At 42.8% G+C, this 71,650-nt stretch overlaps 6 protein-coding genes across 7 annotated transcripts in view; 5 read left to right on the top strand and 1 right to left on the bottom strand.

Moving 5' to 3' along the window:
* The window catches only part of fgf14 (fibroblast growth factor 14), a gene marked incomplete at both ends in the record, with an annotated part of 91,676 nt that extends 76,737 nt beyond the window's left edge, over positions 1–14,939 (bottom strand). Inside the window, one exon of the mRNA XM_079732745.1 lies at positions 14,732–14,939. Coding sequence (XP_079588871.1) covers positions 14,732–14,939 — 208 coding nt within the window. The remainder of the gene's footprint in view (positions 1–14,731) is intronic.
* Positions 14,940–30,991: 16,052 nt separating this feature from the next.
* cdc16 (cell division cycle 16 homolog) lies at positions 30,992–37,745 on the top strand. The gene is made up of 18 exons (XM_079731137.1): positions 30,992–31,153; positions 31,323–31,377; positions 31,621–31,718; positions 31,824–31,862; positions 31,979–32,119; positions 32,569–32,728; positions 33,203–33,297; positions 33,616–33,749; positions 33,937–34,016; positions 34,153–34,202; positions 34,303–34,376; positions 34,490–34,615; positions 34,853–35,005; positions 35,132–35,195; positions 35,271–35,332; positions 36,344–36,479; positions 36,739–36,829; positions 36,938–37,745. Exons 1-18 carry the CDS (start codon positions 31,106–31,108, stop codon positions 37,204–37,206), a joined length of 1,875 nt encoding a protein of 624 aa, XP_079587263.1. The 5' UTR covers positions 30,992–31,105; the 3' UTR covers positions 37,207–37,745.
* A 1,552-nt stretch (positions 37,746–39,297) lies between these two features.
* On the top strand, positions 39,298–44,690 carry upf3a (UPF3A regulator of nonsense mediated mRNA decay; the record flags this gene model as incomplete). The annotated part of the gene is made up of 10 exons (XM_079731775.1): positions 39,298–39,438; positions 39,852–39,958; positions 40,188–40,294; positions 40,777–40,875; positions 41,649–41,759; positions 41,880–41,935; positions 42,047–42,205; positions 42,980–43,113; positions 43,305–43,617; positions 44,517–44,690. The coding sequence occupies 10 exons, from the start codon at positions 39,298–39,300 to the stop codon at positions 44,688–44,690; spliced, it is 1,401 nt and encodes a 466-aa protein (XP_079587901.1).
* Positions 44,691–46,748: 2,058 nt separating this feature from the next.
* On the top strand, positions 46,749–49,919 carry p2ry8 (P2Y receptor family member 8; the record flags this gene model as incomplete). Its single annotated transcript, XM_079733394.1, has 3 exons — positions 46,749–46,818; positions 47,722–48,066; positions 49,178–49,919. The coding sequence occupies exons 2-3, from the start codon at positions 47,774–47,776 to the stop codon at positions 49,917–49,919; spliced, it is 1,035 nt and encodes a 344-aa protein (XP_079589520.1). The 5' UTR covers positions 46,749–46,818; positions 47,722–47,773.
* Positions 49,920–52,391: 2,472 nt separating this feature from the next.
* Positions 52,392–60,809, top strand: asmtl (acetylserotonin O-methyltransferase-like). Of its 2 annotated transcripts, none has more exons than XM_079733328.1 (15): positions 52,392–52,436; positions 53,306–53,414; positions 53,759–53,890; positions 53,992–54,039; positions 54,171–54,235; positions 54,320–54,384; positions 54,781–54,889; positions 56,285–56,588; positions 56,696–56,914; positions 57,033–57,195; positions 57,577–57,776; positions 58,254–58,383; positions 58,832–58,972; positions 59,205–59,327; positions 60,214–60,809. In XM_079733328.1, exons 2-15 carry the CDS (start codon positions 53,322–53,324, stop codon positions 60,417–60,419), a joined length of 1,998 nt encoding a protein of 665 aa, XP_079589454.1. In that variant the 5' UTR covers positions 52,392–52,436; positions 53,306–53,321; the 3' UTR covers positions 60,420–60,809. The 2 variants fall into 2 exon arrangements, with proteins under 2 accessions (XP_079589454.1, XP_079589455.1); XM_079733329.1 differs by lacking the exon at positions 60,214–60,809 and adding an exon at positions 59,618–59,875.
* Positions 60,738–63,661, top strand: slc25a6 (solute carrier family 25 member 6; the record flags this gene model as incomplete). The annotated part of the gene is made up of 5 exons (XM_079733330.1): positions 60,738–60,805; positions 61,177–61,396; positions 62,142–62,628; positions 62,971–63,111; positions 63,504–63,661. Exons 1-5 carry the CDS (start codon positions 60,768–60,770, stop codon positions 63,659–63,661), a joined length of 1,044 nt encoding a protein of 347 aa, XP_079589456.1. The 5' UTR covers positions 60,738–60,767.
* Between the last annotated feature and the right edge of the window lie 7,989 nt (positions 63,662–71,650).

Below are 71,650 nucleotides of genomic sequence, written 5' to 3'. Positions count from 1 at the left end.
GATGGATGAGTCCTGAGCGTTTGCGCCGAGGTTCCACGGCTCCTTTCTTCTTTTCCTCACTCCCTTTTCCTTTCTTTATGACTACAAAAGTGTCTGGAAGTGTTCCACAGATTCAAAACAACAAACAGCATGGGCGAGAGAAAGAAGCAAGCCCGTGGATGTCTAGTGAGAGTGAGAGAAAAAATGAGAGGGAGAGAGAGAGACAAAGAGAGACTGACACACAAGCACAGAAAGAGAGAGACAGAGAGAGAGCCAGAAGAAAAGAGAGGAGCAAGAGAGAGAGATAGAGAAAGAGGGGGGAGGAGAGAGAGAGGGAGAGAGAAAGAGAGAGAGACAGAAAGAGAGAGAGAGAGAGAGAGAGAGAGAGAGAAAAAGAGAGAGAGAGAGAGAGAGAGAGAGAGAGAGAGAGGGGAGGAGAGAGAGTCATCAGTACAATACTGGCTGGTGCACTGCAGCAAAAATCGACTCAGCATACCCTCACCACCATACAACCTCCAGCTCTGTTCAGACCCCTGGCTGGAGCCAAGAACCGACAGAGTTGAATCAAATGGCCACAAATAATTCTGTGTGTGTGTATATTTACAAGAAAGGGAAGACAAATTGTGTGTGGTGTGTGTGTGTGTGTGTGTGTGTGTGTGTGTGTGTGTGTGTGTGTGTGTGTGTGTGTGTGTGTGTGTGTGTGTGTGTGTGTGTGTGTGTGTGTGTGTGTGTGTGTGTGTGTGCGGGAACTGAACTTAGTGAGGATAAGCAAAGGGAAAGCAGAATGGAAGGGACGGGCGAGAGACCTCTGTCAGCAGAGGTTAGAAGGTGAGCGAGAGAGCGGAACTGTTGACCATGGAATGTGCAAAGAGAGATGTAAGGAATTAATAGGGGTTTTGGGAGGGGAAGGTAGATAGATGGAGAGAGAGAGAGAGAGGAGAGAGAGAGAGAGAGAGAGAGAGAGAGAGAGAGAGAGAGAGAGAGAGAGAGAGAGACAGAGAGAGAGAGAGAGAGAGAGAGAGACCAATGCGACAAACCATGGAATATAACAAAGTTTGTTTTTGTGGAGAATAAAGATGAAAGTGTGTCTACCTTAGTGACCAACTTCCTGCAATGAAATAAAAATCCAGTATAGCCTGTTTCCTCTCATAAACAGAATTATAAATCAAAACTTATTAAAGGAATACTTCAAGATTTTTCATCCTGTACCACATTTTCCAATCATTTTGTGTCTAAGGGACTAATACGGTCAACAATTTTTTAACCTAGTCCCTCAAGGACAACTCTTGCATTGAAATATATTGTTGCATTGTTGCAGCCTATATCCCTATTTCCATTACAATCTCAACTCTCCCTTGCCCAAATCAGTGAGATAACACTAATCTTTCTGGAGTCCAATACAACAAACTCTGCACCCTCCAGCTCTCACTCAATTTCCGCCATTCTATCCTCCACCACTTCAACTCTCGCAAGACTTCTTCCTGGGCGAGACTTGGTTGAACACAGCGAAGAACAGTCCGGACCAAAGCGAAAGGTAAAGAAACAAGTTGAATTTCTCTGCAGGGAACCTTTCCATAATGTAAGTATATAGTGGGAGTAAGCTTTTTACGTACGGTGACGCAATGTTATTGCCCCAAGGGATTAGATTGCAGCTTGTTTCACAGTAAGTTTATTCTGCATTAGTCCCTTAGACCCACAATGATCTCAAAATAGGGTCCAGGTTGAAAATGTTTTCCTTTAAGTGAACGAGACGTGTATGCATCATGCAGAAAAGGCATTTTTCTAAACGATGATTCAACAGTCAGTGACATGGTGGGCGGCAGATCTGAATGGTGGACGCGTTGCATTCTGAATAATGTGCTTAAGGTTTACGAAGGTTTACGAATCCTAAAGAGCTGAAATATCTATACAAGTATTGTTTTATTCTGGTTGGGTCAAATGTACAAAACCATAGGGAGTTGCACTGCAAGTCTAACATGTTTCACAACCGTTTTGATGAATTACAAGAAGCCTGTAGTTTTTATTGGAGTGCTTAAGAGGTTCCATTGCAGTGCAGCGGTTGGTGAACGTCACTGGGCAAATATCATGTCTCTCCTCGTGGCTCTGGTCTCATTTTAACACAATTCGCGGCATCCTGGTCCTGAACGATGGCTTGGAAACATCATTACCTTACAGTTCATTTACGCAGAAAGCTGTTCAACCCTGCAGTGACAAGGGGGGTAGGTGAGGGTGAGGCACGACCACTGGCACTCAGTGGAATAGAAATGCAAAGGCAAACGGGTCAAAGGCACCCTGAAAGATAATTTATTATGGGACGGATTGTGTCTGTCAAGAGGTTAAACAGCTGCCTTGATTACACTGAGGAAAGCTAAAGAGATAGCTTACTTTTTAGATCTCACCTTACGTGACGCAACGTTTCTTACTCAATTTCATCCATGTATGCGTCCACCTTCCACCTGAAGTGTGGAAACCAAAAATACAAGGATTTTTAATCCAGTCAAGATGGAAATCGGTTAATTTGTTCAAATCCTTTCAATGTAGATATACAAGCAAGCCAAAATAGTCATGGCTTCAACTGTTTGCGAATGCAATTTTCTGAGTAAAGCAACATGTGCTGACGAGACACACACACACACACACACACACACACACACACACAGACACACACACACACACACACACACACGCACTTGCAAAGTGAAATTGGTAGCGGCGTCTGCGTCAGAGCAGTGCATCGCTGATCCGGCCCCGGCCGAAGCAACGGATGAGAGGAGAACGAGGAGAACGTTGGTTCAAGAGGGATGAGAGACATTGGTCCCTGGTGGTTCAGCAACACATGAGACATTGGTCCTTTGTGGTTTAGCAACACAGGGGCCTCAGGGGGCGGGTACAAAGTGCAGATGAATGATGAAGAGGGAGGAGGACCTCCAAGGGGGCGGAGGAAGACAGACAAACAGAAGGACAGGCCGAATGAGTGAATGAGTTTGGATGGCTTTTCCGCTGACGGTATGGGTCGAACGTTGTTATATCTGTGTGTGTGTGTGTGTGTGTGTGTGTGTGTGTGTGTGTGTGTGTGTGTGTGTGTGTGTGTGTGTGTGTGTGTGTGTGTCTACCTCCTCAATCGATACCGCTACTGTAATGTAAGTATCATTGGCCCCGGAGGATATTGTGTGTGTGTGTGTGTGTGTGTGTGTGTGTGTGTGTGTGTGTGTGTGTGTGTGTGTGTGTGTCTGTGTGTCTGTGTGTGTGTGTATGTGTCTGTGTGTCTGTGTGTGTGTCTGTGTATTTGAATAGAGATCAAATGCAAGAGTAAATGTTTCTGACCAATGAGAGGAAGAAGTGATTGTTCCTGATTGTTCCAGCAGCTCTCCGATACCAACAGAGGCTGGACAGACAGCGGGCAGAATAGTCCTGTAGCTGAGCTACGCTCCATCTTTGGTGGAAGGATGCTCAGGTGGAAATTTAAGAGACATTAAGAGCAAGTCGATTTTTATATAGCACTCTTACAAAACAAAGGCCGTTCATAGTTCTTCACCAGCTGAAAACATAAATATTTTTATTCAATCAATTTCAAACGATAAAAAGACAATAACTTAGTGTAGTATAAATTCAAAGTATGAATTCAAAGTATGAGGCACCTTCTCTAAACGGCACTCTACAGTAACATTAATCAAAGTCAATATATTTCAAAAAGTCTTGTTTGGTACTCAAAAGTGTTGGGTAACCTTCCTTTTAAAATCAACTAATAACATCACAAGATTACTGTTAAGAGTTACTGCACTCTTGCAATTCCAAAAATGAAAACCCCTTTGTGATTCCTTTCGCAGGTTGGTAATTGTACAGAAGGCGTGTAGCCTACTGCATGTCTATCTTTGTCCTGTACTTCACGCCATTTACTGGTTAACACAATGAACTGACGAAGTCTCCCGTGGGACTGCCTTGTCTACAGAGCCGATGCTGATGGTGAACCCACTGACATAACGAAGCCTGTATGCAAAAGGTGCTTTAAAACAGTGAGGAGACACTTTCAACCCTGCCAAGTGCCTCAATGACTGACACCAATACCTCGCTAAGGAGGACATAACACAAAAGTGTCGCGAATAAACTAGCTGGCTAGCCGGTTGGTAGGATGGTGATGAGCTGCTAAGATATATGTAGCGCAACGCATCAATGTCAGGACTAAATAGGCATCTTGCTAGCTGAGATAGACATGCGCAGCAGCCTGCTACCAACAAGGCATTAGAAAAGAAACCAAAACACTACAAGTAACAGATGCTTATTTGAAAAATGTAAATAAAGAACTACTTACTTGCAAAGCTACAAAATCACAACAAAATAAGAATCTGAGCACTTTCAAGTGTTACTACTGTTTTAGACAATATTACTTTCTTATGTTTCCTCTTCATGTGGTGAACAAGGTGTGCCACAGAAGCCACAGCCAGTGAATGGGCAAGGCATGGTACCGAGTGGGGGGAGCCATACTTTGCTGCTTTTAGATCTGCTAAATTACCCTTGTCAACAGCCTGAAGAGGCACAGAGTGACCCGCAAAAACCCACTCGGTTCACCTCCGACAACAGGAGTTTAATATTTTAAACACCTTTGACACAAAGCTGGGACACTAAGCTGCAATGGACCGTTGACAGAAACCACAGACTCAGGTCTGCTCTCTCTCTCATGTTCTCTTTCACTCTCTCTCTCTCTCTCTCTCTCTCGCTCTCTCTCTCTCTCTCTCTCTCTCTCTCTCTCTCTCTCTCTCTCTCTCTCTCTCTCTCTCTCTCTCAGAGAGACAGACTTTAGAGACAGCCCTTTGTCTCGCTCTGAAGATGGAGAGAGAGGAGAGAGGAAAGAGGACCCCAAGCACACCTTAAAACAAAAGTTGCAGAATCTCTAATCTCTCTTTAACTCCCTGCACTAAAATCTTTGACTTGGACACAAAAGTACTTCCTTCGCCTTTGCCTTTATCGTTTGGCAATGAAGATCAACTTCTGGCAGGACCCTTCCCACTATTATCCAAACTTCTGGTCCACTAAATCACAATACCAAAGCCGGATGGATCAAGTCTTGATGTTAAACAGCTCTTGTGATGAGTGAACTTGTGAACGAGCAGTATAAACAGAGTGGTGCAGTGTCTATTTTGAGAGGATCCATTCTCTAAAATCCTGTGAAAGGCAAAGAGAGAGGGATGCAACAAGGTTTAGACATAGTATTTATAGGTAAAAGAAAAATTGACATTATACTGGTTTCTCATTGTATAGGCCTTCAACTATTCCTTGAAGGTTCATGGCTAGTGTCATTGTTGTTTAATATGGCAATCTTATGTATTTTGCATAATTAGATATATATAAATATGAAATGCAGCCAAGTCAGGTTTATCTCCATCAAAGCAATGAAATAACAATGATGCCATTCAGGGGCATATTACTGTTATGTAGTGTGTGTGTGTGTGTGTGTGTGTGTGTGTGTGTGTGTGTGTGTGTGTGTGTGTGTGTGTGTGTGTGTGTGTGTGTGTGTGTGTGTGTGTGCATGCGTTTCACATGCGTGCGTGCGTATGTGCAAGCGTGCATGTGTGTGTTTAATAGACACAAATATTGAAAACTACTAATAATTGTCATCGGCTTCACATTTACAAGTTGAGGCCAAACTTTCCCACTGAGCCCATCCAGTTATTCCAAATAAATTACTTCAGCCCAACGAGGATGTGCAAGTTCACTTAACTGTCCACCGGGATCATCTACTGATAGCATAGCAAGAGGAATGTGACATTGTCCGATGCAGTGATCGCCTTTATTCCCATCAGACGCATTACACCAGTGTTCTTCAACTGGTTATTTCTGTCTCAAACGTGCCTTTGCAAAGAAGCTTATCAAAATGTTGTAGTTCTCACATATTTCTCAATATGAATCTTTTTTATTTGATATACCAAGTAGCATCTGTTATACCCAAATATCAACGTACATCTAGAAAGAGCGTTCTTTCTATGTGTAAGTTAACATTTGTGTTTTTGTTTGTGTGTTTCTATTTATAGTCATTTAGCTCACTTAATAACTGAATGCTCGGAAACACAGAGAAAGCGTCTCACTGTAAAATGAAACGGCATGTAAACATCAGCCATTCAGACCATGTGGTCGCTCCCACTTAATGTTCAACCGGATTCATAAAACATACATTGGAGCAAAATCAACGATGCGATGGAGACGTAAAGCTACATTGAAATGGAGTTAACGGAGAGAAGAGCTTCAAACCATCCAATATTCAAATAAAAAAATATTGCTTTGGAGACATGCCTCGAGCAATTATAATTTGACAAATGTCATATTTGTAGAACTTATTCCAAGGTGATCAATGAGACATCACTGAAGACCTGCTACAATGGAACGTCGGAAGAGAAACATTGCTCACTAATAAATGCTATTAACTTCCAGTCTAATAGGAGACTAGCCTTTGGATGCATCTCGTAGAGAACAACCTGTCATTAGTGCATGAGTGACTCTTTGTGGAAACTGTCAACATCGCAGATTCAACATCGAATGCAGAAGCCAATGTTGCCGCAATTGAGCTGACAGAAATGTTACTCAAAAGGCAAGTTAACCTCATACTCCAAGGCAAAATGGAACCATTCAACTTCAGAGCAATAAATGGCAATGAGAATTATCTTTTCTTGGCATCATGGAATTGGACTTTCGAAGCTGGTTACATAAATGTATGTACAATGATGAAAGGCTACTCAGGATATGAATATGTTGCATGTCTTTCCCTTGCAAATTTAAGCAGCAAAGTATCGCACAATGACTAACCATGGCCGATACTAACTGACTAGATTAAAATGTTGCAAATAAAGTAGAGGCATGTCTCAAATTAAATCTATTAAAGTGTCAGCAAATTTTCAGCTCAAAGTCGAACAGTAAAATGTAAACATTTTGTTTGGGGAAAACAAAAGTGAACTGTGCAGCCGAGACATACAGTGGGGCAAAAAAGTATTTAGTCAGCCACCAATTGTGCAAGTTCTCCCACTTAAAAAGACGAGAGAGGCCTGTAATTTTCATCATAGGTAAACCTCAGCTATGAGAGACAAAATGAAAAAAAAAATCCAGAAAATCACATTGTCAGATTTTTTAAGAATTTATTTGCAAATTATGGTGGAAAATAAGTATTTGGTCACCTACAAACCAGCAAGATTTCTGGCTGTCACAGACCTGTAACTTCTTCTTCTTTAAGAGGCTGTTTACCTGTATCAATGGCACATGTTTGAACTCCTTATCAGTATAAAAGACAAACAGTCACACTCCAAACTCCACTATGGCCAAGACCAAAGAGCTGTTGTAGACCTGCACCAGCCTGGGAAGTCTGAATCTGCAATAGGTAAGCAGCTTGGTGTGAAGAAATCAACTGTGGGAGCAATTATTAGGAAATGGAATACATACAAGACCACTGATAATCTCCCTCGATCTGGGGCTCCACGCAAGATCTCATCCTGTGGGGTCAAAATGATCACAAGAACGGTGAACAAAAATCCCAGAACCACACGGGGGGACCTAGTGAATGACCTCCAGAGAGCTGGGACCAAAGTAACAAAGGCTACCATCACTAACACACTACGCCGCCAGGGACTCAAATCCTGCAGTGCCAGACGTGTCCCCCTGCTAAAGCCAGTGCATGTCCGGGCCCGTTTGAAGTTTGCTAGAGAGCATTTGGATGATCCAGAACAGGATTGGGAGAATGTCATATGGTCAGATGAAACCAAAATAGAACTTTTTGGTAAAAACTCAACTCGTCGTGTTTGGAGGAGAAAGAATGCTGAGTTGCATCCAAAGAACACCATACCTACAGTGAAGCATGGGGGTGGAAACATCATGCTTTGGGGCTGTTTTTTTGCCAAGGGACCAGGACGTCTGATCCGTATGACGGAAAGAATGAATGTGGCCATGTATCGTGAGATTTTGAGTGAAAACCCCCTTCCATCAGCAAGGGCACTGAAGATGAAACGTGGCTGGGTCTTTCAGCATGACAATGACCCCAAACACACCGCCCGGGCAACGAAGGAGTGGCTTCGTAAGAAGCATTTCAAGGTCCTGGAGTGGCCTAGCCAGTCTCCAGATCTCAACCCCATAGAAAATCTTTGGAGGGAGTTGAAAGTCTGTGTTGCCCAGCGAAGGCCCAAAAACATCATTGCGCTAGAGGAGATCTGCATGGAGGAATGGGCCAAAATACCAGCAGCAGTGTGTGAAAACCTTGTAAAGACTTACAGAAAACGTTTGACCTCTGTCATTGCCAACAAAGGGCATGTAACAAAGTATTGAGATGACCTTTTGTTATTGACCAAATACTTATTTTCCACCATAATTTGCAAATAAATTCTTTAAAAATCAGACAATGTGATTTTCTGGATTTTTTTTTTTCATTTTGTCTCTCATAGCTGAGGTATACCTATGATGAAAATTACAGGCCTCTCTCATCTTTTTAAGTGGGAGAACTTGCACAATTGGTGGCTGACTAAATACTTTTTTGCCCCACTGTAGCTCTGCAAACACTAGTGCACGAGAAGTTCAACCCTTTGTCGGACACGGCCATCTACATCAACCGCTGCCCAGACAGAGTTCTGGATATTAAACAGTCCCAAACTGGTTGAGGGAGATTTTACACCTTATAGCTGTAAATTACTAAATCAATTTAGGAACAACAGAAAATAAAGTTAAATATGCTTTGCCTTTATATTCTATCTATTTTAACTATTTGTTTTACTTTGCCTATGTTTTCTTTTACTCATCTATTATTTTATTTTATTGTATGACAATGTTTCTATGTCAAGCACCTTTAGTCTGCCTCGTGAATGAAAAGTGCTACATAAATAAAGTTGCCTTGCCTTGCAGTGACAAAATGAAGCTCATTGAAGCACATACAGATGAAGTTGCACACAGAGAAACACACATACATTCACCTAACTTGTTACAGGATAGAGCCAGCATCAGAAGAAAAATGGCATCACTTAGAACAACAGCAACCGCCTCCATGATCTTGGGACCTGGACCCGAGGCCACCCATCGAGGCCAGGGACTAGCCTCCCACCTCCCCCCAAAAGCCTGTGAAATGACCCAGCGTGGGTCCTGCGGCCACAGTCACCCTACGAGGCAAGGTGCCAGGACTGCATGGTCTCTCTCTCTCTCTCTCTCTCTCTCTCTCTCTCTCTCTCTCTCTCTCTCTCTCTCTCTGTAGACACTGGTGCATAGGCTCCTGTTGCCTTGAGGAGACGACGGACGGGGCTGACAGAGACTTTCTTGCTATGAGAGGACTGTTGTTTGAAGGAACTTGAGACATATTTTACCCCCTCGCAGTTACACCTTTCCCCTCCGGCTCTTTCTGGTCTCTTTCTGTCTCTCTTTTTCAGTCGTTCTGCTCGGTTTGCTCACTTTCTCGTTCCTTCTCACATTCTCTCTTTCTCTCTCATTCTCTCTTTCTCTCTCATTCTCTCTTCCTTGCATTCTCTCTCTCTCGCTCTCTCTCTCTCTCTCTCTCTCTCTCTCTCTCTCTCTCTCTCTCTCTCTCTCTCTCTCTCTACTATCATGACCGCTGTCTCTCTCCGTGCCCTCTCTGCTGCCCTGATTTGTATGGAAACTCGATTGCCTCCCCATAGGGTCGGGAAAGGGGTGGATAGGGGGAATAAATAACAGACAGGCAGACTTGAATCACATCACGTCCGAGGGTCATATTTCCTGAGCATGACAGAAACAGCCCAAATTAATTTACTCTGCAAAGTGATGATGCCGCCGGTATTATCATGCTCAATGAGATTAGAATGGTACCGTGTTTTCTCTTTGACCTGCGACGACACCATCTACAGATACTGAGACGCAGCCCATCGCACGGACTTCACCCTATTCGGACGAATCCATCACATGAGGCTACCGCCGGTACACAGGAACGTTTTGGTCATCCATAACTTAACAATGTCCCTAGAAAGAAGCACTTGATAAATTAAAGCATATTTTGCTATCATCACTCACGGTTTGTTGCATTGTGTCATTGCAATGAAACACTTTGCTACACAAGTGCTACAGGTATAGTTACTATGTGCCGCTTATATAGTTGAGTTATTAGTACTCGAGTTGTGTGTGATTGAATAGATATTTTGTTTACCTTTTTTCCAACATATATATCTCAGTTAAATCAATGCATCCATAAATACGTTTTGCTAGAGTTCCCATTCATAAGTATCAGGAAGATTAAAAAAAGAGAATCAGAGGCCAATTGTTTTGTATGAAACCTAGCAACATGCTATTGGTGGGTGCCGTGGAATGAAGTTATTTTTAGCCAACCCTGTCGTTATTCTAATTGTCAGAGTTCTTGTTTGAGTCTTCTTTAACCCCTTTAATTACACTTGTGGCTGGTGACTGATGAAAAAAATCCTTGTCGGTACAAATTAAACAAGTGCATGTGTGGGTGACAAATAAATTAACAACCCTCTAACATTATTAAACAACAGCACCCCTTTTTTTGTTGTTGTCTCACATTCAGAGAAAGATAACAGCTCACAGTGGCATTCATTTCGCTAAATCCTGTGCCAAGAAACATCGCAGTTTACCACTATACCCTGTGTTAAATATGCTAGATCATGCTGTATTCATAATTGTGATTTAAACTTGTAACCCAGAGTTAATGAAAAGTGAATGTGTGTACAGTTTGGAGAATTTCTAATCCTGCTGTCCTGTATCCTTCCTGCTAATATCCATCCTGACTCCAGGGTGAGCCCTTTGCTCAAGGACGCCTTCAGGGAAATGGGGTCTGAACCTTTTGACCGTGAGTCAAACCCACCAGAGACCATCCTGCCCACTCTCTTGTCCCCTTCTCTGTCCATCACATGGAGAAGCGTGGACGTCCAGAGCTCCCAAGCATCAACACCATTTTCAGGCTCTGCGTCTTTCCGGTGGCCGCTATAGGCGGACAGCTTATCCTGCGACTTGTAACTGCCGAGACGATACGTTTGGATTTGTCCGATATACACCGGAGGCCGGGCTGCAGGAGAGTGTGAGCAGGTGCGGGGGGGTTGTTGTTCATGCTATCTCCGGAGACAGATAGAAATGTAGAGCAACCGGTGTTGCAGCGCCTGCTGAAGGCTCTGTCACGCAGACCCTGGTTTTCATTCACTGCACACGTGACACACTCTCAACTGGCAGTGTAATGGATGCCCAGCATACAGTACAGTGCGGCCATCGTCAGCATGCTGTGATGCATTTAGACTTTTGATCCAGAGAAACTTGGAAGTGAGATTGTGCTGCATGACAGATTGAACAAAAAAAACAATGTTTGTTGCCAACTGACTTTAAGCTATCCTACCGCAGTCTGGGTATGTTTAACGTGTATCCTCTACTTATGCAACAAGGCTAGCTCTAGCATTAAGTTAATATGCCCAGGACATCTCGGTGAGCCTCCGGGAAAGGTGACCTTTCTAGGCATCTTGTGAGCGGTGGTGTAAAACTGGTTTACAACATGTATTAACGTGTTGAACCGAAAAGGTCTGGTTGCTACCAGGTGTAGACTGAAGGCCCCCACAGACCTCCACCTCCTAAATTAGACCGCTCTGCAAGGTTTGGGCATGCAGAAGCCCTTGTTTTGTATAAACACTAAATAATAAAATAGCTGTGTATGACATGCCATGGCTGGGATTATGATGTGTCTGCATCTGTTTTCCAGGCTGTTTTTCCCGCTTTGCTGGTTTGTCATAATAATCATAATGTTAAGGAAGAAAAGCGTGATGCTTCCATATTAACTGCATTTTTATTCATAACTTAATTAATTTGTTAGGACTTTGCTTTGGTTGCTCGGTCCTTCTGAGTTTCTGAACTATCTCGTTGTCTGTTTTTTTTGGTTTCATTGTGGAGTGGAGCACTCGATTGCAACATTTGTTTTCTAGTGCGCTCGACAAATAAACACAACATCACGATATATAGCAATCACTGGCTGTAGCCAATAGGAGCACGACTCTTTCTGCTCTCTGTACTTTGCCAAATCGCAGTCCCCCGACGGGAGGTCGGTGATATTAACTTAACCTGTCGGGACCTGGGGAACATTTGTCAAAAGTATAGCGATGACAACTTCTGCCGTAATCCATTCGCTCATCATTAGTGCCCGGCTACTGGCTACAGGCGTTGAACGCAGCCCCACTCAGCTACTTCATTACTTAATTAAATTAACGGCGCTCTCCGAGACCCTTCTCTCATCGCATGGGACACGCGGGGGGAAATGAACGGGTCATGGCGACGGCTCAAGACGAGTCTCTGAGAGCCAGATCATTCTGGATGGCTTAGCGGGAACTGGTTCATTCTGCGAGATGCTGCCAAGATCATGCAAGGGAAAAAGAAAAAGAAAACATCACAACCATAAAGATGTGACACAAGGGATAGAAAGTTCACTAAGAGACTTTTTAAATGGTAATGAAAGCGAACACTGAGTGGTAATGATGCAGTGCGGTCAGGTTTGGGGTCATATATGTCGGCGCACAGATCAGAAGTGCAATGGGGGGACGGGGGAGGTCAATTTGTAATGACTCACCAGTTTATGATTACAGTTAATCAATTTAATGAGTTCATAAATCACGTCAATGATTTGAGCCAGCATCTAGTCCAGCTTCTCATATGGCTCCTGTGGAATACACACAGTATTTGGTCATCTGTGGTTGTCAATCAGAGGAAAATGTGTTTTGAAGTAGTGGGGCTTGATTAGCACACCACTGAAGCATGCACACATAACCTCTTCCCCAAAGAACCTGATACGCCAGGGAAAATACAGTTAACCAAAGTATGAAGTCTGTGGTAAATGAAAACCAATGATCATAGATGTGAATGTGATCTGAAGAAAGAAAGATAAACTATAAACAAATGTTAACCTCAAAATGTGAACCTTGTACTTTACAATATAAAATCGACCCCTACACGTTATAAACATGTGTGTGTGTGTGTGTGTTTATGTGTGTGTGTGTGTGTGTGTGTGTGTGTGTGTGTGTGTGTGTGTGTGTGTGTGTGTGTGTGTGTGTGTGTGTGTGTGTGTGTGTGTGTGCATGAACAAAAAGGGTAAGCGTCTTATTGTGTGCAATACATTGATGTAGTCTGCCTTGCCCTACTTAATATCCAAAACAACATGCTGCTTCAGCGCAAATTCTTAAGATAATGTGCGCACCTCGTCCGCAGATCAAGATCATTGTGTGATAGAGACGACTCTTTCAGTGTGGATCCGTCATACGATGAAAACAGCAGGAATCGCAGTTTCAGACGACTGACAGCGAATATCAGTTGTGATGGATTGACTGCAAGGTGTAGATTGGGATACGCTGTCTCTGCAAGCGCGACTCGAGGAAGTTGTTTGCTGCAACCGTACAAAGGATTCTTTACCGAGTGTCGAAATAAATGTCTACTTCATTCATTGTTTACCTCCGCACTATGAAATACTCTATGATGCTCACAATGCACCTTGTTGGCTAAATGATTAATAAATTACCCTAGCCTCGTTGTGTTTCTGACGTTTGCTCTCGCCGTATCAGCAAGCCATCACATCCACAGTAGTATACGATGATGATCTACTATACTGCAGTGGCATTGTCGAGGGGAGGGGGGGAAACTAAACCAACTTCAAAGCCACAATTAAACAAGTGCGTTTGGCTACAAGCTGGCCACCTGGGGATTTTGCTTCGTTTGTTCAACAGCCTGTTGAGATAATCATTGTTTTCCTCTCAAAGGCTGTAATATCACTCGCAGATCCAGCACGATACGATGCAAGGTGGCAAATGCTTCAGAGTGCCACTATACCCGGCTCTATTTCCCGAACCGCAACAGCACACAGCGTGTTGACCGGGGCTACGATTTCCTCGGTTGTTGAATTGGAGGAGGGGGGGGTTGGGATGCATTAGTGCGGCAGCCCCAAAAATAATCCAGCCCCCCCCCCCCCCCAATTGCTTCAATATCCGGGCCTGGTATAGTAAACCTGAAATCGTGCCCCGCCGTCGGCTGTGAACGATGACTGCACTATGGCTCCCTATGACACACAAGAGAACCATGGTAGGCTGGCTCTTTCTGCTGGCGTGTGGAGTAGACCCACCAGCAGCGAGCAGGCTACAGCACATTGCATAGAAAAGTGTTGCAGGGGGGGGGGGGGGGGGGGGGGGAGACGCCGCTGCTGCTGCTGATGCTGCTGCTGCTGCAGTGAGCCCCGCTTCACGCAAACCTGGTTATGGAGGATCTCGTTGGACACACATAGACTAGGCTATATCAGTGGTCTAACTAGTGTCTAGCACATATACCCATATCTCCGGTCTTAGCACCACTGGGAGCACGTAGGTAACATCGTAGGCATTTAAAAGTTACCAGATCGAGGTATCCCTCGGGGTTGCAGGAGGAGGAAGAGAGCGAGAGGGGGGGGGGGTCATTTTTCTCCCCCCTGAATCTGTGCGCTACGCGTGCCCTAAGCTCGCCGATAGTCTAGCTGCACTGGATAAGTTGTTCCCCTCCCTCCTCCTCCTCCTCTACCTCCTGCTCCTCTTCCTCCTCTCCCCCCTTCCCCTCTCCTCTGCATCTCAGCGCTGCATACATACGACCGCCGATCTATCGGTGTTAACATCAAACTTACCAACAAACTTCCTCACTAAACACACGAATAAACACGAATAAAAAACATCGATTCACACGCAGAGAGAGCGGGGGAGAGAGGGAGAGGGAGACAGGCGAGATGGGTGAGTGTAGTAGTAGGCATCGAGGCTGAGGCGCTTACCACTTGGATTCTTGTTTTTCTTAAGACTCTTGCCACAAAGACACTGCAGCATATGCGTTCCTTTGCTGAAAATGTTCCAAAGAAACCACATTGATTTGGGCGAAGAGCAATCCTGTGGCTTAGACACCCAGATATAGATGAGATCCTTGCGGTTGCATAATAACACAATTGGATCAGTTCTCCAGGACAAGGCTATGAAATGTATCATAGAAAAACAGGTATTTTCCAAGTCCTATGCGTTTTCATTCACGTGGCAAAATTCACTCTCTCGCTCTCGCCAGTCAGACTTCGCAATTAAGGTGTTCTTTTTTTTCTTCTTATTGTGGTGTACAAAGAAGGACACCTCAACTAGTCGATCATAGAAAATATACTCTAATATAAATTGCATGTGTCGCACCTGGAGGAGACGTGCAGCCGGTAAACAAACAGAACTAACATGAAAACAGTGAAACACGGCCGATTTCCAAGAAGAAAATCATTGCCTATTAGTTCATCACTGTGAGGAGAGGAGGGTGGATCTGCACAGCATCAAAAGCCAAGGGAGGATGCATCCTATGCACAGACTGCTGCAATGATAGCCCCAACAAAACAACACATTGTAAGTCCACAAGGTCCTCCTGTTTCTGTAAACCCTCCTCTGTTTGACGAGGTCAAATTCCGTCAACCTTAGTTTTCATTTCGTATAGTCCCTCTCGTAGCGTGCCGTTGTGATGCCAGCTTTTTGCTTTCTTGCTTGTCTGTCCCAATTCCTGGAGTGTGTGTTGTATGTGTGTTTCTTTCTTGCGGGGTGATGATGTTCGGTGTCTTCTCACTGCAACGCCACGGGCATCTCCAAAAGTACGGTGCGCTTGTATAAAAATATTTGCATGGATTTCTCCTCTCGTCGGACCTCTGTTAGAAATAGACGGGGAGGAGGGGTTAAATTGAAAGATTGCCTTTCCATTACGTAAACACGTGGTTTCTGCGCCGTCATATAGCTGATGCGTCCAGAAATATCATGATATGATTGAGTCTATTGTCTTGAGACATTCCGGCGACCACTCATTTATTTTATTTATTTTTACAAATCAAGACGTATTCCATCCGCAGAAGCCGTGGTCGAAGCAGGTTTCGATAACTGAATATTAAATTATTTGCCATACGCCTTAGCCCACTTCACGCTCTATCTCACCGTTGTTATTCGTTTTTATTTGTTTTTATTTGGTGTTTTAATAAAATGATGGTTAATGTAGTCGCGAAACCTAATGTTCTGTATCTTTATTAATGGGCACTATGTTGCGTTAAGTCACAGGTGCTCTGGCACACCTGGTGGTGGGCCGGCGTGTGTGCGTGCGTGTGACAGACAGCGTGTGTCAAGCGATGGGAATTAGCCCACTGGCCGATGCAACAGTCGAGAGCAGGTCTCAGATTGAGAGGAGAGAGAGCGAGAGAGAGCGAGAGTGAGCGAGGGAGAGAGAGAAGTCAGTTTTTAACCCCACCAACAGCATCTATTCATTTAGTTTTTTCCAATAACAGCTATTACCAAACTTAAAGGTGTATTGTGTTGTATAAAGTGGTATCTAGCGGAAGGGATTTGGTACGTTTTAATTCGTTCCCATGACAATACGATTCGTTTAGTTTTTGCGACCTAGAACGAGCCCTATGGTGGCCCAGAAGGGACAACCCCCCTGGAGTCGAAACATTTAAATCGCTATCTCTTGTAAAATAGGACTGATACTTTTAATTTCATTCAAATGACCATTATTTAGGCTGCATGCCAATGTTCTTGGGTAGGCCTATGCCTATAATAGGGGAAAAAATTTTCATTCGGTTCAATTTGTAAGTTTGTATAGGAAGTATAATTACAATTTACAACCCCTCTATTTAGATATGCAAAGTGACCTATACTGCATGCGAGGTTAATCGAGAGTGAGTATCACAAGAGTGTTATTAAAGTGATATTGTTGGTATATTATGTGCCGGGCTGTAAGTCTGACTTGGAAGTCAGGCAAAGCTGGGCTCTGCTTGGTTTGTGGGATCCTCTCTGGAGACCGAAGGCTATAGGCCGATCGGTGTTGTTGTTGACAACGTGTTCACGTTGTAAAGAAGAGGAGAAAAAAACGTCTCCCTTGGGAATTCAAGGTTTTCCATAACAGACTAACGAAGACACAAACAGTTATGTGGCAATGGGTTCTCCCTCACTGCGCCGTGCATGTATGAGTCTAAACTAAGGGACAGTGTTTAGTTTAGTAAAAAATGAAAGAGATCTAAGAAATACACGATGACGTTTATTTTCAAAATGAGTTCACAGAACCTCCTCTTTTTAATGTGAAAGGATGAATGCCATGTCGCTCAGCATATGCTGAACTAAATAGGTTTGGGCTGGGGAAGAGATTCATGTTCTCTGCTGGAATCAAATGAGCTGACCTCGCTATAATACAGGATAAAGTAGATTTAATAGCGTTACTCGTACTAATTTCTGCAAACCTACAAATCCACTCATAACAATGAATCACCTACATTTCATTAATGGGCCACAATATCTTCTCAAACTGCTTTAATAAAATGTCCACCTGGATGTATTATATGACCACCGTATGCGTTTGCTTTACACTACATGTCAAGTCGAGTTTATTTATGTGCAGGTCTTTTTCATAATAGCAGCCTAAAAGGGCTATGCAAGTCTATTGGACTACAACCCCCACCCACGGAATATGGTAAAGAAACCCCTTCTGGATGTGCTGGGTACACTTAAAATCTATTAGCCATTACATTGTAATAATTGTTTAATGCGGCAGTTGGCGTATGTGTGCTTATAAAACAAGATATTAAAGTTCAAGATATACCTCCATTCTGATTGTGAGGCTGCTTTCTGATTTCAAGGTTTTTCTAGGCCACTTGATGCTTTTCACAAAACAATGCACATCTATTATAGTTGCAATTTACAATAAAAACAAGACATGAAGGGTTTTTTTTGTGTATGCACCTGTAATGCAACTAATGTATATAGGAGGTGAGTTAAAGCAATCAGGGCTGAGGTTGAAGTTATAAATATTTAATATATCAATATATTAACAATATGAAGCAATACTACAGGGGACCCAATGAGAGAGCATGAAATTTCTTAGTGGGGTTGTATTTTGTGTTGTGAATAACTGCATGAATCCCCTTTAAAGACCGCTTTTGAAACACCAAGGTCTACTCATAACTGCCTCCTCTGGGATACAAGACACTCACAAACAAAAAGCTTCCTGAGTGTTTTTTTTTTTTTTAAACATGACGCATCACTATAACATTCTCATCAAAGTTTGAACGGGTTACTGTAAAGTAAACAAAAAAAGACCTATTACTTAGGGTTCAATCAATTATTCAACTGTTAATGGTGGACACATACATACACAATCCCACAAATATAGGACATAAGTCTTCGACATGCACAGGTTTGTGTGTGTGTGTGTGTGTGTACGTGTGATTGATATTGTGTGTGTGCGTGTGTGTATGTTTGATATTGTGTGTGTGTGTGTGTGTGTGTGTGTGTGGTTTAGGCATCTAATATCTACTTCCTAGATCGATCCCTCTACTGTAATGTAGTATCATTGGCCCCAGTGGATATTGGCCGACCATTTTGTCAGGCATCATTAGAATACATCCCTTTGATTGGCTGGGTCTGTGGCTGGCAGGCAGCGACTCCCTGGAGTGTCTTAACAGCGTGTTTCCTCCGGATGAGGGAGAGATAACTTAGTTTTAAGGTGAACAGAGGGATGGCCAGAGATAAATAGCCAATGGTCTAGTTTTACTCGGGAAGCAACAGAAAGCTCATGTGTGGTGGACTTTAAAGTAGAGCCTGCTAATATTCAGGCTGGCTAAATTGTTGCTATACAAGGTTAGCAACCGTGACTGGTGTTGTGGTTCACCTGGCCAGTGTTGGCCTGGAGCCATCAGCTCAGCCATCGAAGTCTCTCTTGCTCTCTTTTCTCTATACTAACAGCCTGGCTGCCACCATTATTTGGTTTTGTATCCACACAATACGACACGACCACTCTACGTGTTCCATGCAGTCACAAAAAACACTCCACTTCTGATATGAAAGTCCTACACACGTCATAGGATCCATTAGGACAATTTCCCTTTTGTTTAAATGCAGCCCTGTTGTTTACAGTTTGTAGCAAGCCTGGTCCTCCTTTTTTTTTTGGCTTAGTTCCTGGTCGTAACACACTATAACAATAAATTAAACAACATTTCAAATACTAAATGTATTCACACATCCGATTTTAAGGCATATATCATTGCGACTTTTGTCATTAACAGATGCACATAACAGAGGCAGTATATTAATAGCATATCAATTAGGGCCAAAAATCAATAGGGCCATATATGGTGAGGGATGTGGTTATGAGGTGATAAGTTATCCCTTCCTGGTCTCTAAGGCTTGAAGTTGATCCTCTGTTTTGGATTCTGATCGTCACATGATCTGCTATTGGGGTGACCTCAACCTTGAGGTGTCCATGCTATGCATGAGGTACTCGGAAAATCATGGCAACACAACACAACTCATCCAGCTTCCTTCCTCAACGTGATACACTAGCCTCCACCTATTAACCTTCTTCAATAAAGCCAGAATGACACCGAGCCTTTGGCAACACCATTGCTGCGCCTTTTGGTAGAATGCTTGACCGGGCTTGAGACCATGTTAGAGTCCACTAGCCTTGAATAGTGTTAAAGTCATCTGGTCCTCTCCCACTCCCCAAAGAGCTCAGATACAACGCACACGGCCAAAGCTCTGTCAGCCAATCAGAAAAGCAGCACTGCCCTTGTATTTGGCAACACTAGGAGCAAGGCACGAGCGGCGAACCGACAGCTGCTCTGAGTCAAATCCATTCATGGACCGAGGCTCACTGTCTCCACCACACCTGACAAAAAAATGCACGCACACACACACACACCCACTCATACACACACACACACACACACACACACACACACACTCAAACAACAGTTGCAACCACTAGACACTCTAGTAAGGACAAACTATACATGAGCAAAACCTTGTTTTAGCCTCACTTAGGGGTTGTACATCTTTCTCAAGGATGCCTGCAGGGAGGCTGACGGAAGTGGGGTCTCGAACCCAGAACCTTTCACCTGAAAGTCACCCTATTGCCTAACCACGAGAACATGCCGCCCCCATCCAAACTATTTATTTTTAACAGTCAACACAGTGGAAACAATAAAACATTTCTTTCACTTTTCTGCAAAACGTATGTAATCCTGTGCAAGACTTAATGACTTGCCTAGTTAAATAAAGGTTAAATAAAATTAAAAAAAACATGTGAAAGCCTGTGACTCATTCAACACATTGGCAGTCTATTATCATCCAGCTTTGGAGTTGATACCAGCGATATTGCTCACTGTTACGTGGCAGTAATGCAACGCCATATGTGATGTGTAGAGAAGGCCACTCCACCAGCCTCTCTCCAGCGCTCCCACGTTGTGACTAAACAGGGCAACCGGGACTGATAGAACAATCGACCAATCCCACGCACATAATAGGCTTCATCTCTTTAGAAATCCATTTTGATTAGTGATTTAGCGATCTACAAACGTGTTGGCGACCAGCGATACCAACGGGCCAGGACATCACCAAGACCAAGCACCCTGCACTCCGCGAGAGGGGTTCCGCCCAAACACATGGAGAGGGTGAGGTGAAGGCCATGATTCTTGGGCAGTATGTATGCACATGAATAGCAACCGTTTACAAGGGAAGTTGACTGCTAAAGTCGCAGGTTCGGTTTGAAACATGCAATGTCGGTCCGCAATAAGCATATTGTAACACCCCACCCCCACTCTCTCCGGCACAACAAGGGGTTTGTGATGTCATCACTTCTTTTGGTCCCAATCTTTTCTAAAATTGTATAATTTTGGACTCTTGGGTCCATTCTGTGGTACAATAGGGCCAATCGGACACCAGCACTATTAGGGGCACTTGGGAAACCGAGTGTCTCTCCATTGATTTTACATGCTCAAACCAAACCACCACGACGTCTCTGCATTTTCCCAGGATTGGTATTCTATTTCTTGCTAAGAAGAGGAAATATTCCCCCCTCGGCGAAATAGGACCGTAAAAAGCATAAGCTACACCTGGAACATGTGTGTCCAAGGAGCCCTACAAACCGGGGGGTGGGAAGTGTAGCTTAGAAGGAAAGAAGAAAGATCAAGATGTGTAAAGGGAGACGATGTATCAGTGGATTGCACAGTGAGCCTTCCATCCCAAACACCTCCGCCCACTGGCTCTGTACTGCCTTCTGTGACCTTCTGTGACCTTCTGTGACCTACCCTGACACCCCATCTGAACCCCCACACCATCCAAACACTGCCTTCCTTACAAAAAGCCACACAAGACACACACACACACACACACACACACACACACACACACACACACACACACACACACACACACACACACACACACACACACACACACACACACAAGGATGCTCTGGGATTAAAATAAGGATTTCTTGAATGATTCCCTTACATAATCATCTCTCAGGGGGTTTCTTGTTAATTCAGAACAATCCAAAACAAGAAACCGATATATGTTCAGTCATGCCTTTGCCACAAAAATCGTTTCCCTTTTTTAGCCTTACCAGCCCCTGTATGGACTTATACATCTGAGAGGAAAGATCCCTGTCTTATGACCAGTCAGTCTATATATGTGTATGAAAACAGCTGCATGGTGACAGATACAGACCAAGCGGAATTGGCACAAGCAGACATTCACATGCCCGGACATTTGATTGATCGGTTCCTGTTGCGGTAGCAGATAATCAATACGCCGGCTTTGGGCAGCTCTCTGCAGGCCACTGATCTACCATCTAGTGAACTGGTTTCCAACCCCACCCAGGGTTATTTCTGTAACGCACCCCTCCATACAGGGCAAGCTGTTCAACCCCAACAAGAACAGTGTTTTTGTGTATGTGAATATGAAGGGGGTGTGGTATATGTTTGTATAGGTTTTGTGATGTATCTACTGTATATTCCCTACTTGTCCTTGAGAAATGACATGGAGTGAAAGAGAGAGCTAAAGAAAGTGTGTGTGTGTGTGTGTGTGTGTGTGTGTGTGTGTGTGTGTGTGTGTGTGTGTGTGTGTGTGTGTGTGTGTGTGTGTGTGTGTGTGTGTGTAATAAATTTGTCCAAAGGGGGACGTTTGATTCGGCAAGCTGTGAATTACTTTGTTGGGGGCCGCAGGTTTATTGAGCTGAGAAATACATCCCAGTTACCATAGAAATAGACTTGCTATTCTATGGGGGTAACACTGCCCTATTTGGACTGGAAAAAAACATCAGATGCAAAAGATTTGTTGTGAGGAGGAAGTGAGGTCACAGTACAGTGAGAGGAAACATCATTAACATAAATACACACAAACGCACGAGACAGGCAAGCAGAGACTGGCGCATGCACCAATGATGATGATCCAGTACAAAGCAGCTTAAGCAATCAGGAAATTCCAAAGCAGGTATTCTAGAACAGCATACACACACACACACACACACACACACACACACACACACACACACACACACACACACACACACACACAGATACACAAACACACACAAAAACACAGTGTTCCCCCAGACCATCCCTTCAAGCGGGCGGTAAAATGTTATCAGCACGATAAATTACAGAAAGTGAAAAATGTAAGCCTCACAATAACTGTGTCACCACCTGGCTAGCATTACTGTCAGTGTCAGGTGAAGAAACTGCAACAAGAAAAGCTATATGTTACACTACACACATTTATATTGACACAAAAACATTCCTTCAAATGCATAAAAGTTCATTCTTCCGCGAAGAAGAATTCATGCACAGAGTTCCTTGTACGATATTGACATGTTGTGTGTTTGTGTGTGTTTTCATTCCTGGTAGGCAACGTTCGAGAAACCACAGCCAGAGTAAGCTAGATTTTGAAAGGATCCTACTGTAAAAGGCCTAGCCTTGTGAAATCCTCAGGTCATGTGCAATTAGTGCACGGACAGAATGTGCACAGGCAGACGGGTAGGCGGGTATGTACGTAGTTAGACAGGTAGGTCGGAAGAATTAAGTGATCGGAGAAATTAAATTATTGAGGCCCTCGACCGTCACAGATACTGGATTTCGGTCAATGTTTTGTAATAGCCTTTGACTTATTGATAACTTGTAAATATAATTTTAACAATATGAAAAAAAATTGCTTCTAAAATAATCCACGAGCAATCCCTAGCTTTAATTATCTGTATCACTCATCTCTATGGTTACGTAACCTCTCTACGCTGGAGTGTTTCAGCATGCTGTGCACCGTGAAGCCCCCCCCCCCCCCCCCCCCCATCCCATCTTCACAGGAACCACATGTTCTATTATTTATGCTCTTGTGCGGAGTACAAATATATCACAGATATATGCCTATATAGTTGAGTATTAAAAGGAGGAGAAGGAGCAGAGCGGAGGGCGGACTTCCTGAAGCAGAGACTAACCGCCATCAAAATAAAAGGCCCTTTTAGGACAATAAAGTCTGTCAAACGACTATTACTGTGTGCCATAACGTTTCAGCTACAGCATTTTTAGGGCTTGTACATCGCAACGTCACTTTTGGAAGCATGGGAGCATTGGAATGTAAGTTATTATGTTGGTAGAATCATTTTTTTGGTCATTAATTAGTAATTAAACGTGAAATTAATTCTCATTATAGAAAGACATTGTTGGGTTTGAAACCGCCACAGCGTCTATCATGCGAGGCGTGGCAAAGTCATATCAATATGGCCAAGTATCACTGATAGAAACTCTGATGCTTTCTAATGTATATCACCCTATAGAAGTGTTTCCCATTTACAAACATGGGTGGCTGTGCACAGCCAGGGGTTAACCAACTGCTTTGTTGTCATAAACTACTGTGGTCACATTAGAAACGACAGCAGTGTTATCAATATATAAACGTCATTTTACTGCATTTTGTCTTATGACCTGATGATATAATGGTGAATTGTTTTTCCAGAGGTGATTGTGTTTATTTGTCTTTCTTTGGCACATATATGTTACATAGCTAATGTTTGTTGCAGTGTCGTAATATCATTGACTTGAAGACTATAAACTGACTGCATTATTTAAATTACAGAATTAGCCCTTGTAATTCGAAGAAAACTTGCTTTTGTTAACTACGTTACTAAAAACATTAGGATTTATTAACTTGGCTTTCGTGGTTTATTTATTCCTTGTCTAACGTGACTTTTAATTGTTTTTTAATGATTTTAATAATTGTTAATATGAACTCTAAATCTTAAAATTAACGATAAAAATCCTTAAGGGAGGGGATGGTACAGGCAAGATTTGGCAGGTGGCGTCATAAATTGTAATTGGATAGTATGGCTTACACAGGACTGATAGAAGAGCCTTAAGAAAATCTATAGACAAAGGAAACTGAACGACAGGGACTTTTATATGCAGGCGGAGACGTTTGTGGCGAAGTACATCTCATTAAATCATCATTTGTTCAGTGTGATGGCACAGATCTTATTTATTTTCAAGTTTTAGTATTATTTCATATTTATTTGGTTAAACTGTGTGTGTGTGTGTGTGTGTGTGTGTGTGTGTGTGAGAGAGACATTGGGACAATCATTATCTCATCGCTACTAGTTAGAATTAGGCATCACTTGGTGCCCGTTTTCTATTTTTAGAATAGGTCATATTACCATCCCAATAGATGATTGCCAAGGATCAGTACAAGGCACTTTAAAAGTTAGGAGGGGAAAACCGTGCTCCCTTCACTGAACACAACAACATAACACACATCTCTGCAGCTGAAGCCCTTAATCATTAAGGGAAACACCGGTGTTGAACCGCTTTGTAATCACAGTAATTTGTTAGTGTGAGTGTATGTATGCGGCGTGTGTATGCGGCGTGTGTATGCGGCGTGTGTGTGCATGCGTGTTTGTGTGTGTCCACGTACTATTTGCATATGTATGCGTCTGTGTGTGTACATGCAAGCTTGTGTATGTGTGTGTTTGTGTGTGTGTGTGTGTAAACGCATGCTTGTGTGTTTGTGTGTGTGCCTGTGTACATGCATGCTTGTGTGTGTACGTGTGAGTGAGAGTGTGTGTGTGTGCGTGTGTGTATGTGCGTGTGTGTGTGCGTGCGTGTGTGAGTGTGTATTTGTGCGTGTGTGTGTGTAAGTGTATGAGTGCGTGTGTGTGTACGTGTGTGTGTACTGACTGCGGTGCCCCACCTCTAAACACGGCGGTCCTGTGAGGCCCGTTACCGTAGCCACTTTCCATCACACAGACCAAAAAGGAATAAAGAGTCAACATGGATGGTAACCTTAGGAGAATGCAGCCTGTCCCCCTTCCCATTCCCTGGTGGAGAAGCAAGGCCGACAGGAGGAAGAAGGGCAAGCTGGGCCGGCCCAACCGGGAGCAGTCAGGCCTACTGTTTTTCTAGGGCCGCGACGGGACTGACCCACGGGAGATGCAGAAGCTGGGGCCCACCACATCCCCATCCCCTGAACCTAACACTCTGAGGAGGATATGAAAGCATCTATTGCACCATCTTGGATAATAACATCATCCTTCTATTTTTACACTTTTAAATACTCTTTTAAATAAATTATCTTCCAAAGATTTCCAATGTGTTCCGAATTTTAAATCAAACAACTCTTATGGGTGAGACAGGTCAACGCCAACTTACAGATCTCTCGGCGTATCCTTTTAACCTTGCACCGTATCGTTAAACAATTAGGGCTGAATACACCATCAACCTTCAGGAAACATTTTTCTATATTAATTGCATTTATATCCAGTTAACACTTGTGCCCTCCATTTCATGTTTGCTCCACTGGCTGTCCATCTATTGGTCACACTCAAAGTTGTCACTTCCTGTTTTTTTTTTCTCTCAATTCAAGTGTACAACATCATAGTGTCGTTTGTGTTTTTCCATTGTTGTATTTCCAGCAAATAACACAAATGTCAGGTTTGCAATAAATTAGATTAAATAATCAGATTCAATTAGTTAATCAGAGTATCCAGTATAACAAAGTATCCAACCATCCACCCAGCAATCTATTCATATTTTATTGCTCTCATGTCTGCCATCTCTCACTCTCAACATGTCTCATAAAAACCACATCACAAATAATACTGGTGGAGACTTTTTACTGCCTGTAATCCATTCAATGGTTCCCTTCCAGTGCAGTGCGATGTGACAGCGATGGGACGATAATTAACTGACCCTTTGGATTGGTGGTGAGGGAGTTAAGACAGAATTGATGGATAGACACTGAGAATCAGCCCTTTAAACCCTGACCAAGAAAATGCGTACATTATCTGTAACGACTTGGATGGCTTACAGTGTCAGCAGCAGGGAAGATGACTTCAGCGTGACGAGTTGATGGTCCTTTTCTGTCTTCTTGCCCTGTTGCAAAACAAAAAAAACAGCTCACTTGGAAAGATTGACAGATAGATAAACACTTTTAACTAGGAAGCTTTGAGTGAGCCCCATTTCAACACAGCAAAAAGGTTATTAGGGGTCCGCGCAGCAAAGCTGCTTGGTCCCCTATCGTTTCTGTAACGTTTTTTTTTTCCCTCAAATTCTATAAAAGTCATACTGCAGCCTATACTGTAAGTTGAAAACTCTTGAATTTTTCAGGAATGGTTATCCAATAACCCCCACTACCCATAAACCCAAATTTGTGGTACTGCACCCAAAGGTGGCGCTATTGTAAAAAATCATGAATTAGGCTTATTTCTCCTCACCAGATTGACCTGGACTCAAAATTCTTTCAGAATATTAATCTCTAGAATCAGATGCATTTATAAAACACTGGTCTTCTGCTCTAAAATGTTTTACTTTTCCCACAATTACATAGAAAAGCAAAACTGCCACAGTCTCAACCCATTTTGCCTATATGACCATTTTGTTATTGTAGAACTGCCGTACGGCTATCACTAGGTGGATACCTTTAGCAGTGCAAATTCTCAGATCTGTACTCTTTTAAGAAAGCCCTTAAATCTCTTGTGAAATGTGTGCTTGGAGTTTTCTTGATGTTGTGTGCTTATCAATCGACATTTTCACCTTGCGAATGAGGCTTCATGCAGTTCATGAATGTCAGAGGCTCAATAGGATATTGCTGTGTACTGGTGATCTTTAGGGTGAGATTTTGAATCCTGATTAGAGCATTATGAACAAGTTGAACATGACATTCTGTCATTGCCACTCATTAAAGAAACACAACATTGAACAGCACCTGAAATTCATCAGGCAATCAACATTACGGCTCATTAGTTTCCAAGAATCGGACGGCCAAGACACCGTTTGTCATTAAGGGAACTTCTTCGTTAACCATTTTTCCTTCATAATTACCTCTGTCATATTTATATTTCTTCCGTTAGTGTTCTTGACTACAAATGTTTAATTTCCCCAGAATTTCAAAGATTTTTCAGGTATATCCTATGAAGAAAGCCCTTAATTCACTTGAGAAATGTGTGCTTTGAGTTTTCTGGATGTTGTGTGCTTATCAATAGACATTTTGACCATGTGAATGAGCCTGCAGTTCAGGTTTATAAGTAAAACATATTTCCTTAAATAGGAGAATTATATGCTATATATATTTGCAGTTATATTATCATATTATATTCTTCTTGAGGTTGTTCAATGCAATTAAACAAACAGCAAAAGTCAACAATAGAACCATATAGCAAAGGTAGCAACACTAATCATTATCAAATGTACAGTTAAGCTTTTCCAAGAGTTAAAAGAACAAATATTAATAGAGGAAACCAAACTCAAAGCTGGTTCTATCGAACCTTTAGAAAGGCCACATTACCTTTGTCCTGGGTTGTATACAAACTTGTATCCGCGCTTAATCAATAAAAAAGGTTTGATTGACTACTGAAAGCCAAAATATGACAGTGAGAGTGCACTACATGTCCCTCTACTGGAGACTGTTTTTTTTTTTAAACTAATTTAATTACTGATCTATTCAGTACAGCTGCTATTGCTTGTGTAGTGATTTCAATGTTTACCTGATTTGATGGATTATTCAATTTATGACCAATAGGAGCCGATATATTAAAGAATTGGTTCACTCATGAAAAACAATGTTCTTAGAACAATGCACAGAGCTTGGACATCACATTGGAAATCTACAAATACTATTCACTCATTTTATTTCAAATGCAGGACACGTCAACAAAACCATTTACAAGTTATTTGTCAGACATGTCTGTTAATTCAAGCTGTACGTAAAACAATAGTGTGGCTTTAATTGCCACACCTTGATGTGGTGATAAGAAGGTCTGCGGCAATGTTAGTTTCCAAGTAACTGTTACCAAGGCTATACACAGAAGTAAACAGCTTTAGCGTTGCCTGGTTGAATAGGATAGGATAGAATAGAGCAGAATTGTCATTGTCACATCAAGGCTAAAAATAAATCTGGATTAGTTTTCCTCTCAAAGCAGAACCGATAAAATGCAATATATACCGTACCATTTTACAATTTAGGTCACCATATTTTCAGCATAGCTTCATTACAATAAGGACAGGAGATTAGTACAACAAAGTCATAACAGTTATTTTCACGACGACCATGCTTTCCGTCATCAACGCTTGGCTGCTTCTGATAACAACCATGTTATCCCCCCCCCCCCCCCCCCCACCCCCCACCCCGGGGCATCCCACAACCGCCCTCTCCACGTCGGCCTGTGGTTCCCCGAGAAGAACCTGTTGAGCAGGCGAACCGAGTCAAACTATTCATTCAACTCAGCTCTCCAGGCCGCTGCTGTCATGGCAACCTGCCTATGACTGGCACAAAACAGGCTGCAGTCTTTTCCGTTGCATTCAACCTGCCGTGATCCGGAGGGAGAACGCCGCAAGACAAACTGGGAGTCCAACGATCAGGGCCTGAAGTTATTCTAAGGGGTAAAGACGTCATAGACAAAATGCAGTCCATCATAATGTATATTCAAAAAACATGATTCTGGACCAAATAAAATGACTCTCCATCTAGGTATGCCTGGAGGAAAACATGGTGAAGCCTGAATGCCTTTTGAGTCTTTCTACTTTAATTTTAACCCCGCTCCCAGGTCTAACGATGCCACGCTGGGAATACCATGCACTGCTTCCCACTGGGAACCAACGTCTCCAGATACAATGGGACAAGGCGTCATATGAGATCCACAGGAGAAAGGTATGATGATGTGCTATTTAAAATCCTTTCCTGTGGGAATCCCCTTTTCCATTATTGTTGGTTGTATTTGTCTTCGTTAAGTGGAGGGAAGTCTAGTGGTGAGTGGGTTCAACAACCAATCACATGGTTCTGGGGTTGCATCCCCATTATCTCAACATAGCTCTGAGCATCCTTAACCAAGGTGTCTAAAACTGCTCCTTCATGTCTAATACCGCTACTTCTTGCATATATATATATATATATATATATATATATATATATATATATATTGTGGGATGTAGGAATATATTCAATACCCAAAGACCTTTTCGACAAAAGTGTTTGCTAAATCAATAGTACAAGTAGTATGCATATAGTAGACATATTAGTGGCATTACAGGTTTTCCTGTGTTTTTCTTTGTTCAGGTTAAAACAATAGAGGCAACAATAAACACAACTGCCCCAAGGAGTCTTGGACATCAGGCTCTCAAGTCGAAGAAACAGCAGGTATTCCCCTCCTTACGTCCTAATGTGGCCACTGGATGGCAGTAAAGCTCTGAATGTAACAAATAAATAACCCACAGCGATAACATGACTATAACAGGAATTTCCATGCTCGTTCTTCCATTCTTTCTTTTTTCCTCTGCCCTTTCTTTTGTTGTTTCTTAACGGTTTTAATATGAACGTGTGACTTCAAGCTTGAAGAAGAGCTGGCGCTGAAGATTGAGAGGGACAACAACATGCTGTTGGAGAAAATAGCTCTGATCAAGAGGACAAATGGTCTGAAAGGTCATTCAGAATCGCATGAACGCAAGAGGTTCGTTGAGGCTTTCATTCACAGCGCACCAAAAAAAGATTAAAAGGATGGGGTTGCTCTGGAAAGATTTGAAAGCTCTCAATAGAAAGTTGGCCATTCTGTTGTCGGTTTCACGTGTCGGTTTCACATACTGCGGTCGGTTTCACAACTGATTCCACATCATTTTCGCCAACCAAACACTTCCGACAACAGCCCATTGTTTCCGTTCATTCCAAGTCTGAGCGGAGAGAGGCGGAAGCAGGAGCTGCTGCGGGTGAGCGGGGAGAACCAGGTGCTGCTGGTTCGTCTGGGGCAGTGCAGGTCCTTCTACAGCTTGAAGGCTTGGCACGACGAGTGGCTGAAGACACTCAAAGTGATGGAAAGCATCACACAGTATCCCCCAAGACACAGAACAGTGGTTAAGGTGAGATACTGGCTGCAATGATGTGCTGACCTGGGTTATTAATCTTGGTTCAACGATTTCATTGTTAGCTACAATTTACATGATTGTCTTTTATTGTCTTTGATTAAGTGTAGTTTTTAAGTCTTCAAAATGTGATCCAATGGGAAGATATTGGAATGGCCTTTGTGTTTGAACAGTGATATATAAACAAACTTGGCTTTTCCTAGCCTTGTATTTGCCCATTAGGTGCCCGATGTGATTAGTGATATTTTGCTCTTGGGTTGCAACTTTCACCAGGAATTGGGCCAACAGGGACTAGAGAAGTCCATCAAGAGATGCTCAGAGGAAAAGAGCAAGGCTGATTCTTCAATACACCATCCTGAAAACCACTTAATGAATAACAAAACAGATGTTGAGAAGGAAGAGATGAAAAAAGAACCAGAAAGTCAGAACATTGCACAGGAGGAATCACTTCGTGCTTCATGAGGGTCAACATAGAGAATGGAGAAACCCATTTCATCTGTTTCAGAGGACTGCAGCGGCACCGAATCATCAAACAAAGATGGCTGAGCTTCCATTTATGAACGTGATACTTTTATGTTAGTAACAGTACTTGTCTATTATAATTCAACATAATAATATCCCTAAAACCCACAACTCTATCGATTTACGCTGTTATTAAATATGGAATGTTAATAATGCATCGCCTATATGTTTAAATGTCATTAAACATGTTAAATGTATTTGTTGATATGCAAGGGTTATACGACGTTGATGTAGCCTCCAACCTTAGTTAAACGTAATATGGAATAAAGCGGAACTATGTATCGGGTTCGTGTTTCTTACAACACGATTCATCAGTACACCGAAGCAGAAGCCGCCGCGGCTTTGAGTATACGCTGCTAGCCATCTAGCAACACTACACATTTCTCTCACTCCATCTATTTTTTTGAATAAAACAATGCACATTTTTTAACAGTGCTAGCGGCAATCACAACGTTTAAAATGAATCTCGAAAGACTTCGAAAACGAGTACGGCAGTACATTGATCAAGTAAGGAAAACACATTTCAAAATGCAGTGAACGTTAGTGTATGGCTAGCTCATTAGCAAGCCATTCATAGCACAACTTGTACTTATTTTGTCTAACTTAGAATTGTGTCATCTCTATCCCTGGAGGTGAAGTTGTATTAAAATACTTTTCTCCGTTACCTGTTTCGCAGCAACAATATCAAAGTGCTTTGTTCTGGGCGGACAAAATAGCATCCCTTTCAAACGGTGAGTGGCTGTTCTGTCCACGAAAACCCAGAGATGGGTTTCATCCTGTATACTCTACAGCCCGTTAAAGACAAACATTTCCCCTATGGATCATGGTTGCTCTTCTTTTTTTATGACTTTGTTTGGATTCGTCAATGTCCACATCACTTTACTTCATGAGTGTGCTAACGGCGCATAGCCAGACAGCGGCTGCAGATGTTTCCCTATACTCATTCATAAACCTGTTTGTTTTTTTGTATACAGAGGACCCCCAAGATATCTACTGGCTCGCTCAGTGCCTTTATCTGACCTCTCAGTACCATAGAGCCTCTCATGCCCTGCGATCCAGGAAACTCGACAAGGCAAACATTTTAATACCCTTTCAGTCATGTGTTTTTCAATATCAATGCGGTTTTACTCGTCGATTTTGTAATAAACTCTCTGAACCATTTTTCCCTTCCCCACAGTTGTATGGAGCTTGTCAATATCTGGCCGCTAGGTGTCATGTAAGTCATATCATTGGATTTGTATTATTGCTATGAGGAAATCAACAAAAAATGTGCACTTCTGAGAGGATATTGTGTTAAATATGGATTTGTGACTAAATTATCATTGCTTTCAGTATTCAGCCAAAGAGTTCCAGCAGGCATTGGATGTCCTGGATATGGAGGAGCCAGCCAGTAAGAAGCTACTGGACAGGAGTTTGAAGGATGAAAAGGGTGTAGCAGATTTGACTAAAGACTGGGGCATGTCCCCTGCCTCTGTAAGTCTTATCTAATAACAGGTGTCGTATAGTATGCGTTGTTTGCAATGCACATTTTGTTATGTTCTTTCAATTGCATCATTGTTATGTTAATAGTCTTAACCTCATCCATACTTTTCACCTTGGTTCGGTGCTGGCACCTAAAAAGGGATTTTCTTGTCTTGAATATTTTTTATAATCCGTAGCGAGTCGAGTGTAGAAAGAAAATAACTTTTGTACAACACATTCTTATTTTTTTTGTCTACCTGGTTTTTGTAATAAATTCCATTCATTTTGAAGACAATAATGCAGCAATCATATTGTAGTTCTATTATTCTCAAGTTTACTTTTTAATTGATGACAATTTCTGGGTTTGCGTCTAATCTCATCCGCCTTCAGAAACCACCACCAAAGCACCCTTTCAGCTCTCCCTAACCACCCACTCACTTCACCTTCTTCCTCTTTTCTAGATCAGCAGCTCCATCTGCCTCCTGCGGGGGAAAATCTATGATGCCATGGACAACCGACCGCTGGCCACCTCCAACTACAAAGAGGCCTTGAAGCTAGACGTCTACTGCTTTGAAGCCTTTGACCTTTTAACGTCCCACCACATGCTGACTGCACAGGAAGGTGAGATCAGTAGTTAACCGATGGTTTCCGGCTGGGAAATGATATTTTGGTTTTCATATAATATACTTCATATGTGAAGGTTTCATTAGGGTCTATCAACTTGAAATCAAAGCTGTTACAGTAGGGTAGCTCTGAGTAGATCTAGCAGTCCAAGTGTCTGTATTTGGCTAAAGAGAATGCTGTTCTGACAACTTCATGTCAATTTGTTTTTTTATTTTATTGTATTACTGTCCGGGCAAAATGTGTGTAGTTTGCAAAGAGACAGGAATATGAACATAAAGAGCATTTATTCTCAGTTTCACTCTTCCCACAATATTTGTATACGTTAATATATATATGTATGTTTGTGCATACAGGTGTTATGCATATGAGTGTATGTCTGTGGGGCTGCATTAGTGTATTTGGGTTCAATAAGAATACACGTACCGTTTCACCCCTGTTTGATATGTTCTTCCCATTCACACCCCCCTACAGAAAACGACTTTCTGAACTCTCTTCCTCTGGGTCAACAGTGCACAGAGGAAGAGGAGGAGTTGCTCCACTTCCTCTTCCAGATGAAATTGAAGAAGGTACAGACTCAATGTGTATAGTTTGAAAACAACAGCATCTCCCACGGCACTTGAGCCCTTACACCTGTTTTGTTTTGACTGCAAACATTTTTAAAGAAAACATTGAGAAATAAATTCTTCATTAAGTCAACAGAAAGTCAATAACCATGGCAACATCCGTTGTCAGGTTTACTGTCTTTTAAGCAGTCATTGTTCTTATTTGTTATGAATGAATTCATCGTGATTGTATTGTTGACTTTCCATAACGTAGAATAGGCATGTATTCTTTCCTAATATTGTGTTTTCTACCCCCTGTGTTTCTCTTCATATCTTCTGCAGTATAACAAGCCTAGAGATCTGGTAGTACCCGAGATGGTTAATGGTCTCCAGGACAACTTGGATGTGGTGGTCTCGCTTGCTGAGAGGCATTATTACAACTGTGATTTCAAGATGTGCTACAAACTTACGTCAATGTATGTATATAATTTGTATTAGTATTTAAAAAACGAAATAGGGGGGAATGGGTTGAGGCAGCACTATCAACCTGACACAAAAAAATAAATAAATGGTCACAACCCTTTGAATGTGCAGGAGACCTATCCTACCTCCCCCCAATATGATACGTTATTTCATCCTCTTGCATGCTGTATTCCTCTCCAGGGTGATGGTGCAAGACCCGTTCCACGCCAACTGCTTACCTGTACACATAGGAACGCTGGTGGAGCTTAGTAAAGCTAATGGTAAACCAGCTATTGCCAAAAAAAGGAATATGTACTCCTTTTAAGTTTGTATATAAATTGCAACCCTAATAATCTGATACAATTTATGAAATGTTTGCTTCATGACCTTATCCGCTCTCGCTTACTTCATCCCCAGAGCTGTTCTTCCTTTCGCACAAGCTCGTCGACCTGTATCCCAACAATCCGGTAAGTGTTGCCCCTTACCATCCAGACGTTCCACATCTACCCTCCTTCCGCTCCGAATGCTTTTCTGACCAATCAAACGCAACCTCTTTTCCCCACCCAGGTGTCGTGGTTTGCAGTGGGCTGCTACTATCTGATGGTGGGCCACAAGAACGAACATGCACGGCGATACTTGAGGCAAGCGGCCATCGTCGATCCCCGTGAAAGAGCCCCAGTGGGCCGCCGTTCAGACTGTTGGACTGTGTCGGGCTTCTCCTCCGCTTATTTCACTAGTCTCATTCCTCCCACAGCAAAGCCACGACGCTAGAGAGGACGTACGGGCCGGCGTGGATAGCCTACGGCCATTCGTTTGCCGTGGAGAGCGAACACGACCAGGCCATGGCGGCCTACTTCACTGCCGCCCAGCTGATGAAAGGGTAGGTGTTGTGTGTTTTTTATTTTAGGTATAATAAAGGAGACTATGGGCTGGGTGGTATTGTCAAGATATTGAAGGAACGCAATGGTGTGGTTCTAATAATGCTGGGATTATTTAATAGATTCTAGATAAAGTCGTCTTGCTTCTCATGATAAGGCTTTGAGCCACGTCATCCAGCTCTCATTCAAATTTCATTCAGCGCTTGCCTCTGTTGCTCACCTGTTGTATCGGAACCAAGGTGCCACCTGCCCATGCTCTACATCGGCCTGGAGTACGGCCTGACCAACAACTCCAAGTTAGCTGAGCGCTTCTTCAGCCAGGCCCTCAGCATCGCTCCCGAAGACCCCTTTGTCATGCACGAAGTTGCTGTGGTTGCCTTTCAAAATGGAGAGTGAGTCATGTTCATCATGCTACACACTCAAACTCTAACGCCACGTATGCATGGATGTACACATGTTCGTCCTTTAAACACTATATACTGTGATCAGCAAGTTTTATTCTTCATCTGCTTTTTCAGCTGGAAGACTGCAGAGAAATTGTTCCTTGACGCAATGGAAAAGATCAAAGCCATTGGAAATGAGGTAGCTGCTCACATCAGCGAAAACAGTAATATCTCTGTCATTATAGCGTGTGCTCATTTAGTTTTGTGATTTCAGGTTACGGTGGACAAATGGGAGCCGTTGTTGAACAACTTGGGTCATGTTTGTCGAAAACTGAAGTAAGTGCTGCCCCTTATGAAATCCAAATTGGATCACCACTCTTCTACTGTTTATCCTCTAGTGAATGTTAAGGTGGAAAGGCAGGGCTCTTTGCGGAGGTGAGAGAATACTATCAATGGAAGAGAGACTCATTTTATCCAGAGTGGATCCTCAATGGGTAAGCCCTAGTGTGCACTCTGTTCTATTGTTCTCCCCTTGCGTGCATTCACTGAACTACCAAGAGACGTGTCCGTTTGTTCAACCCCAGTCATGTTGCATAATCTGGGCACTCATTGAGAATGTATGAGAAGATACTTGAATGAATTATGCATGGCCCCTCAGCATATTTTAAAAGCTGGATGCAGAGTTGGCATGTGCGCAGTAACATGCTGTTTTCTTGTGTTTTTGTCTAAGCAATGTTAAACCGTATGTAGATGTAGTTGTGTACAATTGTTTTCATTATCATTTTACACCACATGACTGGTGTAAAATGGGACAAAAAACTCACTCGGGACAGAACTCTCCTCAGTGTGTCTGGTGATGGCTGATTTAACCTGTGCACACTACTCAATGTGCAACCAGCCATCATCCACACACTCTCCCACCTACCCAACACCAAATTGAAAGTCTGGAGAAGGTGGCGGGGGGCACCGAGACGCCGCTGCGCCGCTGGCACTCAAGTGCGACATGAATGAGAGCGACATGATGCTGCAGACCTCCATGTCGGACACCAGCACATGAGCCGCGCTCGAGTCTGCTCCCTGTTTTTTGCACTTTTCACTGCAGCCATCAATATTCAAATCCTGTCTAGAAAATCAAAACCATGCAACCTTGAACAAGGGATTGTTTACCTGTTAGTGGTTTTGGTCTGGCGTTTCAAAAAAGTGTGGTAAAGGCCATGAACTCGCTTTGGGCGCTGTAGTGGAAACAAAGTTAACACAGTGCAGGTCTCAACTTGCAGGTACTACAAGGTGACTTATGTCATGGGTTCACCCCTTTTACTGAGCTGGTGGTGGTGTTTTTCCCTGCAGGAAGTACGACTCTGCCCTGGAGTACCACCGGCAGGCCCTGGTACTCATCCCCCAGCATGCCTCCACCTACACCGCCATAGGCTACGTCCACAGCCTCATGGGCGACTTCGAGAGCGCCATCGACTACTTTCACACAGTGAGCACTTGTGCACTTCTCCTATGGTTTAGGGCCTTACTCATACCCCTGAAAAGAGTACCACATAAATTATTCAATCATTATTTCCAACGTGCATAGCTGAGGACTAGACTCTGGAGATCATTATTTTTAATGGTCAGTATTACAATGACTTATATTCTCCAGTTTCTGGAAGACAATTTTACATGGGATGAGAGGTTGAGTTAACAAAGCGCTGTCCCATTTTTCTAACTTGCAATTACCGTTGCATTTCTACCAGGCACTGGGACTGAAAAGGGATGACACATTCTCTGTGGCGATGCTCGGCCACTGTATCGAAATGTACATCGGGGAAACGGATGCGTATATAGGTAAAGGGCAAATGAAAAACAAGTGTCAAGCATGTTTTCACAAAAACACAAATGCATTTCCATTAAATAAATGTCAACAAACTCGGCCCCACCCTCCCACCGCCTCAGGTACTGACATCAAGGACAAAGCCCGCAGCAACCTCAACACGCCGGCGCTGGTCAAGGTGCTGAGCACGTCGCCGGAGTCCGGCGAGCCGGCTTCGGCCTCGCTCATGGATGACAGCGACGTCATGTCGCTGGAGACGCCCAACCAGGAGAAGGCGGCGGGGGGCACCGAGACGCCGGAGACGCCGCTGCGCCGCTGCCTGGCGCTCGAGTGCGACATGAATGAGAGCGACATGATGCTGGAGACTTCCATGTCAGACACCAGCACATGAGCCGCGCTCGGGTCTCCCTCCGGTGGTTGGTGGGCGGGGGCTTCATCATGAATGATGATGAATATGAATTTCCCCAGCCCCTCCGCCCAGAGACTTATGAACCCTTTGGTGTCCATTTTCTATGCCAGAGTTATTGAGATACCGGTGTTCACTCCCCCCGCTCCCTTCCCTTTGTGCGTTCGATAATGCACGACTAAAAACGCCGACAACAATGAACAACATAGTACTTGCGATTGTGATCACTGTAAAACGGAAGTGCAACGCATTTCGTTCTCTTTTTTTTTAAACAAGTTTGATTTGAAGGGTGGGGCGCGGGAGAGGGGGTGTAACTTGTGCCTTGGTACAGCGTTGAGGGCTCTCACTATTGGACCCAGAGCTAAGCCTCGGGAGTCGCTGGGCGGAGCCACCAACATCGCCGAAGACATGGGTTACAGCGCACCATGGCTCACCTCAATGAAGACCCTTCGTTGAGGCAAAAGCATTGGATACTCTTGGACCTTGTATATTTTGAGGTGTGTGTATGAGGTTGAAGCATGCTTGTTCACAAAATAAAACTTGCTATATATGTTAACTTAATTGTATTCATTAACTTGATGATTACACTATCTGGATACGTGTCAACAGTTGTGCAGATATAGGTTTACAACTGTAAAGTCATTTTTCATATGGAGATGCGTGCGACAAATAATTTTGTGAGTCGATGAGTTTGTTCATGTAATTCTCGAGCACCATAGTGTGCATGCAGTATCAACGGCCATGACGTTGGGCACTATTACGTTTTTTTAGTAATCATAAAATAAACTGCCGCTGTGTGAGTGAGACTCCCCAATAGGGCTACTGCCCACACCCCCATCTGGAGGCGACGAGAGGTAGTGTACTCGTCCTCAAATTAAAACAGATGTAGTCCTTCTGGGTCAAGGAAGAGATGCTTTCTGATCTTGATTGACTCAAATCATCTCGCAACTCGTCATTTTTGTTGTATGTCGAGCTACCAGTTTTTCCGTGTCCCCAGGGGTGATTTAGCTCACACGACCAGATAAATGGGCTGTACTCCTTCCAAGTCAGTGGGCACTTACAACCAAGACAGGGTGTATGGGGACATGGAAACCTGCTCGACCGTCGTTTCAAGCTTGAAAAGCTCCGTGTCGACCGCGGTGAGACCCTCAGCCTCCGTCTGTGTGGAAACCAGCAGTGGGAAGCAGACTTTTCTAAAAGGTATTAAACGTTTTTTTTGTTTAAAACTACAGTTTTAATGCGGTGCTTTCGTATAAATGATCCTACGATTTGTTAAGTGTTTTCCCGTCATGTTCCACAGTTCCCGGCCGAGATATCTACGGTCGTTCGGTCAGCCAGCCTTCGCCGAGCCCCGAGGCGTGGAGCACTTTGAGCACCGCAGCATCTTCGGGTCGTTTCAGTCTAAACCCCAATAGCATGGACGCTGACTACCATCTTGAGGAGACCGTGACCGCGACCCCGAGCCTTCTCCAGCCTTTAGCATGAGGACCCTGTCACGGTGACAGGGTCCTAATGCTAGGGGTTGGAGAGGGGTCGGGGTGAGAGTGTCATCCCGATCCCTATCCGGCCTGTCATGAGGACCCTGTCACCCCGACCCCTCTGTGACATGAGGCCGAGACCTTCAATCCTACTATTTTTTAATAGTTGATTGCTTCTTGCTGTCAATATTGTTTTAACGTTTTTTGTTTTCCCTTTGTTTTATTAGACCAAAGATCATTTCCTTTGTTGGATGATATGTGTGTTCGTAAAAAAGTTGTAAAGATGTTAATGTTTGTGACCTCATTCCGGCTATTAATTCACTGAAGGGTGATCTAATCGCTAAAAATCAGCAGAATCCATCGTTGGAATTATTTTACAATAAATGAATGTGCTTTGTAGGACCAGTGTTTTTTGTTCTATTGTTTATTTGTCCACAATGTTCTTGCTTTTCCTTTGCATCCTTTTCCTAAGACGTCCACAAAAACGGCGTGTTGATTTTCCTATAAATTTAGATAAGTGCCGAATCCTCGCGAGAAAATGTGTATAAATTCTCGCGAGCGTAAGGACGAGTCAGACGCGAGAAGGAGATGTGGAGAAATGAGGTCTGAAAAGGACCCAATGCCGGCATGCAGAGAGAAAAGCGTCGTTGAAATACAGTTCAGAGACATACAAAGAGATCAAGAGGGTAATCTGGGACTTTCGAAGCAGAAGGAGGAGAAGAAGGAGATATTTACCAAGGTAAGCGCGTAGTGGCGGATTGTTTACGTTGTGCGTGCTGCAGCCATGGAGGAGGGTCCGGTCAGCACCAAGGACAGCTACAGCACGAATATCCCCATGACGTTACTAATCTGTCTTTATTTTTTTTAAGGCAACGGTTGTATAATAGCTTGTGTTTATTGTTTTATTTTCTTTCAAACAGTCGTCATATTCAGTGCTTTTTAAGAAAGAGATGTTATGAACAACATCATGTCCTTGAATAATCTGCTGGGGCTTTACATAACAAACGTAGCTAGTCACGTTGGATTTACTTTTTGCTTCTGATGATGATGGACAAGCCAGAAGACCATAAACGGACACTATTATACAGCTTAATCTACTAAAATGACCTTTTAGGTCGCAAATGTAAAGAAATACCCAAATGTACATTACAGGTGGTCATTCGAAGGCTTCCACCCAGCCTATCAAAGGAACAGCTGGAGGAACAACTCAGCCCACTTCCATCCTTCGATTATTTTGAGTTCTTCCCAGCTGACCAGAGGTAGGCCTATAAATGATACAAATTGAATACATATATGACGTTTTTAAACAGTAGCTAGTAAGGGCTATGGGTTTACTTACTTACAGGTGTGCATAAAAGCAGAGCTAGGTCAAGATGCTGGTGTCAACATCCATTGATTACACATTCATGCTTGCACTGTTAAAGACAATACTGAAATATGAAATGCTGAAAGGTTTTCCAATCTCTCTTTTCCTTCCGTTCTCCTCAGCCTACACCCTCATCTGTTCTCCAGAGCATACATCAACTTCAAAACCAATGAAGATATCCTTCTCTTCCGGGACCGCTTTGATGGTTATGTTTTTATTGACAACAAAGGTAATCACAAAGGAGAAATAGAAACAGATCAATCTTGAGTAGTATAACATTTACGGAATGCTGTATAGGGATTGGCAAGCCCCTCCACCTTGATTCCAATCATAACATATATCTACCATTTTGCATAAGCAGTGCCATTTTAATGCATTAGGCAAACAATAAACAAGGGAGTTGCACGACCCTTAAGTTTGTTGTTTATATCATAATTATATGTTATCAATATCATTGCTATATCATTATTATTTAAGTATATTATTATTACTACTAATATGTACCGAATGTAGAGCCACTTCTCTTCAGGACGCAGGTGAATTTCCTAGTTTGTAGATAAACAGATGAATGCCTGTATGTGCCTTCCATTGTTTGTCCCTGATTGTATCTTTCATTATATGGACACAAATGTGTATGGATATAGTCACAGCGTCCGTTACCCCGGTGACCATTTCAATACAAACCCTACCCCATGTTCAATATTGACCCAGGCCAGGAGTACGCCGCCGTGGTAGAGTTCGCCCCCTTCCAAAAAATCTCCAAAAAGAAGCTCAAGAAGAAAGATGCCAAAGCTGGCAGCATTGAAGAAGGTACAGCACTGCCATATTTGAAAAAACTATAATAATATTATATCAATGATCAACATAAATTCAAGATTATATACATAATGGATCGATTGATTATTTATTTCCAGCTCAGACGGGGAGATTAGAGTAGATAGTTGCAGACATACAGAAAAAATAAGCAAAAATAAGTATGTTCCCATGTTTACAGTGTTATGCACAGTATATATAATTAAATATACAAAATACATTATACTGTGTGGTATATAACATAATGATAAGTAATATTTAACATAATAATATAATACAGTGTTAGTGTCTCACAGTTTTCCTATCAGTCTTAGATTATAGAGATGTGGTTTAAAGACATGCTGCTGCTTCCACTCTTAAAAACTCAGATTATTTGTATAATTTCACCCTCAGCTGATCCCCCAGTAATTTAGTTATTCTCCATTGTGTCCTGTACATCAATCTTACTTGGTCCTCTTTGTCAGAGATGTGAGATGCACTGGCATCTGTATCTATATAAAGCCATTGTTGAAGATCTTCCATCTTTCATCCCTTCATTTTCAGACTGCCTAGCAGTGGCCCGTCTTACAATTTACTTTAAATAACCAACCATTTCACCACAGTCTGCAGTTGATTTTAATTGTTTACTTGTATAATTGTCCTTTTTGTAGTCATGGTGTGCTGTATATAATCAGCATCATTGTGAATGAGAGAGTGTTCCCAGTGATATATCGAGGTGAAATAACGATTGAATCAATGAAGGTTCTTTCTTGGATGCGTCACTCTCCCAGACCCGGAATACAAGCGCTTCCTGGAGAACTACTCCTGCGATGAGGAGAAGTCCATGGCCAACCCAGAGACTCTGCTTGGGGAGATAGAAGCCAAGACCAGGGAGCTCATAGGTACGCTATAGCACCCTTATTAGAGACATTGAGTGTGGTACTCTATTTTCATCAGTTCTTTTGACTTTCATATCTAGCTCCAGGATGAAGTGTGTTCACTTGCCCATTGTCTGGTTTCAGCCAAAAGAACGACGCCACTGTTGGAATACATCAAGAACAAGAAAATAGAGAAACAGGTTGGTGAAGATTGAGAAAAACAACAACTACAATGTTTTCGTAAGAAAAAAATACATTCAGAATTTGAACCTGCTGCTGAAATGGGGCAATTGATCTTGTCCTTCTCCCAGAGGATAAGAGAGGAGAAACGAGAGGAGAGGAGGAGGCGAGAGCTCGAAAAAAAACGACAGAGGGAGGAGGAGAAGCGCAAGAGAAGAGAGGAGGAGAGACGCAAACGCAGGGAGGCGGACAAGCAGAAGAAGTTGTCTGAGAAGGAAGTCAAAATAAAGGTGACACCTTGAACTCTTCGGGCCCTATTTTAACGGTCTGAAACGCAAGTGAGAAGCACCAAGCGCAAGTAGCTTTGTGGGCGGTTCTATGGCGATGTCGCTATTTTACAGGCAACATTACGCATTACACACACGTGCGCCCGCATTCATTCATTCTTTTTAACACTCACTCGCGGTAAAACAATGTTTTCTCACGATCAAATACTCATCAATCCTAAAAGTTATGGGCATGTATACGATGTCTGTGTCAAGAAAATATGTGTTTGCTGTACGGTGTTTGCAGATGCATTGATTTAAAAGTACAACTTATCACCGCTGTATCAGCTGTTCTTTCCCAAATAATTTGTCAAGAATGTGTGGCTAGGTAGATGAGAGAAGCAAAGTGTATGCACGAGGTGCACAAGCAACATTATGCATGCGCCCTTAAAATAGCATCTGAACAACGCGCCACTGACTTTAAACCAGGTATTTCCTGGTTTGTGGCACAAGTGGTTTCTGAAACTGCAAAATAGCACCAGGGAACGTTTGCGCCAGAACACGCCTCCTCCTTTCGCCGAACCGCCCCTTGGGGCGCAAGATCATTCCCTAATTTACAGACGCGTGGCGCAGGAGGGAAAAGAACGCTCTGCGCCAGTTGCAAACTAGCAACGACACATGCGCCAGTGATTAAGTCAATTGCGCCCGATGCAAGATAGGGTCCTTCATCTTTTAATTCTATTTACAGCAAAAAAAAAAAAACGTTCAGCATTTTGCGTTTATGTATTCCTGCTTCAGCTCCTGAAGAAAAGTGACATGGATGACGATGTGGACTCGGACCGCCTGAAGGACAAAGGCGAAGTCGCCGAGACCGACAGGAGCAAATGGGAGAAACCGGTTGGACAGATGAAGTCGGTGGAACCGAAGGAAAGGTTAGGACGGTGGTCCAAATACTGGACTCTATCTCACAAGCTCTGCTGCTAGGATATAGGAGGGTTGCGCTGAGAAAGATGTGATTAGGGGTCAGCCGATTTAGTCCCATTATCAAATGAATCATTCAAATATCTTGATTCGTTTGACAAATTTGTACATTTGTGCTGCATGCCTCTTCTCTGGTCACCAGGGTTCAGCCGGAGAGCGACAAAGAGCAGAGAGACTTACTGCAGCAACAGCACGGCCGCAGGCAGAGAGACAAGGAGCACCGGGCCAAAGACGAGGAGCGTAAGCGCCAGCGGCACCACTACGACTTTGACAAGTTCATGCGGCGGAAAGACGAAACCAAGTGGGGCAAGGGCTACTGCCAGGACCGGGCCAAGAAGGAAGGCCACCACCACGGCTTCTCCTATTGCCCAGACGGAGGGGACAAGCTGGGCAAGGAGGACAGGGAGGACCCGGCCAGCAGGAAGGAGCGCCTTCGTAACAAGGTGAGCGAGAAGGTGAGCATGAGCTGGAGGGGGGTGGAGCATATTTCAATGTCTTGTACTTGTTGTTCTTCTACTTATTGATCTCCTTTAGGGTGAATACCAGGAGGAGGCCATGAAACCCCCTTTTTCCCCTATTATTTACTTATATTATTTTATCGATATAGAATTTGAAATTGCAGTAGATCTTGAATATTGTTATGTAGAAACATACAGCCAGGTCAACTTTTGTTATTCTTTCTGCTAAATTTTTTTTATCACTAGATAATCTTTTTTCCTATTTGCATAGCCTTTATTGTTTCTAAGCCTAGTAGTGTTGATATAGCTGTTAGGCCCAACAAAAGCTAACTTTGAGCCATTGTGAAGTACCATTTACTGAACTGTCTTTCTTTTTAGAATCATACTGGTGATCGGATGCTGACCTCTCCTCAACTAATGATTGTCCTGTGACTCTGTGAGCAAGGCATGAAGGCAACCGTCTGCACCCATTGCCTTCGTGCCTTGGTCGATTTCTGTACTGGATTGACTTCTGCATTTAATCATTGCGAAAATTTTCTCACCTCTCTACTCATCTGAAAACAATTCTATACACAACAATAAAGACCACTTTCTGCCATTAGTTGCCCCATTCAAAGCCTGGAATGGTTTATAGCTTATCCTCATTTAGACTGCTTCATTCAGTTTCACAGCCTAACACATTCACTGGCAGCTTTATTAACATTCTCCTTATTATTATAAAAGATCATTCATAATGGTAATACTAATAAAAATCATAATAAGTATCATCTCAAACATCTTAATGATCTCTTCTCTGCTACGAGCTGGTGGATGACTCATTCTTACTCTCTCCCTCTCGCTTCTCTTTTTTCTGCTCTCTCTCCCACTCTCTCTCTCTCTCTCTGCTTCCTCTTTAGGACCGACCAGCCATGCAGCTCTACCAGCCGGGCGCACGCAACCGCAAACGCATGAGTTCAGCGGGCAAAGGTTATGACTGCGCACCTGCGAGACGCTCGCCCGAACCGGGGTCGGAGCACTGCTATGAGGCGGTCGCCATGGGAACGGGGGCAGAGAAGATTAGGGATGAGTAGAAAAGCGGCAATTCGATCAGGGGGGGGACTGGGGTGTTCATCTTCAGCTTGGAGTGAATGGTTTTAAAAATCAAGTAAAAACCCTGATCCCGAGTGACTATAAGCTATACTGTGCTATACTTCAACATGTATAAAACTTAACCGCTTCAGAGCTAATACCCATCAATGGACATTAAACTCTAAATGGGGAAACAGAACAGTGGTTTATTCTGTTGAATGAAATTTTCTCCGGAAATAGTTGCGGTTTTGTTGAGAAAAAACACTTTATAAGAATGCTCGCATCTGTAAAATATTCATGCTAATAAAGATAATTATAATGGAAATCGTGTCACACCGTAGATGCTCTCTGTTAACGCAGCCTCTTCGAGGTCTATTTATCAAAGCGTGTTATTTCCATTGGTGAATTAAGTGAGGTCGTTACCAGTTATTTGTATCCACATTTGCCTGAAGAAGAGTAACGACTGGAAGATTGATTTCAAGTTGTGAGTTTTTTAATAGATTTTTGGTTTTTAGCTCTTCATCGATTTATCAGAAAGACCTAAAATCTCAATTTGTATTCATAGGAAATATGTAAATGAATATGTCAAATTATATCATAAATTACTCCCGATGGGTCAGTGTGTGTTTGTGTGCTTGTTTGTGCCTGTGTGTATGTTTGTGTCTGCCTCTGTGTGTGTGTGTGTGTGTGTGTGTGTGTGTGTGTGTGTTTGTGTGTGTGTGCATGTGTGTCTGTGAACACGTGCTTGTGTGTGTTCATATGTGGTGTGTGTTTGCACGCAGACATGTGTTTGTTACCATATGTGTGAGTGACAGTAGAGGCGAGACAGTAGAGGGCAGCTGGTATTTTACACAATGACTTCCTTCCGCAAAAATCATCACTTGTGCTCTTCAATATCTGTTTTGTGACCGCATGTCTATACCTTGCACTGCAGGGGAAAGTATTTTCTGTGATGGATTTATCTTTGTGGTACACGACAACGTCCATGTGAAGGAAATAAAGTGAACCCTAAAATTTGTAAATAAAATCAATAATAATGATAATGTACGTAAATATGACTATTTTGGCGATAGTCAATTAAAATATTTTTTTATTTTCTATCGAGCGTTGAACATTACAGAGAGCCTATTCAAACCAAAATATACTAAAGTGGGTATTTGATTATTTTAGAGTTAGATCATTTTTGCACACAACATGTCTTACATTTATGTATCATGCCTTTATGTAATTTCCAAAAAGAATAAATGGTTTTAAGCATTGATCGATTTCTGTGTTCCCTCTGAGTGGCAGTTAGGGTGGAGTAGAATACAGTGGAAACTAGAGTATTTGATGTTTGCATGAGGCAGTAGTGATTCAAATTGGGTTTCTGGGTATGTGTATGAATGTTTTTTTTCTTCTTAGCGTGTCACTGGCCATGTATTCCCCCATTTTTGTGTTGAACTCAAGGGCGAACGGACCCAGTTTCTTATCAGTCACAACTTGTGTGCCATTTAATAAATAAAGGGTTAGCATTAGACATTGTTTTATTTTCAATGTATTATATCAATCCCCACATCCAGCATTAACACTGTCACTGACATTACACGTGGGCATGAAAAAGCACATTCGCAGAACTCTGCAGGCCAACAACAGGAAGTCTTTATCTTGTGCGTCTTGTGAGCAGCTTGTGAGCAGGTGAGGGGAAATCTTCTTCTCTACTACCATGTACCCTTTTCAGAACCAAGCATGAAGTCAACTGAGTCACCTTGATAGTCATAGTTTTGCACATGAATAAATGTGTGCGTAAACAGATGCCTTATGCATAAATAAACTACGCGCATACAGGAACTGAAAACCACTAACAGAAAATCTGTGAGCGATAATTAAATCCCAACTGTGTATTCTTGAGTATGAAACACAGCCCACCTTGTATATAGATCTGCAGTGACATCTCAGAAAACAAATGCACCATGGTCATTGGTCATCTATGCCGTTGGTCATGTATGTCGACATGCGCACTGCTTCCTTCCCTTAACCTCAATACTGTGACATGCCCCAATCTTGTTTCCTCAGTAGTAATACAACAATAGAGGTACAAACAGCCACTCAAATCTGCGCACCAACCCGCCAGCTCGGTCTCTGTTTACATCTGTGAGTATATAACTAAACTTTCCATTCAGTGAAATGTTACCAGGATATGACCTAAAGAGAAGACTACATATTATTTGTAATTATGGATTTTATGCATATTGTTATTATCAATGATAAGTAGTTATGAAGTAGCATTAGCTGTAGTATGTTTAGCACTGGTAATAGAAAAAATAATAATAATAGTATATTTCATTTCATTTTTTTACCTAAAGTGAATACTATATAAATATTATTGAAGTTATATTATTTTTTACAAGTTTGGTTCTATGGATCAGTTTTGTTTCTGTTTGTGGATTTGAATATATTTGCCATGTGGAGGGGAAAGTGTTATTTGTGGTGTTATTTGAAGGGAAAGTTCAAGTCTAGTGGAACCTTTTAATTTAACTTAAGATACTCAATTCAGTTCTATTTAAGATTTGAATAGCACTGTCTGAAATATTTTAACTGAACAACAACTCATAACTGAGTGATTGACTGCTCGTTTCTATACCCAATTCAAGACAACAACATTTGCATCCATCTATTCATAACTGCAAGACAGTTGGCAGTTGCTAACTCTTACCGCAGATAATGTTTGCCTTTTTCCTGCCCCACCCATACCCACATAAAATACACAAGACTCTCTTTTCACACCTCAGTCTATTCACACAACAAACCTACAGAACATAATGCGGTTTTATTATCAGACACAGTTAGTGAAGCAAAAACTCAAAACTAGTTTTGCATATCAAAAAAGGTCACTTTATTAAGTTCACTTAAAAAAAAAAATCACTTTATAGATCCAGGACGGGAATACAGGACTGGAAACCTTGGTCAAAATTAAATTGTATGTTATTGACTTTTATCGCAATATTTATTTGTATCATTTTGTAAGTTAAAGAAACCTCTGTTTTTATCTCATAGGATCCGGTGACAGGATTGTATACCAGATATTCCTGATCCTCTGGTTTTCACCATGTCTCCAAGTGCCAACTTCACCAAACTGGACAACGCTACCCTCAACCTTTTCCAAAACTTCCCCGCCAGCTTAAGCATCTCCATCATCTACATGGTGGTCACTGTGGTCAACCTGGGCGGAAATGGCCTCTCCATGTGGCTGCTGCTGTTCCGCACCTCGCCCAAGACCCCCTCCATCATCTTCATGATCAACCTGACCCTGACAGACCTGTCCCTGGGCGCCGCCCTGCCCTTCCAGATCGCCTACCAGCTCCGAGGATACGACTGGACACTGGGGCCCGGCATGTGCAGGTATATGCAGCTTTAAAGTTCCCATATTTATGAAGGTATTATTGTAGCAAAAGTCTTTAGCACCTGTAACTGCATATTTTCAATGCGTACACTAAAGTCACAGTAAATTTGAAGTTGTATATATTTATTTTGCATGTGTACTTTCTTATTTTGCCTCATTTTCTAATTTTTCACAGAAGTGCAACTTCTGATGCATTAGTTCAAAATTTGGGTTTACGAATGCACACATATTGGGCTTGTTCTCAGATTATGAAACATGCGAATGTGTTTTGCACCAACTGCGCTGCAATGATTGTAGCAAAAGGATTTGTGCACCTGTAAGACAGACTTGCGTACTCGTAGACCCTATTTTGTCTTTATAATGGTGGAAAAAATATTTACGACTTCAAATGTACTGTTACACATTTGTGACTTTAGAGTACACATGCAAAATATATACGACTTCAAATTTACTGTGACTTTAGCGTACGCATTCAAAATCTGCAGTTACAGGTGCTAAAGACTTTTGCTACAATAATACCTTCATACATATTATACCACCAGGGGTGAGTGTGTTTAGCCGTTGCAAGCCGTTTTGAAAATCGTCCATTGCTGATATCACAAGTGGGCCTGTCCACCTAGATGTAGGACGGATAGATGAGCAACGTTTGCTACAGTCCACTCGGAGGCTGGTGGACTGATCTATCCAGCACACCTAGGTGGACACGCCCACTTTTGATGTCAGAAGAGGCAGATTTTCAAAACGGATTGTAACGACTAATCACACCCACACCTGGTGGTGTAATAGGACACCTTTAATATAAACTGTGTCTTAAGGTGCTTGCACACTGCCCAACAACAAACACCCACACCTAACTTCAGCGCCTATTGGCCCGCCGGCCTAATGTTGGTGCCTGTCTGTGTTTCCTGGTGAAGCTTGCAAGCACATTTACACCCCATTTCCAAACAGGATGAGAGCCATTTATAGCTCACGTTAATAAACATCCGATGATGATGATCAGAATATCCTCTGACGTGCAGACTCTTTATTTACATGTCAATCTTTGAAGACTAAATTTGAGCCTTCCCATGGTCTCTCCCACCTCCTCCCCCATCCCTCCCTTTACCCTAGGTTCCTGACCACCGCCTTCTTCTCCAACATGTACTGCTCCATCCTGACGATGACGGCCATCGGCGTCGACCGCTACCTGGGCATCCTCTGGCCCATCCGGTTCCGGGAGATCAGGGCGAGTAAGAGCGTGGCGGTGCTGGCCTGCCTGCTCATGTGGGCGTTGGTGCTCGTCGTGCTGTACCCTCTGATGACCACCGACCTCACCTTCCACATTCCCGGGTTGGGCATCACCACCTGCTTCGACGTGCTGAAGCGAGACATGTTGCCGTCGATTAACGCCTGGCTCGGCTTCCTCTTCTCCATGCTCGGCGTGCTCTTCTTCCTGCCGTTCTGCGTCACCGTCTACTGCTACGTCAGTGTCATCCGCAAGCTGGTCAAGGACTCCAAGACGGTGCAGAAGGACCGGGCCATGCGGCTGACGGCCACCGTGCTGCTGGTCTTTGTCCTCTGCTTCGCCCCGAGCAACGTGCTGCTACTGGCTCACACCGTGCGGAGGTTCTTCTATAATGACTCGCTGTACATGGCCTACAAGCTGTCGCTGAGCTTCAGCTGCCTCAACAGCTGCCTGGACCCCTTCATCTACTACTTTGCCTCCAAGGAGTTCAGGCACAAGCTGAGGCAAATGCTGAGGCTGGGGAGCCTGAGCACCTCGGACACCGGGAGGGGGACGGAGCACAAGGAGAGCTTATTCTCGGCCCATCACATGTCTGACGTACAGGAGACAAACACGAGGGGTCTCTGATATGGCGACACGATACTTTTGCAGGAATAGGGGGAGGGAGAGGGAGGGAGGGTAGGAGAGAGAGGGATAATCAAAGTTAGAAAAAAGTTGCATGATAGATTCCCTTTTTTGCTACATTTTGAAATAATCTTTCTTAGATCATTTTTTATCTTACCATTTCTACTTTCAAAATAATTTGTTTATGTTAAAAATATTTCGAATAAAATTGGGATTTTTTTTTGTAGTTATTTTCATCTAGATACTGTTCGATTCTATAATATTACCGGTATATTCTATTCTATTCTATCATAATATATTCCAGAACTATTTAGAGCAGGGGTCGGCAACCCTAGGCACGCGTGCCACCACTGGCACGGGGCAGCATAATCATTGGCACACTTGGGAAAAAAAAAAAAAATGTATATATATATATTTTTTTTAAATTATTATTAAAAAAATTCACAGCACAATGGGGCAGCATAATCATTCCTACCATTTTTTTTTTTGCACTTTATTCTGTTTTGGGCATTTCCTCCCAGTGCAAATATGTTTAATTAGTTACAGAAAGCAGTGTTCTGAAATGGGATCAATTAATAGTTTTTAAACCTATGTTGTGAGCAGTGTTGGTAATAACGCCGTTTAAAATAACGGCGTTAGGTAACGCCGTTATTTTTTCAGTAACGGAGTAATCTACCTAATTACTATTTCCGTCGTTACAACGCCGTTACCGTTACTGTACGAAAAATGCAGTGCGTTACTATGAATTTATTGAATAAACTGCGTAATCCGAATGCACCCTTGGCTCCAAACACAAACTGCTAGTGAGGAGACCGGGTGGGTTAAAAACGAGATAAGCGATTATGATTGGCTAGGGCAGAGTTTTATGGTAGCCAATCGGAGCCAGTGTTTTTACACAAGAGCCAGGACACGCGCGCCACACACACACGCAAACGCACACACCGAACAGATTCGATGAAGCAACAGAAATGGCGAGTCCGGAGCAATCCGATGAAACGTTGGCATCTGTAGTTTTCGGCAGACGTTCCACAGCCTTTGCAACCAAGCAAATGAAATTCAGGCCCCATCCACACTAACCCGGGTAAATGTAAAAACGCACATCCGCAATGAAAATGATCTCCGTTTTCAGATCGTTTTCGGAATGTTTTGCATCCACGTTCCACACTGAAATTATTTTGATAAACAGTTGTTTTCATGGTAACTCCTCCACGCCTCTCTGTTTAGATTACAGGCGCGCGATCAGCTGATATTTACAGATGATCAGCTGGTTAATCATTTTCGACCCGGTCTTGTCCAGAAACGCCGCTCCAAGTACGGTTTGAACTTTCGTCTTTCGGTTTTTTTACCATCACTGAAGAACATTAGTACAGCACTCGCCTCCGGCGTTGGAGCAACGAATATGTTTGAGCCAATATGTCGAGTTGTTTCTGGAGATAAATTACTACATTGTACAGAGAGATCATCATTTTCATTTCACCTGCCATTTTTTTGATGAGCGTCTCGGTCTCGAGCGCAAGCTTGTGGCAGTGTCATGGCAACCGAACGTCATCGTTTCTGAAAGCCTCCGTCTACCCTATCCACCAACGACGCGAACCCAGCGTTTTCACATTTATCCGCCTCAGCGATCATTTTCGAAAAGCATAGTTTTCAGTGTCGGAATTCTCAGTTTTAGTGTGGACGGAAGGGCTAAACGGATAAACATTTATGCGTTTGTAGATTAACCCGGGTTAGTGTGGATGGGGCTTCAGTTGGAAGCATATCGGGGCCTTGAATTCAACCATTTAACACATTTAGGCCAAGTGAAAACTGCTCAGAAGAATCCAAATTCTTTGACACATAGCAACTTTATTTTTTTTTACAGTAACGCAAATAGTTACTTTCCCTGGTAACTAGTTACTTTTATTATAGAGTAATTCAGTTACTAACTCAGTTACTTTTTGGATCAAGTAGTGAGTAACTATAACTAATTACTTTTTTAAAGTAACGTTCCCAACGCTGGTTGTGAGTAATAGAGAAGAAAATATTTAAAATATTGTTGCAAGTGGCCTGTATGCATTGCCTTCACATGGTTTTGCAAAGCTGTACATGTCTTAATGATATTGATGTGGATGCTCCAACATTCTCATATATTCTCGTTTTTTACATTTCTCACAGTGCAAAAACTTATTTTTTCCAATGATTTTCTGAATGTTTCTGATATGTAAGTATAATTTGTAAGCCCATGTTGCAAATATAACAACCAAAAATAGTAAATAGTACAAAAATAGTACAATTCCAGGTCTTCTGGAAATGTTTTTGGTCGCTGTGTCATAATTCAGCTTAATTTTTAATATATTGTTGCTTAAGGCACACTCATTAACGAGAAAATGTCAAACTGGCAGTGCATGTTGAAAAGGTTGCTGACCCCTGATTTAACCGAAACGCGCTATTGGTGGAATCATTTCCGGTATAATGGCGTGACGCGTTGTGACGTTGCCGCAGAGAAGAGAGGTAGTTTTCCTGGACGGCTGTCTTCTGCAGGTCTGTAGCACGACTCCGATCCAAAACCATGTTATTCCAATTACCTTAATATCATGTTTGTGTGTATAAATGTACATATTTGCACGAGTGCATATAGACAAAATTGGCAAATCAAGTTTGAGCGGCAGTGAGTTGAGGCGTTATGAATGTTATGTTAATGAATACCAGACAGTTCGTCAATGATGACATCCTAGCGAACACTCCGGTCTGCACGTTATTTGGCACCACGTCAAGAGAAAAGTTGAAAGTTAGCGTTAAATAGATACATGCACGCGCACACACGCATACACACACCTTTCTCGTTGCAGATGGGAAGCCAAACTAAAACGTCCTTAGACAAGGTAGAGGTAGAAGTTTTAAATATAGCCGTGTGCTAGCCACTGATGCAATACATTTCTTACTTCTCACTCTCTACTGAGTTTATTTACGAGTCTGGATGAAAATGTCCATTACAAAATGGGAAAACTTGCGTTACTCCATCCCTTCGCACTTGCTGTTGGGGCTCCCCCAGTACTTCGTGCGTCTTGCCAATGCACGCCAAGAGGGTAGCGGCTAGCGTAGTTGGGCTGCTCTTTTCATTGGAAAACGATAGGATAGGCAGAGCCGAGCAGTTTCACCGCTGATCATGTGTGGGGCAGGTGATATATAATTGCTTTCACCTGAAAAAATAAATAAAATCACTGGTCTTGGTTTACATATGTATAGGTAAACCAAGACCAATCGTCTTGTTATGTCTAATAGATCATGTAATACTGGCAGGGGGGGGGGGGGGGACACGTGGATAATTTCAGAAGGAGGTCAAGTGACCTAGATGTCACCTTTTTACCAAGTAGGATTTACAGTATTTGTACTTTTACTTGTACTAAAAGGGCAGAGATAAGAACCATGGTGCTGAATCCCGTGATTTCCAAGCTGTCTGGTAAACTGGTGGTGCTGGCCAGCTCTTCCCCTCGGAGACTGGAGATTCTCACCAATGTTGTAAGAGCTAATCTGCATTTTGTCATACAATTTTGAGACCAAGATATGCGATGCAAAAGCTAAGCATAGTCAGACATCAATATATTTCCTCCTGATTACTTAAAAATTATTAATTTCTTCCAATGACAATCGTTTTAACACTGTTTATTATCACGCCACCTACTTCATATAAATTTGACTTTATACGTGATACTGTAGGAATAAACAGATCTTAAGTTACCGTTTAACATTTTACATTCAATTCAGTTGCACAACTCAATTTTGAAAATATGGTTGTGCTGTACGTTATTAAGTGCTTTAATGTGTCTCTGCTTCTGATCATCAATATCGGGCTGTGGCTGTAGGGCTTACGGTTTGAGGTGGTGCCGTCGTGGTTCAAAGAGACCCTTAACAAGAGTATTTTCAAAGAACCCCACCAGTACGCTGTGGAGACAGCCAGGCAGAAGGCTCTGGAGGTGGCCAGGAGAATGCCATTTGTGAGTTAAGCGCTTAGCATTTCCCCAACTATTATAATGCACACGGCAAATGTATTCATTCTGTTATAATGATGAAAGTGATGTTTCATGCCTTGTTTTAGAAACACCTTAAAACTCCCGACGTTGTCATTGGAGCAGACACCATCGTGGTAAGAGTCAGCATGCTTCATTGGCCTGACAACATTTTTACAGCATTTTATAACTTTTATTATATTTGTCTTGATAATGTTATGATGTGTGTCGAATTAGCAATTGAAAAATGTGCTGTTTTCCTTTTAAGACAATAGATGGTTTGATCCTGGAGAAGCCAAGGGACAAGCAGGATGCGTACAGAATGCTGTCACGGTAAGCATGATTGTAAATGGAAACTCTTTGGTGAATAGGTCAGAAAGAAAAGAGTCTAAAACGTATTTGATGTTTTTTTCCAAGACTGAGTGGGAAAGAGCACAGCGTGTGCACTGGGGTCGTTATCGTCCTCTGCAACCAGCAAGAGAGTATGTATTCAACTTTCTTTGTGGAATAAAAAGTCGATGTCTTTGCTTAAGTGATCCAGTGTTTACCAAAGACTCGTTCCTGGAAGAGTGTTTCCAATGGTTTTATTTTGTTTACCTTAGGGTGTCAGCTTATCTCAGGAGTTAGAACGGGTTCGAACCCAAAAGGTTACTAGTTCGATCCTCGGTTCGTCTTAGCAGAGTGTCGAGGTGTCCCTGAGCAAGACACCTAACCCTAACTGCTCCTGACGAGCTGGCTGTCGCCTTGCATGTTGGACTCCATCGTCGGTGTGTGGATGTGTGTCTGAATGGTTGTAAGTCACTTTGGATAAATGCATCAGCTAAATGCCATAAATGTAAAAGTTTACCAAATTAGGTTGTTTATGCTCTTCCCCGTAGATGAGGAAACTGACTACCAGACCATTGATTTCTATGAAGAAACAAGGGTAAAGTTTGCTGATCTGTCTGAGACTATGCTGTGGGATTACATCGACAGTGGGGAACCCATGTGAGTTGAATGCTCTACATCAGGGGTCAGCAACCCTAGGCACGCGTGCCACCGTCTGGCACGGGGCAGCATAATCATTTGGCACACTTGAAAATTTTTTTTTTCGTATTTTTTATTTTTATTTTATTATTATTATTAAAAAATGTCACCGCACAATGCGGCAGCATAAGCATTACTACCGATTTTTTTTTTTGCACTTTATTCTGTTTTGGGCATCTCCTCCCAGTGCAAATATGTTTCAATTAGTTACAGAAAGTAGTTTTCTGAAATGGGATCAATTAATAGTTTTTAAACCTATGTTGTGAGTAATAGAGAAGAAAATATTTTAAATATTGTTGCAATGCATCGCCTTCACATGGTTTTGCAAAGCTGTACATGTCTTAAAAATATTGATGTGGATGCTCCAACATTCTCATATATTCTTGTTTTTTACATTTCTCACAGTGCAAATATGTTTTTGAATGAGTTTCTGAAAATGGTGTTTTAAGATGGAACATATGTAATTATAATTTGTAAGCCCATGTTGCAAATATAACAACCAAAAAAACATTTAAAATGTTGATGCATGATTGTGGACTATATGGAAATAATACAATTCCAGGTCTTCTGGAAATGTTTTTGGTCGCTGTGTCATAATTCTGCTTAATTTTTAATATGTTGTCGCTTAAGGCACACTCATTAACGAGAAAATGTCAAACTGGCACTGCATGTTGAAAAGGTTGCTGACCCCTGCTCTACATAGATAGCCTCTTGACTCTGGCTATTGACTGTTTTTGATTTGCTGTGCTGTCTGCACAAAGGTCTTCGGCGTACCAAGTCCACTTATATCCAGCTCAGGACCCAACATTTTCTATAATAATCTGTTTAAAAGCACTGACATTAAAATAAATGGACATAAGAAAAGAATGCATACAGTATGACATAAAGCAAAGGAGAATAGTATCGGCAGGAGTAGTAGTAGCAGTATAATTATTAATAGTAGTAGTAGCAATAGTGGTAGTAGCAGTAGTAGAAGCAGCAGCAGGTCGATGGTAGATTGCTATAGTAGCAACAGCAACTCTGAATTAGTAATTTCCTTGATTAATTATTGGATGGGACAGCACTGGGCTCCCCCCGACCTTATGCTTGTCATGTCAGCAGTTACTGCATGAGGGTCATGTGGTCATATATTGGCCTTTCCTATTGATCGGCCAGTTCTTTTAACGGACCCATGAAATTCAGAAATCAGCCAGGTTCAGTTCAGTTTTCACCCCCCATCACTGCTGGGTGGTGAACTTTGAGCTACCCTTGGTTGGCCATTCTGTTTGCATTTAACTATTTAGCAAGTGGGCAAAATATACGTTATGTGCGTAGTAAAGTCTAGTGTGTTTGGTCATTGGCTTGTTGGTCTTTCAGGGACAAGGCAGGGGGTTACGGTATCCAGGCCTTGGGGGGCATGCTCGTAGAGTACATCCACGGGGACTTCCTCAACGTGGTGGGCTTCCCCCTCAACCGCTTCTGCAAGCAGTTGGACCTCCTCTTCAACCCGGAGCCAACCTCCAACGAGGTTGTGCATACGGATGTCAGATGTAACGGCAGCACAACGGATCCCGTAGAGAACCCCTCCTCCACTTCCTCTCTGTCCAACCCTGCCACAAGCAACCCTCCCCAAGCAGAGATTCCAATCCAAAATGGCCCCCCAACCAGTCCAGCCCCTAAGGTAAACTCATTGTAAAGAAAACCTAACCCTAACAACAATAGACAATCTGCCCTCAAATATATAACATTGTTTTCCATGTACGTTTCTAACGAATCAACGTGTTCTAGGTGAAGAGGAAAGATGGTCAAAGTGCACCGGATGACAGTTCCTGGGCATTGGTCAACAGTTTGTCAAAATGCTCAGAGGGCCAAGAGAACATGTCAGCAGCCGGCAGTGCAGTTCCACCGGTGACCAGCAGAGGGCCTATGAATCTCGTGATTGAGAAAGTGCACACTGACGACCTAAAGCGGATCATAGAGCTGATGGATGGATTTAAAGCCTCAAAGGTATAATACGGACAAACCATCTGCACGCATTGCATCCACATAAAGTTCTCTGTGACTTTTTTGGAACTCTGTTGAGCAATTTCTCTTCTGTTTTTCCTTCTTTCTACGACTCATGCAGGCGTTGTTTACAGCCTCCAAGATGCGTGTGTTTGACCTGCTCCAGAAAAGACCGGGCTTGGAGGGTTCAGAGGTGGCCCGGGGTCTGGAGGCCTCCCTCAAGGGGACACTGTGTTTGCTGGAGGCTTGCGTGTCTCTTGGCCTATTGGAACGCAAGCAAGGAGGTCTGTTCTTGCTCAGCATGTACATGTTATGGATTTGATTTTACCATATGATTTGCCATGATTACTTCATCGTACTTATTCATGACATTGCTAGGTAATGTTTTGTTGAGCAGGTCATTTTTGATTTTCCTTTGGCATATTACAGTATTGTATTAGGCATATATCAATGTTAACAATGATAAGATAAGAAAATAATAGATTTAAAATTCAGGTTTAGAATTGATAATTATATATAGACCACTGTGTGTGCATATTCAGTTCTGTAAGATTATCTTATCAGCCTTGTGATCCATGTACATGTATCCTGTATAGTCCATATAACATCCCCTGTCTGCATACATTTGTGTACAACACAAAACCAACCCCTTTTCGTTCTCGCAGTAAACCAGGAAGGCGTGTACGAGAACAGCCGTCTGTCCCAGCGGTTCCTGGTGTCCGATTCCCCCTCCTCCCTGCTGGGGTACATGGCGCACTCTGATGAGACGCTGTGGAAACTCTTCTCCCATCTGGAGACCTCAGTCAGGGAGGGAACCAACCAACAGGCCAAGGTTTCCGCACAAACCACCAACGATCTGTTTCAGGTAGAGCGAGGCAATATATCGATTATGTCCATATCCCGATATGAGACTACGTCTTAGTTGTATGTTATTTTGAGTGTGTGTGTGTGTGTGGGTGCGCGCACGTACGTGTGCCCAAGTTTTGGTGTTTGCGGATATGTGTGTGCACACGCATGATTTATGATAAATAAATCTTGCGCCAGGGCCAGAGTCAACTACATTTCGCCACTGTTAAGAGCAGTAGAAAATACTCTATACCCCTCAAACATGTATTTCTCCTTGTTCGGTCCCTCAAATGCCTGAAAACAAACAAACTCATACCAATTTGGATCAACCTTTTTGGACAATGAAAAAACTGCATCTGAGCTGCAGAGATCATTATTGGATAAAAATATTATACTGTCACAACCCACCTAAGATGTTGTAAGTGGGGGGAGAAATGGAAACTGATGCTGCGGATTAAATATATAATTTTAAATACGTCTTGTGTTCTCATCACAGGACATGTACTCTGACGACGAGCGGAAACTGCGGTTCATGAAGGCCATGCACGGCATCGCTGCGGTCGCGGGGCCAGCTGTGATCACCGCCTTCGACCTCTCACGCTTCAAGACCGCCTGTGACCTCGGAGGTGAGTGCACGGCGAGAATAACACAACAGCAAACCCATAGAAACACAGGGCCACGACACTTGGACTATCCTCACAAATTCACCCTTAGATTAATGATCTAATTATCGACAGACCGATTGCAGACCAGCCCCAATCTGGTTGAATGGGGCGTTTCTTTGTCTTCATAATTGTTCTGATCAATCATGGGGCTGGAGGTGGCAATCTTTAGGAGAGCCATTGGCGACTGTTGAAAAAGTCTCTCTGGAGAAATACACTCAAATCCCCTTCTGAAAGCTATATCCACTCACTCACGCACGTGAGTTTCTCTTCAGTAGAATATCTCCGTAAACGAAACAGGAAAGAATCCGTAAACCCGCCCCTTTCAGTTTTTTTTGTTTGCTTTTTTGTGATGCCATCTCCCGGGATATGGCGGACCGCTAAACCAGCAGGCCACTGTTCCTCCCTACAGGGTGCACTGGCTCCATGGCGCACGGGTTGGCCAAAGCGTACCCGCGGATGTCAGTGACTGTGTACGACCTGCCGAGTGTGGTGGAGCTGAGCGGGGCCTTCTGTCCACCGGGACTAGACAACAGGGTTTCCTTCGTCGCAGGCAAGTGATACTCCGTCACTCCTCCATGTTGTACCCAATTGCTACTAAACATTCATTGTATTATGTTAAAGCTAGATTAAGCAATTAATTTACAAGCATTTTTTGTTAACTAGTTGAAATTCTCTTAATACATAAACATACAACCAAATAAAAAAATTAGCCAGTACCTAATGGGCACCTTATCACCTTATTTGAGTGACCTCCGGTGTTCTTTTCTCCTGGGCTTTAACAGGAGACTTCTTTAAAGACCAGCTTCCCAAAGCAGACCTGTACATCCTGGCCAGGATTCTCCACGACTGGACGGACGACAAGGTGCACGCCTTGCTGGGTAAAATTTCCGACGCTTGCACTCCAGGTAAACTTTGCTCTTCTCCAAATATTTCCAGAATGCTTTTTTTTTTTTTCTTTTCAAAGAATATCTGTGGCGTTTCTACTCCTCTGGCGAGGAGTGGTTGGTTAAAGTCACATTACATGGTTGTCAAATACAGAGACACGCTCGTCATTCTCAGGATTTCAGTATCGAATGAGCAATACATCACACACACCGATTGTAAAGGATTTGATGATTGCAGGCTACGTCGTAAGAGGTACTCACTCTTTCTCCACCGATACATTTCTTCCCATCTTTACCCTCCTTGGCCGCAGGCTGTGGCCTCCTGGTTAGCGAGATCTTTCTGGACAGGAAGGGCCCCAGCCAGGGCCTCCTGCAGGCCCTCGGCCTGGGTCCAGGGAAGCAGAGGAGCGCGGCGGAGTACGGGGCCCTGCTAGAGGGCCACGGCTTCACCGTGTCGCACATCGCGCACACAGACAGTTTGCTAGATGTCCTGCTCTGCATCAAAGATTGACCCCTAGCTTAAAGACAAACTTTATTTTCACCAGATGTGTAGGCTTTGGACATTTTGTAATTGTAACGTCATAATTGTTTTGTAATTGTAATGTCATAATTTTGAATAAATAAAACCTTGATTGTATGTTTATGTTATCTATGAAAAATATGATGATGTATGATCTGTATGTTCATATATCATCTATCTATCTATACATTATCCATACAAGGGCACATTAGATGAACATTGATACATGGTGCTCTATTTAGTCATAGAAAATTTTAACACAAAATTACTTGTATACCACATTGAGCAACACGTGTTTGAATGGAGGGGTTCTGGATGCCTGTATAAAGTGTCATAAAGGAGTATGAACGCTCTTCTCAAGATCCTCTTCTTGTCTGGGGGGTCCAGGGAGTGCGGTGCTTGTGGCAGAGGCCCTGTTGGATACACCCAGATCGTACCCGGCCCTCCAGTCTCTCAACATGCTGACACAGACACACGGCAAGGAGCGGACGGGAGTAGAATATACTCGGCTACTACGCCAGTACGGATTCGGGGACGTTCGCATCGCCCACACGTGGAACTTCCTTGATGTTGTCCTTGCTGTTAAAAACTAGCCAGTGTGCATTTTGTATGACAACAATTTTGACTTGTACGATTGTATTACGTGATTTTACTACCCAAACACAGCAAAGCATCTCTCGGCGATACTGTCTCGTGTCAGGCCTTGGTTTCCAGGCTTGATTATTAGTGCATTCTGGTGGCACAGAACTTTGGATGGCCTTTCTACGAAGCAGCAGTCTCTTCAGAAGACTCACTGTTGTTCCATGCTTATGTCATCCATATAGGCAAGGCAAGATATTTAATCCTAAGGGTATTGTAAAATACTCCCCCACTTTCTCCCTAGTGTTCTGTGTTACTTTCTCAAACATGCTGCTCAGGATCTAAGGCTTCTGAGGTGGGAGATGGAGGGGGAAACTGGGGTCAAAGCTGTTCTAGGAGGGTAATGGGGGGATATTAAGGTCGTTGTTGGCTTTGTAGTTCAAATGCTTTTTAAAACATAATCCAAATAAATGCAAACTACTTGTGTTGCTACATTATTAAGCATTTTCTCACTTGTTTTGTTTATGCCAAATCTGTATTTGATGTAGGCTGTACATCTATTGTAATACGGTGGCTTTTAAAACACCCGTAATTTATAATAATACTATTTAATTTCAGTAGATTATTTATTTAATAGGGCTATATTTGATAAATAGTATTTTAAAATTGCTACAACGCATTTTAATAGATGCCTGAATCACGTGCGTTGCTCGTTTCTGTATCATCTCGCGATGCTACAGAATAACTTCTTGTTCTCTCATTTTGCAAAGTCCCGACAGCTGAACTTGTGGTACCCACTCGCCGGAAACTCATCTTTGCTCTATCCTCCCAGTCTTATCCTCAGCAGTACAAAATTGACAAAAGCAAACCAGCAGCAACCATGAATGACGCAGCCGTCTCGTTTGCAAAGGACTTTTTGGCAGGTGGAGTTGCTGCAGCCATATCTAAAACTACTGTAGCGCCCATTGAGCGGGTGAAACTGCTTCTCCAGGTAGGCAAAGCTGCAAGTCACCGTTTGGAAGAATCTGGGAATAAGGAAGCTCTGTGTAGGCAAGACAATGCCATTACTTTTGACATTAGTTATTGAGTAGACCTAACTATTCTAACGGATTTCAAAATATGACATGTTTATATCAGCGTCAGCGATGTTACCCTTGGGAGACTGCGTGCACTGCAGCTGTGTCCTCCCCTGCAGTGATGATGACCAGCGCACATCTGTCAATGCATCTGCGTAGTCACAACTATGCTTAGAAATGGCGACTACGCAGATGCATTGAAAGATATAAATCTTTATCTTAATTTGTGCCTGTGTTGATGTAGATATTAATATAATCTGCGTAGAAGTAACAATGATTATAAATTGCGACTACGCAGATTCATTGACAAAAGTGCATATCCGTCGCAACTATAAGCTTCAAAGTATTTTGTTTCAGCCTCTGTGATGTAGAGATTATTAAAGTAATCTATAACATTCATTTTGATATCGCTAACGCATAAAGCCCATACCTCTTGCTGGTGACTCAGTGACTGCAGTGTCACAGGCCTATTCCTTTTACCTATGCGTTCTGTTATGGAAATAAAATCAACTTCGGTAAAGAAAATATCTTTGCTTTAGTCAATCTTTTTGCGAATATAAATCTTAAAAAAAAAAAAATGTTAATCATTTCTCTGATAAAACGTACGCCTATCATTTTCTTTCTTTTTGCGGAAACCCATTTGTGTTCCTCACTCTTCAGGTCCAGCATGCCAGCAAGCAGATCACCGCCGACCAGCAGTACAAGGGCATCGTGGACTGCATTGTACGCATCCCCAAAGAGCAGGGCTTCGTCTCCTTCTGGCGCGGGAACCTGGCCAACGTCATCCGCTACTTCCCCACCCAGGCCCTCAACTTTGCCTTCAAGGACAAATACAAGCAGGTCTTCCTGGGCGGCGTGGACAAGCACACCCAGTTCTGGCGCTACTTCGCCGGGAACCTGGCGTCCGGAGGGGCGGCAGGGGCCACCTCCCTCTGCTTCGTCTACCCGCTGGACTTCGCCCGTACCCGCCTGGCCGCCGACGTGGGCAAGGCGGGCGCCACCAGGGAGTTCTCCGGCCTGGCCAACTGCTTGGGGCAGATCACCAAGTCGGACGGCATCAAGGGCTTGTACCAGGGGTTTGGCGTCTCCGTGCAGGGCATCATCATCTACAGGGCCGCCTACTTTGGCATGTACGACACAGCCAAAGGTAGGAGGCTCACGCCGTGGAGATCCCGAGGGCACGGGAGAGAGGGCTGTGGGAGGCTTTTGAGGGCTGGGGGATTTTAGTGCGATAGGGACATGGGATTTTGCATTATAGTCCAATCTGATGTCTGCATTGAACTCTGTGATATCTGTTGAGCATATAAGAACTCTCTTTGGGAACGTAAAGGTCCTCACATTCAAAACAGTTGTCTCTGAGCCCTGCTTAAAATGGTTTGACACAAATCATCGTTATTTTTAGTGTTTGTACACTAATGATTATGACTCTCTTTGGCCGTCATCACAGAACAATGTTGCTGTAATCCAAACCGTTTGATTTTGTTTTCAGGCATGCTTCCTGATCCTAAGAACACCCATATTATGGTCAGCTGGGCTATCGCCCAATCAGTGACCACCGTGGCGGGAATAGTGTGCTATCCCTTCGACACGGTCAGGCGACGCATGATGATGCAGTCCGGACGCAAAGGCGGTGAGACCATTTGTTTCAAGTACTCAACGCACTATGGGATGAATACTAGAACACATAGTAGGATAATAGGTTGTTCACTGTTTTTAGTGTACCGTCAAGCGTCCTTTAGGTCAAGAGCAAGGCTTTCATACTATCACTTATAGCCAAGTAGTCAATAAGAGGAAGACCAGTCATAAGATTCTAGAGTTGGGACTAGAGGACAACAAGGACGTAACAAGGGCAAAGGTGCCAGTAAGTTCACCAAGAAGAGTTTCCTAGTTTAAACATCTAGTCTAAGAGACGGAGATAAACAAAGGGACAGACGGAGGCGTCAATCCAAAAACATTCCTGCATCGTGTGCACCATTCCGGATGTTCCTCTGCCTCCATTCTACCTTGTTTGTGTTTCCCCAGCCGACATCATGTACTCGTCCACCCTGGACTGCTGGACCAAGATCGCCCGGGAGGAGGGAAGCAAGGCCTTCTTCAAGGGAGCGCTGTCCAACGTGTTGCGAGGCATGGGCGGGGCCTTCGTGCTGGTGCTGTACGACGAGTTCAAGAAGTACGTCTGAGCTGAGACGCCACCCACCCCATCAACCGTCGTCCTCCTCCTCCCTCTTCGTCCTCTGAGCGTGGCCGGACCGTTTACAGGCAGTGGTGTGGGTCACTGGTGTCATTTAAAGGGGACATATCATACCACCAGGTGTGAGTGTGATTAGTCATTACAAGCAGGTTTGAAAATGTGCAGCATTGTGACATCACAGGTGGGCGTGTCCACCTAGATGTGTGCTGGATAGATCAGTCTACCAGCGTACCCAGTGGACTGTAGCAAACGTTGCTCATCTATCCGTCACACATCTAGGTGGACACACCCACCTGTGATGTCACAATGCTGCACATTTTGACACCGGCTTGTAATAGCTAATCACACTCACACCTGGTGGTATGATATGTCCCCTTTAAGCTCTAATCGCTGTCAGCTCTTCCCCCGAGCCGTTCTGCATGGGTGTGTTCAAACTAAGTAGCGGAGAAGTCCGACAGACAATAAATGCAGAGAAACCAAACCAATCACTGACTATTTAAACCCAGTAGGGTTTAAATAGTCATGGTGTTCCTTGTTTTGCACAAAATGTGGATCCTAGTTATTGAAGGGACCTATCTGTGTTACTGTATGGTATGTAGCCCATTTCAGAAGTGGACCATTTGTACCAGTGTTTTCCAATGGTAAGTTTGTCCGGTTTTGGCATATCGTGCAATGTTAGTGAATCTCCTTTCCATTGGCTTCAAAAATCTGTCATTCATTGCAGGCCAAGACACGTTTAAAAAAGGCTGAGTGTTTCCAATGTTGGTTAGATAATGCAGAGCTGTTAAATTGATGGCTATGGATGTGTTACAGTAATCATTTGACAACTTAAAGAGTTGGAGTTAGCAGAATTAGGATTGATGTTGCCAGCTTTCGGGGTTGGAAAAAACAAAATCCATTCAGCTGGTTTAAACAGTCTCGTATAATAATGGCCTATGTACAATAACAGTCCTTAATTCCTAACAGATACAGATACATCTCTCGCCAGTCCGTTTTTGGGCAGTGCAATATAAAAGAAAAAGACAAACATCTTATGGGAATCTGAGAATATCTCCTGCCAGAAGTAATAGCTATTTCGTGTGACACTGAAAGTGTATCCTTACTCTTCATTTCGTATCCCTCCCTTAAGTATTTTCCTAGAAGGGTAATGAGGGTGGTCATATTATTCATGCCATTTTCTTGTCAGTCTCGTCTTGGGCTTATTTTGACATCAAGCATTTTTCCATGGCCCAGACATCATGGAGGGAGGGAGAGAGACAGAGTAGGAAAGAGAGGGAGGATGAGTTAACAACTATGGATCCGTGTGTGAAGCACATATATTTTACTCTAAATGCAACGCACCAAATGCATACTCCGAGAGAGGCTATATGTCAGCAATATGCCTACCCTACACTGGATGAATAGTTGTCTGAATAGAATTGTATTGATTCAATAAAACTCAATACCTCTTTATCATGGCATTATTGAAAATACTTTTTTTTCCCTTTCAATTATATTTGATTCCCCCAATTCAATCAAAACATTGAAACATTGTCTTGAACCGACGCACTTGTTGCGCTCTACCGCTTTAAAAGTTGCACTCTCTCACCCTTGAAGCGGCTCGCTCGGTTTGTTTACTGGAATCAGTGTAGAGAAGCTTAGTAATGCAAACCATACAAGTCCATCAAGAGACCAAAGGCCGGTGTAATTTGGGAAAATGGCTAGAAAACTCTAAAGTAATCAAGTGTAATGCGATCTCGCCCATTGAGAACTGGCCGTACTGTACATGTCAGATAAGAGCTCAGTCATTTTGCGCGCTTGCAGACTTGACAAGCAGCATGGGTTTCCACCTGCAAGTAATCATCATTCTAGTGTTAAGTGCTTTGATATTGAAATGACTGATTTAAGACTGTGCTCTGCATCGCAGACAGCAGAGCGACATGTAACCACTACCACATGTTGATATCGAAGATAATATGAGTGGAGTCTGTGTTCTCTATTCACCGTTACACGCCGGCCAGTAAAAATACATAATAATACTGAAGTCATGTAGCGTTTGATCCCTCGCTTTGCTCGATAAACAACCGGGTAGACTTTCACTTCATCTGAAGTGATGTAATCGAATATGCGTACAAGTCAATGACCTTGAAAATCCTGAACAATGAGTGAATGTGTGCAATGAGTTTGTGTTCTTCCAACACACGCTTATTGGATTTCATACACTGTCAAGTGTCACCACTTGGGGGCGATATTGGACAAGGAAAAAGGTTTGAAATCTGGCTGTCTAGATATGTATTTGTCCTAAGAACAAGAAAAGGAACCAAAAGGGTTCCAAATGCAGTTGCTAAAGTTGCTAGTTATTAATAATGATTATGCAGTTCCAGAAAAATTAATCTGTATGTAACATGATTTTGCAGGTACAATAGGCATACTTTTAATGTTTTTTTCGAATTCTAAAACTAACTATAATAAAATAATAAAAGTTTTGTCTCATAAGACAGAACATCCAAGCATAATCCAAAGGGTCGAACGCTGAATAACAATCCCTCAGATCATAACGTTATTTTAATTTTTTTTAATTCTTCTCTCGTTGACAAACTCATGATCAAGTGCTAAAACATTCATGTTTGTTTATCAAATCCACTCACGCTGTCGACAAAACAAGAGTAACCTCAACGATGAAGCTCCTCAGCCAACCTTTCATTTCGGCAAGTGCGGTGCACTTGTTCAAAGTGAGCAGGGCCACATTGATTCATTTCAAGGCAGAGGCAAAATAACCTGAGGGCTTCTAGCAGTTAAAGAACAATACGCTCCTGCCCTTTTGTTTGTAGTTCTCACGTCTTCATGGGGCTGACAGGAGTGGAATCTTTAGCGTGTTTTTCTTTTTCAGTTTGAGATTACTTTGATGAATGCTGTTCACTGAAAAGAGATCTTTATTTGTTTTCACCCTTACATGACAGTGGTTTGCTTCTGATCTATCTGCCCATCTATCTATCTATCCATCCATCCACCTATCAATCTATTCATCTATCTATCTATCTATCTATCTATCTATCTATCTATCTATCTATCTATCTATCTATCTATCTATCTATCTATCTATCTATCTATCTATCTATCTACATATCCATCTTTCCATCCATCCATCTATCTATCTATCTATCTATCTATCTATCTATCTATCTATCTATCTATCTATCTATCTATCTATCTATCTATCTATCTATCTATCTATCCATCAATCTTCCCATTACAATTTGGAGGCAGCCATAGATAATCACCTTTTCATTTTCCTGTTAACAACAATTTACTAATAATCTATTACTATTATGACATATCAACTATAATTAAACATCAAGATGGTGCGCAATATGTTGTTTTATATAGTTGATCTTGGTCTTTTTTTTTCAACTGCTTCCCAAGGAGGTCTGTGCACAGTAGACAGGAAATTATCAAATGATCAAAGTACTCTTGAAAAAGAGAACTCAGGCGGCCTTTCGTTCACACACGTGGAATCATGTCAATAACACGCGCACAGCCATGTCGCTCTCCCCCAAAATGAGAGGCTGTCTCCCTCTCCTGTCTCCGTGTGACGTGTGAGGTGTCATTCAGCAGGGACGCGGACCTGCTGGCGGTTCTTACTGCTCAAATGGCTGCTGATGGAGCTTTCATCACACCCACTGAGAAGCCCTTTGTGGTTATTTTGGGATTTCTCACGGGGGCAATCTGCAAAAGAAGCAGACAGACTGGGTCTCATCTTTGCACGAGCACGTGCATGTGCGCTCACACGCACACACACGCGTGCGAACACGATCACTGATAGATGTTTAAATGACACATTCCCTGTTATGTCAATCAAATCTGATTTTTTTGGGGGGGGAGGGTTTGTGTGTGTGTGCATGTGTGTGTGTGTGTGTGCGTGTGTTTGTGTTTGTGTGTGTGTGCATGTGTGTGTGTGTGTGTGTGTGTGTGTGTGTGTGTGTGTGTGTGTGTGTGTGCGTGTGTTTGTGTGTGTGCGTGCGCGCACGTGTGTGTGTGTGTGTGAAAGTAGAGAGAGAGACAATTTACATACAATTATTTCTCGCATTTTTCAAATTGGAATTATTTTCATTCCTATATTACACGGGCCTTTGTATCAACTGTTGTTAATTGTTGAGATGAAAAAGAAAGACGTTTGTTTGTTTTAGAGAGCAAGGTTTGCTTTTGTTAGTTTTTAGTATGCGGTGCAGCCTACACCACATGAAGGATAAAACCTCAGGTCTACTCGATTTCATGTTCAAACACCCCGTGATGGCAAATCTGCCTTAAACGCAAAAGGGATGCTTAGCCTCGAGGCCCTGTGCGCCGAAATTTGTCACATAACGTGATGAAATTAATTTGTTTATTTTTGTTTATTTGTTATCTTAATGTCTGTATTGTTCCACGGTGGCCCTTGACATAGATCATAGACAGCTGCTGGTTCAGACAGATGAGGAGCCCTCCTCTGCCTGTGTGAGAGGCTGACCCTTGCTCGTAACCCCCTCCAGCAGCATCTCACTACTCCGAACAATAACAATCAATTCCCCGCACATCTGACAGCGCCAAAGCAGAACAACTTATAAATGATATGCATCTCCTGCTGGTCCCATGGCAACCGCCTTGACTTTATTGTTGCGCTTTCGTTTGATCCCCGCCAAGCTTTGATTCATTTCTCTCTCACCCTTTTAGCTAAAACACATCATGTGAATTTAGCGCTTTGTTCCTGACAGGCCCCCGTCTTACCTCCGCGCTCTCCGCGGGCTGCTGACGCCTCCCAGAGGACAGCGCGGAGGAGGAGAGGAATTCCGCTGCTTTCAAAATCTCCCTCTCTCTTTTCTTTCTGTCTCTCTTTCTGTCTCTCTTTTACTCTTTCTGTCTTTCACTCTCTTGCATGCTCTCTCTGTTTCTCTGTTTCTGTCTCTCTATCGCTCTCTCTCTCTCTCTCTCTCACTCTCACTCTCTCTCTCTCTGTCTCTCTCTCTGTCTCTCTCTCTCTCTCTCTGCCTCTCTCTCTCTCTCTCTCTCCATCTCTCTCTCACTCTCTCTCTCTCTCTCTGCCTGTTTTGGTGCTCCCTAGTGTGATGCCCCCCCCCCCCGCACCCTCTCTGGCTTCCTGTCGTAGCGACTAGCTCTCCGACCCGATGACCCGGTCCTCCCACACACACACACAAACACAAACACACACACACACACATACACACACACACACACACACACACACACACACACATGGACTCTGGTTATACGGGTTATAGATGTTGGATTACACTCACAAACCACATATATAAACACACACAAAAACACACATGCGCATACAGACACACACACACACACACACACAAACATACATGGACTCTGGTTATAGATGTTGGATGTAAAATAGCACATACACCACACCCATTTACACACAAACAAACTATCACACACACACAGACAATCTGATTAAACATGTAATGGACGTAAAATGACACACACACCACACACATACACATACACACACACACACAACACCATCCTTGAAACTTCTCAAATCAATATAATTACACGCAATTTCTAACATGTGTGGGTATTTTCACTTTGCGGGTTATTATATAATAAAGAAAACATTGAACCTTATACAATTGTGGTGTAGGCTGTGTTGCTTCTATTGTTGGAACCTGCAATACTTTTAAAGGTTGTCTTTTTCTAGATCTATCACACAGGTTCCATCTTTGAGGAACTTGATGCTTAAAGAATACAATGTGCATGTCATATTTTATGAGAAATACAATAACTGGCCGAATCATTAGGATTCAGTAGGCCTAAATGTGTGTTACTAATCCGTTAATCTGATCTGACTTTCTTCATGGACATCTACAGACGTGATGAAAACGCATACAGTTCATCTCTCTTTCTGGAAAGGTGAAGTTAAAGGTAAGACAATAGCAGGTCACTGAACCACACATCACCGATAGGTCTCAGATACAATCATACAGCCATCCACAGAAGGTTTACACTGCATGATTGTATCACAAATACTTTCTGTTTGTATCCCTGACGCAGGAAGTTCAGACGCACACACACACACACACACACACACACACACACACGCACACACATACACAGACACACAGACACACATAGACAAAAACGCGAACACACACACAAATATACACTCACGTACACACACAGACACACACACACACAAACACACACACACACACACACACGTGCATACACACACTCTGTAGTGTGTGTATGCACACTTATCAGTAGTTTAGTCTGGACATAGTGTGTTGTGTGAGAAAGATTTGTCTGGGCTTATCGCTCAGACAGTCAACAGTCCGTCAGCACATTTTCTAAGAGGTCAGGCAACCTGTGTGTGTGTGTGTGTGTGTGTGTGTGTGTGTGTGTGTGTGTGTGTGTGTGTGTGTGTGTGTGTGTGTGTGTGTGTGTGTGTGTGTGTGTGTGAGTGTGTAAAACACTTGTTGAGTGAGAAACAGGGCAATAACTAAACAGAGACTAAGAGAGGGTTGGGTATCAAGATAGATGTCAAACAGTGGGTATCATGGTGTTTTACAAGAGCCTTCTGTCTGCGTTGCTCCTGTGGGCCTTAACCAAGCAAATGGTGGCTATATTTAGAGGTATGGCATTACATTAAATTATTTTCATTAAGCAAAATGCAATCACTGTCAACTCTTATTCATGCATTCATTTGATAATGCAGATTTTTTATGTCAAGATGTATGCACTTTATGTAAGCAATGATTCAATATGTATATGTTTTTCATAGTTAGCTTATTGTGTAAAATGCATCAATTTTTGAATATATGTATCACATAAACAGAGGCGGTAAATCCTTTTTCGTCAGTTGGGGTGGGCTGTAAATTCCCTTTGTATTAATACTTAAACAACAAAAATGTGTTAATATTATGAAGCATTGAAATAATGATAAAAAATCCTATTTAGAAACATGTTTTTTGAAATAGCCAACCGGGTTCAGATTAATTGCATTGTTTTATTTTTAAGAGAATTTGTGAAAGCATTGCGATAAAAGTATTTCAAAGCATTCATTACAAAGTCATTATTACATTGTGTGTGTGCGAGCATGCGTGTGTGTGTGTAAGTTAGTGTGGGTCAACCCTGGAAGTTAACACTCATCGCATTATATTGATTGTTAACGCCTTATTCTACACATCATACATTCTCTCAGAAGACCGGCAACTGAAACAGCCGCCAGCCACATACAGTATATCTCACCACTATGGACAAAGCCAATTACTACTATCAGTGGAAGAGTGCTGGGTTTGAACTGTGCTCCGTAAGGAAACACATCATCGCTCATTCTTCAACACCAGACACTTCACGGAGCCTGTATCTAGTTAACATAAAAGTCTCAAGAAAAACTATTTATATCGAATTAGTTATTTTGACAACTTTCTATAAACTTTCCACAATTTCACATGATGTCACACACATTCCAGGCAACCATCTTGGTACTCTCTTGGTACACCCCTCTCTGTAATAATAAGAATAACAACAACTGGTTGCCTGGTTATTCCAGAACATTTGGTCATGAAGTACCAAAATGGCGGCTTGGTATGTGCTCGTGCTTGTGAAATTCAGAACACATGATTGAAGCCCTCCTATTGGTTGAATCAAACGTGAAGACCGACTCCCCTGTTTTTAAACCCATGTCTCTTTACAGCAATAAAGATAGAGAACATCGGGGCCAATATCTCTGCAATCCCAGAGGGCCTGCGTTTGACCTGGAAGAAACCATACAGGAATAAGGCCCCTCACTGCTTTGAGAGCTTTCTTCGATTCAAGACCACCTGTGCCCCCAGCTGGGAGGTAAACGCAGTGGCCAACAAGCTGCCCTTTCACCTGCATGGTTTTACACAGATCGTGAAAAAAACCCCACCAACCTCCTCTCCACCAATCCTATCTCTGTCCTCTCGAACAGAACGTTACCCCAGTTAGGTTCGACTACGTCCTGAGG

Source organism: Pollachius pollachius, assembly GCF_949987615.1.
Source record: "Pollachius pollachius genome assembly, chromosome: 3".
NCBI lineage: Eukaryota > Metazoa > Chordata > Actinopteri > Gadiformes > Gadidae > Pollachius > Pollachius pollachius.
This window is presented reverse-complemented; position numbering and strand designations above follow the sequence as displayed.

Coding starts and splice junctions, on each gene's coding strand:
- asmtl (XM_079733328.1), top strand. CDS start 53,322: ATGGTGCTGAATCCCGTGATTTCCAAGCTGTCTGGTAAACTGGTGGTG. Junction 54,385..54,780: donor CCTCTGCAACCAGCAAGAGA/GTATGTATTCAA, acceptor TCTTCCCCGTAG/ATGAGGAAACTGACTACCAG. Junction 58,973..59,204: donor CAGGGTTTCCTTCGTCGCAG/GCAAGTGATACT, acceptor GGGCTTTAACAG/GAGACTTCTTTAAAGACCAG.
- cdc16 (XM_079731137.1), top strand. CDS start 31,106: ATGAATCTCGAAAGACTTCGAAAACGAGTACGGCAGTACATTGATCAA. Junction 31,378..31,620: donor AATAGCATCCCTTTCAAACG/GTGAGTGGCTGT, acceptor TTTTGTATACAG/AGGACCCCCAAGATATCTAC. Junction 35,196..35,270: donor TCAAAGCCATTGGAAATGAG/GTAGCTGCTCAC, acceptor TTGTGATTTCAG/GTTACGGTGGACAAATGGGA.